This window comes from Ursus arctos, unplaced genomic scaffold (genome assembly GCF_023065955.2).
Source record: "Ursus arctos isolate Adak ecotype North America unplaced genomic scaffold, UrsArc2.0 scaffold_10, whole genome shotgun sequence".
NCBI classification, from domain to species: Eukaryota; Metazoa; Chordata; class Mammalia; order Carnivora; family Ursidae; genus Ursus; species Ursus arctos.
In genome coordinates this window covers 45,310,324-45,382,412 of record NW_026622764.1, presented here as the reverse complement: position 1 = coordinate 45,382,412, position 72,089 = coordinate 45,310,324, and the positions used below count along the sequence as shown (strand labels likewise).

The 72,089-nt window shown below is 35.3% G+C and overlaps 1 pseudogene; it reads right to left on the bottom strand.

The window, feature by feature from the left end:
• Nucleotides 1-34,926: 34,926 nt before the first annotated feature.
• On the bottom strand, nucleotides 34,927-36,744 carry LOC113251102 (elongation factor 1-alpha 1-like; annotated as a pseudogene).
• Nucleotides 36,745-72,089: the final 35,345 nt, after the last annotated feature.

Here is a 72,089-nt window from a genome sequence, read left to right as displayed (position 1 = left end):
CAGGGGGAGCAGTAAAGGGAGAGAGAGAAGGAGGCTCCCTGCTGAGCAGGGAGCCCAAAGCGGGGCTCTATCCCAGGGCCCTGAGATCATGACCTGAGCCAAAGGCAGACCCTTAACTGATTAAGCCATGCAGGCACCCCTAGTAGAATTGCTAGAGATTTTCATAGTAAATATATATATATATATATATATATATATATATATATATATATATATATCTCCTTTTCAAATTTCCAGTGACAAGATCACATCTGGAAAATTATCTTCAGTTCTGGAAACAAACTATTAAAAATAATATGAAAAATTGAAAAGCACTCAGAGAGAAGTAATCAGGATGTTAAAAGAATACAAAATTATCTTTTGTGACCAATGGCTGAAGAAAGAGGGTGGGGTGGATGAGGGAAGTCTAAACATTAAGCTGTTGTCAGTATGTGAAGGATTTAGACCATTGTTTCATGTTGCCCTATTGGATAAACCCAAGAACAAAAGAAGACAATATATGGAGTCCCATTTTAGTTATTGTATGTGAGGCATTTATGACATTCAGAACTGTCCAAAGATAGAATAAGTTGCCAGTCAACAAATAGGGTTGCTTGTTGAGTTTATTTAAGTGTGAAATGAAAAGATGTAATAAATTGAATTTAAGACCTTTTCTAAGCCTGAGAAACTATAATTCTATCATGGAGCCACATGAATTGGCATCATTTTAGGGTGTCTTTCTTTGATTCCTGAAGTCCTACACAAGTATATCTTATCATACAGTAGACACTTTGAGGGAAACAAGTGTGAGGGGTATGAAACAAAAGTTTCTAGTTTATTGTTTTATCTCATATACTATAGATATTCTGACAGAAATATCTGAAAGATCGCACTTCAATCATAAAGTTGAAATATGTATATTTTGCAAAAGTCAAAGCCAGAATTCCATAAACAATGAAGTTTTTAAGATTTTAGCGAATATAGCGCAAATATTTTCTCTTGTAAAATGAACTGAGTTCAGTATTAAATTCTTCCCGAAGTAATGTAATTTTTTTTATCTAGGCCATTTTTAAACGTGTTAAGGAAAACATTTGGATTTCTAAGGAATCGCCCTGCCCATATGTTTCCATCATGATATGCATTATGGTTCTCACAGAGTTTTTTTCCCATTAGTTTTGCTTATTATACTTACAGAAATATTTATCTTTGATGTCCAGGATATAGGATTGTTATTATCTACAGCTGCAGGCTCCTAGTGATTGACATTTTAAGACTATTATGTAACAGTAGTACATAAATATACTGAATTTTACTTCAAAATTAAAACTACATTAGCCTGGAAACAGAAACTTTACAAATACTTATTGTAAGATTTATAAAAACAAACAATAATGTTTTGCATCAGGCTCACACTGGCTTGTACCAGCTAGTGAGAGAGCTGATTTTGTACATTTTGTCTCAATAGCATGGTCAGTGACATTATATGGGTAGCTTGAAATGAGTCACTGTGGAAGTATTTACACCATGGAAATTGGCAAATGTCATAAATCAGGGCTTCCCCCCCCCTTAAATCCAGTTATTAAACATTTACTGGCATACTGCTAGTAAAACTTAATCATATGATGAGAGATTTTTCTATATTGAAATTTATGTCCCAAGCAATAATATTGCCATATTTTAATTATATGTCTACTTGTTATTAACAACATATCATCTCTTTGTAAACTGAGCTATAATGTGACTTATCTAAATGAATTAAGGATATATGTCTAGTCATTCTTTTCTTTATTTGCTACGATTATATTTACAATGCTTTAAATTATATACAATGCTATCAGAGAAAATAAGTTAAATAAAAGTGAGAGAATCTAAAAAAGGACAAAATGTAGGTAGAAATAATAAGACAAAGCCAGTTAGTTCTGGTTATACTCAGGAGGGATACTACATTTCCCAGTGGAAAGAATAGCTATGTGAAGAGGGATAAATTGCCACATATTTATTTGAAAAAAAATGACCATCTTCTTTATTTAAGAAATCTCACACCTCAGCTATATGGAGTAGAGAATCCCAGCTGTGTCCACCAAAGCAAGTCCAAAGTACCTATTCATGTCTTGAGAATTTATGGAATAAGCTAACAAGAAGTGCTTTGGTGTTTCTCTACCTAGAAGAAAAGTCTTCCTAAGAGAAAGAAGTAAGGTAAGAAAGCTAGCAGAATAACAAAAATAAACTCATCAAAAGGGAGTAATTTAAAATACAATATGCTTTATCTAGCACTCAGATTTGTTTCTGAGCCCAGTGTTGAATCTATCAGAAAGATCTGAGAAAGCAGTTGTTATTGGAATTCTGAAATGGTGTTGAGGAAAGAGTATAGCTTCAATAATCCTCAGTGGGCAAGATAAAAAAGAAAGGGTTCCCCTCTCCTCACCACAATAACCAAACAAACTGAAACCATGAGAATGCACCTGTATTAATCAGAGAGAGCATTCCGTGAACAGGTGACAAGTAAATGTACTTTCTTGGGAGCAAATTTAAATCTCTGTTAAATTCCAGTCTGCAGGATCTCACAGAAGGTTAGATCCCACAGCAGGTGAAGAGCAAGAAGCAATGGAATCAGGGTTACAGTGGCACGGTGACACAAATCCCCAGCTCAGTGAAAATCAGCCAAAAACTTTTGTTGGCATTTTTCACCAGGTATCCAATTTTATTGGTTAAAATCATAGCTATATAAGCAGGAAGTTTCATTTTTATTTGATTAAATCATTGAGTCAACTGGTCAACAAAATAAAAAACAAAAAGTGAAAAAGAAATCAGAAACAAAATATTGAATTTACTGCATTTTTTTCACCTTTAGTAAGTAGGATGTCATGGATGCCAATGAATTAGGCAAATCCTAACTGTTCCCTTTTCAATCAATCAGAGATAGGCAAGGTGACAGGATCATAAAGAATGACAGCCTCTGGGTGCCTGGGTGGCTCAGTCGGCTAAGTGTCTACCTTCAGCTAAGGTCAAGATCTCAGGGTGCTGGGATGGAGCCCCACGTTGGGCTCCCTGCTCAGTGGGGAGCACCTTCTCCCTCTCCTCCTTCTCCCTCTCCTCCTTCTCCCTCTCCTCCCCGCTTGTGCTCTTTCTCACTATCTCTGTCACTCTCTCCCAAATAAATAAATAAGATCTTAAAAAAAAAAAAAGAATGAGCCTCCATGCTCACAGTTGAAGTTCCAAAAAACCCAACAGCTGTTTTTCTGTGTGTGTGTGTGTGTGTGTGTGCGTGCGTGTATGTGTGTGTGTGTGTACGCGCTCATAGGAATACTGGTTTCATAATTCCTTTTGTGATCAATCCTCTATGTAGGAGTAATTATCACCAACCCTACTAACATTTTAAAAATACATATCACATATAAAAGATAAATGCACAAATGTATTAGATAAATACATAAAATAAAATTTAATATATTATTTTGCAGTAAGTTAATGGGAGATCATTATTTAATGCTACTATGGATAAGGAGAATTTTTCACCTTACTTTTTTTGGTAAACATTTTCTTTGGAAGGAAGAGTCAAGATGAAAAACTCATATTTCCATCTCTTGGGTTGTCTCTTGAGACAGAGGCAAAAGGAAGCAATAGAAACAGAACATTTATACTTTACAAAAGAAGAATTTAAAAGCCTTATTTCGTTATCTGGAAAATTGAAAAGACACCAGGGTGTAAGTGAAAACAAAGACTATAAAGAACAGTCATATGAAGGATTTCATGATATGTTATCTTTTGGCTCTTTTTCCTCTTATTTTTATGTGTTTGTATGTGAGTGGTTTTGTGTGTGTGCGCGTATGTGTGTGCGCGCGCGTGTGTGTGTGTGTGTGTGTGTTTTGTTTGCTTGCTTTTTCATCTTGGGGCACATCAGGTAGAATTAGATCTGTACTACATAGTGTGTACAAATACAAAGATACATATATAACATATTTTCTCCCTGCTTGTCACATCCTGAATAAGGTCTGTTCCTTGGAGACTAGACTCTACCTAGTTTCCGCAGCCTTGTGTCAAAAAGGATAATTCTTAGACATAATGCTGAATTTGAAATCTGTAACTTTGCTTTGTTCTCCTAGATGCTCAGGACCTGTGCAATATTTCCAAGGAGATCTATGGCTTAAAGCTTACTATTGTCTCATACTCATTAACTATTACATGTACGATTAAAATATACCTCAAATTTTATTCTTCTTTTGTCTTTTTTTTCAGGTGTAGGATACTCAATAATCTTCAATAAGAAGTGACCCAAATTTTCTTCATCCTCAAAATAAAAATAAGAAATAATATTTAAAAATACATTTACAGACTTTGAGATGTGATCGAGCATTCTATTTGTACTATTAACATGAGACTGTATTAAAATATTTCAGAAAAACGACTTTCACTCAATGCAGTTAAAGTTTTCTTAATTAAAACTTAATTTTTAAGGCAAGTTTAGGTTCACAGCAAACTTGAGGGGAAGGTGCAAAGCTAGCCCATGTACTCCCTGTCTCTACACGTGCACAGCCTCTCCGCTACCAACATCCGCCACCAGACCGGGCGCATCTGCTGCCGCTGATGAACCTGCACTGACGCACCATCGTCATCTGGAGTCCGTGGTTTAAATTATAGCTCACTTTTGGTGTTGCATTTTCTATGGGTTTTGGCAAATGTATAATGACACGTATCCATCATTATATTGTCATATGGAGTATTTCATCCTAAAAATCATCTGTGCTCCTCCTCCCCAACTCCTGGAGACCCTTATCTTCTCACTGTCTCCATAGTTTTTCCTTTTCCAGAATGTCATATAGTTGAAATCATACAGTATGTAACTGTTTTCAGATTGGCTTTTTTCACCTAGTAATATGCATTTAAGTTTCCTTCGTGTCTTGTCATGGCTTGCTAGCTCATTTACCTTTAGCACTGAGCAATACTCCGTTGTCTGGATGAACCACAATTTACTGGTCCATTCATCTACTGAAGTACATTTTGTTGCAATTATAATTAAAGCCGCTAAAATCATCCGAGTGCAAGCTTTTGTGTGGGTTACAGTTAAAACTGAAATATCAAATAATCAGCCAAGTAGCTTGGCTTTATTATAGCAAACAACCAATAGGAATAACTTAAAATGTCTATACATTTAAACTTCTGTAATTTTCCTTATTAGTGTCTGTTCAAAGAAAAAGATTGCCAAATAACCTCGATTATTTACTTACAGTGTGTGTATAAGCTCACTAGATTTAACAAATAGTTATAGGCTTTTATTTATCTATTTATTTATACTAATGAAGAGTGACTTGAACAGAAATGTTTTGCTAGATTCTCAATTTTTAAAAGATCATATGGATTCAAAATTAGCATCTTATTTTCAGCTTTCTCTGCCCATTGGTTGTTAGAATTCTAACAATTTAACAAAAAATAGTGAAACATGACGAATAGCCCATGACATTTGAATATTTGAACAACAGTGGCACTATTCCGGTTAGTAATTCATGATTCAGTAGAGTGGGTTGAAGGCCATGAGCACATGTATTTTTCCCTAGTATGACTATTTGCTTCTAAGATATGTTGAGTACAAATAAATGTTTTATTTTTCATCTTGTTTCCCCAGGAAGTCCATGTGAGAGTCGCTAACACATTTATTAGTATCTTTATTACTCCTGATTATAAAAGAATACATGTGCATTTGGAAAATTGACAAAATGTAAAAAAATTATGAAAGAAGTATTCTATCTATAAAAAAATCTAACAGTAAAACAGTATTATGCTTCATGGCTCCATTCCCTTGATTCTCATTTTCGACTTATTTCTATGTTCCTAACACTCTTGACTAAGGTGCAATTTGATCTGTGTAAAGTATGAGTCCCATATTTTTCTAGTTGAGTTTTTGGGTTAATTTCATTTTTAAATTTTCATTTTGACTAAATGCATTAAAATATTATCTTAAGGGAAAGCCACTACTATCTTAAACTGAACCAAAGGCACTTGTATGCTCATGAAGGTTGGAACACAGGGAAGATTCAGTTACAACTCAGACAACACCTTCTTTGGAAGGTGGTTATCTTTCAGTTTCTGTTGTTAGAAGGAGAAGATTCCAAAAGGTATACAAGGTCTTTTATAATCTAGTCCAACATTGCCATTTCCACATTCATGTTCCACAGTCTCCAATAAGTACTTTGCAATTCAGTCTTGCTCACTTCTAGAGAGAATTTTTTTCCCCAACATTATACCCTACACCATTATTTCCCACCTTTTTCTTATGTGAATTCAAGAGGGATGCTGTCTGATCCTGTCCATAGGTATGTTCCAATCTACAGAAGAATTCCCTGACAAAGAAAGAAGATGACCTGTCATAGAGGAGTCACATCATAAATATCTGTACAATGAATGAAAGTAGTATAATACTCTTAAAAGGGTTTCCTGATCTCCCTAAGTGAGACAGAATCCAAATATCTTTCCTTAATATTACTTGCTGCAAATCTCTGTTACAGAATTATTGTATTTTAGGGGCACCTAGGTGGCACAGTCTGTTAGGCATTGGATTCTTGGTTTCCACTCAGGTCATGATCTCGGGGTCATGAGATCGAGCCCCATGTTGGACCCCATGCTCAGCATGGAGTCTGCTTGAGATTCTCTCTCCCTCTCCCTCCGCCCCTCTCGCTAGTGCTCTCTCTCTCAAATAAATTAATTAATATATATTTTAAAGTTATTATACTTTATCATAATCACTGATGTTCCTTTTCTCTCTCAAATAATATTCTGAGTTCTTTGGGTCTGAGAGTTCGGTGGATGTCAAGGCCATGAGACAGTGAAGGAAGTAACAGCAGAAGCAGAGAAAACAAATCTCTTTAGTTCAGTTTAAAGCAGGCATGGCTTTCCCTTTAGAAAACACTTTAATGAATTTAGTCAGAATGAAAATAAAAAAGTAATATTAACCTAAACAATTCAACTGGAATAAGAGTGGGGCTCATACTGTATACATTAACCAGAGATAGTTAACTAATACAATTGGCATGATTTCATGAATAATTAGATACAGTGAAAAGAATCTAGGAGAATTCTATGGTTTTTGACCTTTAGTGCATATCAACGAGAGGGTAAATTTAGGAAGACAACCATATTTTTGGTGATAGAAATAATCAATTCAACTTGTAGCAATAATGGCTTTTCAATGCCTATTAGGTATTGGATATTTGAGCTCAAAATTCAGTAGAGAAACCTACATTGGAATTTAATATTCATCCAAAGTACAGTTGATAGCCGAGGCCATAAAATTAGAAAAGGTCACTCAGAGAACAGATAGTATCAGATGAACCCTGAAGATTTCACCATTTAAAGGAGAGAAAAGAGAAGACTCACAAAAGCAGGCTTTATTAGAGAAGGCATTAATACATAGGAGCTTTTTTTTTTTTTTAATTCTGAAACCAGGTACACATAGATGGGAATTGATCACATCTCTGTAAACTATTAGTCTTAACCAGCTGGAATTCCAATCCTGCTGTGTGGATAGGACAGGAAGGCAGGGTATCTGTGTGCAGTATTAATAACGACCAGAGTTTCTTCTTTTGTTTACCAGATATTCAGTTTGCTCTCATTTCCAAACGAGAATCCCTCTCACCTTTGTCCAAGAAAGACAATCCAAAAGTTCCAACTAACCATAGCATCAAGCTTAATGTTCAGTGTCTGTTAATATCCCTTGATCAGGGGTGATGAATGGAAATCTCTGGATAGTTCCCTGTGGTGGTCCTCTTGAGAATTAAAAACAAAAGGACTACTTATCCATCTCACATACTCAATTTGCACTGGATAAAGAGTTCGGGATAGTCACCACAAGCACTCACACACAGGAAGGAGAAGAACAGGAGACACACAATGGTAACAACAACTCCAGTATCCTTCTTGGCAGACATTGGTGAGGGCCTCCCACCCTGGGGAATCAGAGTGCTTTTTTGACTAGGGTCAGTTCTGCTCCCTTGAAGGGGTGGTCCTCAGGTCATTGTCCTAGGAAGGTTTTCCTTTCTTACTATGTTCCTTGACTATAAGGGAATTGAGTATTATGGACTGTATCCTCCTGGAGAACTGAACTGCTTTCTGTCTGTAAAAGATGGAAGACCTGACAATGGCTTGATTTCAAAAAAGTCACAATCTTTTAGTTTAGACTGGTGCTCCTTTTGGCAGAATGACTCCCTGAAACACTTGGCTTCTCATCTATTTGCTTCCAGTCGGCTTCATGTGCCAACAGCTACATTCTGTTCTTTTATGGATATACTTCTTTTTTTCTTTTTTAAAGATTGTATTTATTTATTTAACAGAGACAGAGACAGCCAGCGAGAGAGGGAACACGAGCAGGGGGAGTGGGAGAGGAAGAAGCAGGCTCATAGTAGAGGAGCCTGATGTGGGGCTCGATCCCAGAACGCCGGGATCACGCCCTGAGCTGAAGGCAGACGCTCAATGACTGCGCCACCCAGGCGCCCCTATGGATATACTTCTTAAATTTGTTCTATTTCCCTGCATTCTCTCCTTCACCATCCCCAAAGCTCTCACTTTCCTGCTCTCAAAATAATTACAGGTGCATCATACTGTTCAGCTTTCATGTTAAGCTTTTCTCTCTTTCTCCAGAGCCATTTTGTCCAAATGAAAAGATTTACAATGAATCACTCAAGGAGTTTGAATGATGAGTAAAAGGGCAAACATTGTTTTGGTTTCTGCCTCGAAGCAGAATTTTGTAAAATTTTCAATTTGATAGCTCACTGTTTGGCATGGAGATATAGTTGGATTTTTTTTAATTCCAAGTCTTTTCTACTTTTGTGCTTTTTAACTTGGAAATGTTTTGTTCTTCCTGAAATTTTCTCTTTCTTTTCAGATCTTGTAAAGTCCACCCAATGACACCTACTCACATTCTATTTCCCAGCCTTCTTCCCTATGTCAACATGATCTGCCTTCCAAGTTGTGACGGGGGACTTGTTAATAATTATTTCACCACTGCATAAACTAAATCACTTTCTTTCCATGTTTCCTTGTCACCCACAGCAGGGCTCCTAAGCCAATGACACATGTTATAGATTTCTGTGTTGATAATACTCCTTGTTTGTGTTGCAATTTCTGTATCAGGCACATCAGGGCTTGTGATGGCTTTTTTTAACAGAGACCTTCAGTATTTGAATAAAACACTGAAAATTTGAACAGATGACATTGCTCTATTAACTTCTTCTTTAAAGTTGCAAACTACAGTGTACAAATTCCATATTTAAAAATTTCCAAAATTTCATAAGCTTAAAACCACAGTGACTCAAATTAAGGGTATAAATCAAGTGGTTTCTTACTTTTTGCTCTAAACAAAATTAAAGGAAAAACAAATTAAGTGACCAGTGATAAATCATTAAAAATGATGTTTAACAACAAATCATTATATACTTTGTGAAATGAATTCCAAAATAGTTTCTAGAAGTGATACTTTGTAGGCCCAAACCTTCTTCTAGATTATACATGATTTCAGAGAGGAGAACAACTTCAATCCAGGTCCACACTACAACTGTGAATAGGTTTTTGGACATAGCTAGTGCTATTGCTTTGAGTTCCCTCTGAAAGCTACTTGCCTGTGCTCTGAGATAGTGCCAGTTTTGGATACCCTAAAACTTACAAATCAATAACTTTATTTTTTCTTGGAAGAGTATTCACAAATTTAACTTTTACAGAATCAAAATCTTGCTTTATCGAGAACCAGGAATCACTCTATGGCTGTCTTTTGTCTGTCATTTTACATTTTAAAATAGATTAATACCACTAAAATATTAAGGCTTTAAAAAATACTGTGGTTTGTAGATACACAGATGAAAATTTTTATACATATTTCCAGTTTTATTCCCATATCACTTGCATTGGTGCACTGAGCTCGCATAAAGATAAATGATACCCAAAGATTAATATCATCTCTACATGTGGCATTGTAAATCTAGCTAGCTCCTTGATGAACTAATCTCGTAGCAAAAGAAGATGCCTTGGTAAGGTCACCTGAAGTTAGTGTCATAAAATATTAGCTGATATTTTTATGTAACACATGCTAGGTAATTACAAATATTCAAATACCATTTATGAGGCATGTTTGCAAATCACTCAATGAAGACATCTTACCTTTTCATAGTCATTTAACTTTTCATTGCTGCTTATCATCAGTAATATTCTTTACACTCACAATAGTCTCATGAGATATAAAAACAATTAGTTATATTACTCAGCTGAGTGGTGACAAAGCTGGAGCTCAATGAAGATCATCTAAGGAGATGATCCAAGGCCACACAACTACTTGAAAGAAAATGTCATCCTCTTACCACTTTTTTCTTTATGATAGATAAAGTTTTTCTTTAAATATCTGACTACTCACAAGTTAAGATACAATTGTAAAAAATGAAACATATGTATGACATATATATGCATATATCATATAAAAGTCTTAATAATGTTTAAAATTACTCCCCCTTATCTTAAATTGGAATCTCCTTGAACTCAAAGATTTTCAAGGAGGCTCTTTCCACAATTAGAATAATTTAGAGTATTCTAAGATGTTGTTACATGGGTAATATAATCTTCCATAATATTAAAGGTTTTCAGTTTTATACCCTTCATGATAGTCCACAACAATCCTAACTTCCCACTATTTATGACCCTGTGTAGTTATGTATCCATTGCATAGGGATTACCTGTGTAACCAAAACTATATTGAAGAAAGGACAGAATGTGACTTCCAAGTCTAGGTCATAGAAAACATTGTAATATTGGCTTCACCCTTAGAGTATTTGCTCTGGGGGAAGCCAACTGCTGTGTAGTGAGGATGTTCAGGTTATCACTGTGGAGAAGGCTACAGCACAAGGAACTTGTTTCCTGTCTATAGCTGGAAGTGACACCTCCTTTTGAAAGACATTAAGTGACTTCTGCCCATTTTTTAATTAGATTATTTGTTTTGGGGTGTTGTTTCGTAAGTTCTTTGTATATTTTGGATACTAACCCTTTATTAGATATGTCACTTACAAATATTTTCTCACATTCCATAAGCTACCTTTTAGTTTTGTTGATGGACTTTTTTCCAAAAAAGACATTCAGATGGCCAACATCTGACATTTCAGACACATGAAAAGATGTTCAACATCACTGATCATAAAGGAAATGAATCAAAACTACAATGAGATATCACCTCACACCTGTCAAAATGTCCAAAATCAACAACACAGGTGAAACAACAGGTGTTGGTGTGGATGTGAAGAAAGGGAACTCTCTTGCACTGTTGGTGGTAATGCAAACTGGTGCAATCACTCTGGAAAATAGAATGGAGTTTCCTCAAAAAGTTAAAAATAGAACTGCCCTATGATCTAGCAATTGCACTGTTAGGTATTTACACCAAGAATACAAAACTACTAATTCAAAGGGATGCACCCTGATGTCTATAGCAGCATTATCTACAATAGCTAAACTATGGAAGTAGTCCAAGTGTCCATTGACAGATGAATGGATAAAGAAGAGAATACATTATACAGTATGTATAATGGAATATTACTCAGCCATCAAAAAGAATGAAATCTTGCCACTTGAGCTAGGGAGTATTATGCTAAGTGAAATGAGTCAGTCACAGAAAGACGAATGCTCTATGATTTCGCTCATATGTGGAATTTAAGAAACAAAACAAATGAGCAAAGGGAAAAAAAAGAGAAAGAGAGATAAACCAAGAAACATACTCTTAACTATAGAGAACAAACTAATGGTTACCAGAGTAGAGGTGGGTGGAGGGGATAAGTGGAATAAGTGATGGGGATTAAGGAGGGCACTTGTGATGAACACCATTTGTTGCATGGAAGTGTTGAATCACTATATTGTACACCTGAAACTAATATTACACTATATGTTAACTAACCAGAACTTAAATTTTAAAAAATAAGGAATTAAAAAGACATTAAGTGAATCATGTTAGAAGGGAATCCTCTTGCTCAAGCCATGCCTTCAGTTAACTTCAGTCCAAACCTACATCTTGCCTGCAGCCTTGTAAGAGACCCTGAGCCTGAATCACTTGGTTAAACTGCTCCTGAATTCCTGACCCACAGAAACTATGAGGTAAATAAATGGGGCTTTTTGTTTTTGTTTCTTTTGCTTTTTTAAGCTACTATACCTCTGGGGAATTAGTTATGGAGCAGTACATAACTACAGGTAATTCTAATATTCTTAAAAACACCGAAATTTCACTAGGTAGGTGCAACTCTAATTATAAGAAGGGTGCTATTTCAATGTAGACAGAAGCATCTGAGAAAAACTGGAGGTAACTAAGAAGGGAGATTACTGTGGGGGCTGGTCTTGAAGGACAAAAGCAGATGAAACATGGAGTAGGAAAGGGAAATGTCAAGCAAAACTAACAATATCTATAGCCATAGCAGTATGGAAATGTATGGTCCCTAGAGAAAACATGAAGTTCATTGCTGTTGGCAAAGCTTGTGTCACTGCTGTGGATGAAGTAGTTACTTCCTGTAGAAGTAAGCAGGAGCATAATGAAGGGCCTTCCTTGTGTAGAAGGTAAGCTGTAAGTTAGATTTTTAACCTGCAGGATCTGAGCAGTCATTGAAGTCTTTTCTATAGGAGAATGAGTAAATTTAAAAATTAAAACCAATTAAAAGATGACTGCAATAATTCCAGCATTAAGTGATAAAGGTGAATTTACACAAGTAACAGTGGTGTTGGACAGAAAGAGACTGATTGCAAGAATACTGAGAAAATACTTCTAATGGGACTTAGCAAAATTTTAATTTATGATTGAAGGAGAGCTGAGGCTGTATCAAATCTCTGCAATCACATAATTATAGTCTTTCAATGTCTTCCCATTGAATACATTATATAAAGGTGGCCCAAGACATTTTCACTTGGGCCTACCAGCTTTTATACTCCCATTTCTTGCTACTCACTGGGATTTTGCTTTGTGGCATACTGAAATCACCTTAACTGATGATTTACTCACTCTGTATACTCAGAAGACAGTATGTTTCTCAAAGGAATAAGACCCATATCATTTTCCTTAAAAAAAAAAAAATTCTAGAACTACATATGTAATTGGTAATCAAAATACTTGATTAACTGACTTGGATAAATTAAAACTCATTTTTATGCTTTGATTTTCCAAGTAGATAACTGAGATATTTATTATGATAGAGAATATAGGACAAGTAGATTTGAAGGTAGAAAATCATTTATTTTAAAGTATCTGTGAAATATCCAAGGTGAGTCAAGAGATGGTTAGCTTATTCTGAGTGATAAATTAAAAGGGACAAGGAAATCTTCCTGGGGAATATCTTAAAAAAGAATAAGAAGCCACTCGGAGGTAGGAAGGAAACCAAGAAGTTATGTCACAAGAGCAAAAGGTGAGGACAATCTCAAGAGGCAAGTAGTAACAGGGTAGGTATGACGAATATTTATCATGCAATTGCTATGTGCCAGACATTGTTATTAAATGACTTACAAGTATTATCTCATTTAAAGTTATGAAAATCTATGAGTTAGGCATTGCTATTTTTATCCTTATTTAACACATTAACAAAATGTGGTACAGAAAGAGAAGATAACATTGCAAGTAAACAGCAGAGCTTAGATTCAACCTATCATTGTATAATTTCAAGTTTAAACACTTAAATATTATATTGTAGAACATTCAAATTAAATAAGAATGCACCAGATACTTGCAATTAAGAGGTAACTGGTGACCTTACCACCAGTGATGTGTGCTTATCTACTGATGCACAGAAAAATCACCCTAACACTTTTTGGTTTAAACAATGAGTTTTTATTATCTTACACTTCCTGGAGGTCAGAAATCTGATTATGGCTTAGTTGGGTGCCTCTGGCTCAGGGTATGTTGTGAAGTTGTAGCCAAGCTGGTGGTCCAGGCTGAGTACTCCATTAGAGGATGAAGAAATCCCATCCCAACTCATTCAAGTGGGCCTCTGCACAGGGCTTTCTGGTGAAATGGAAACTGGCATCCTCCAGTGTGAATGATCCAAGACAGTGGGAATGAGGACCCAAGGACCAGGTGGGATCATTGGGGATCATCTTGGCAACTGCCAATCAAAATTAGCACCATGATTTCTCATAAAGAAAATAATATTTATCAAAAACAACTATATATATGTGGGGGGGCATGTGCATGCACACATGTCTGCATATTTTTCTGGGTGTGGCAAGGTAATGAGAGAGAGAAGGAGAGAGAAATAAGAAGAAACTGACAATGTACACACATAAATATATTCCCTAGCTGTCCTGTCCACAAGGAGGTCCTGGGAATAGCAATATACTAATATTCCATTGCTTGGATTATGGTTTCTGAACAATCTTCTTCACTAGAAAGAACTAGGACTTTCAGGTCCAAGTCAAGAAACATATAAGAAGGGTCTGAAAAACCTTATTGTGCTGCAAATTAAAAAAATATTCAATGAATGAAGATGTCAAAAACACAGCAACCAGCTTTTAAGAGGCTACCACTGATCAAATCTGAGATATTTAAAGATTAAGATAAATATTGATGACATATTATAAGCTAATTCATGAGTCTTTTTATATTAGTACCAGAGACTGGGTGACTTAAAGAACCTAAATTTATTTTCTCACAGTTCTGGAGGCTTAAGTCTGAGAGTAAGCTGTTGGCACAATTGATTCCTTCTGAGGGCCATGAGGGAAGGCTCTGTTTCAAACTTCCCTCTTTTATTTGTAGATGACCATCTTCTCCTTGTGTCTTCACATGTTCTTCCCTCTGCGGGACTTATATTGGATTAAGCCCAATAACAATGACTTTATTTTAACTTATCTACCTCTAAAAATCCTGTCTCCAAATACAGTCATATTCTGAGGTACTGGGGGTTAGGACTTCTGGAAGGCTACAATTCAGCCCATAACACTTAGTGATATGAAAAAAAAAGTAAATGAATCAGGTACAAATGAATTAATGTTATACGATATTAAGTTCAATTCAATAGAATGCCAACTGATAATACTTAGCAGTGGAGAAGGCTAGCATACACCTTGAAATTAAGTGATATAGTTGACATTTCCCAAATGGGCCTCTTGATAAAATACTCCTAGAAGGACAAAGCACCATTTCTACAGTATCTCTACCATCTTTGCATATCGTGAAGATGCTCATCGGAAAACAACAGAGCAACTCAAATTCAGATATAGTCAAAAAACCTTTGGTCTATATATTCTTAGAAAATGTCAAAGTTATGAAAGCAAGAAAAACTGAGAACTCTTCTTGGTTGAAGGAGACCAGAGAGATGTTTCAATTACATGCAACAAATGATCTTGGGTCAGATTCTAGGTCTATAATGGCCATTGTTAAGACAATCAGCAAAATTTGAGTATTAAATCGATGTTAATTTCTTGGTATTGATGGTTGTATTACAGTGATGTGGGAAGGTGTTCCCCTTAGAAAATATATCCTAAAGTGCTAGAGGTTGATGAGGCATTGTGACTAATGAATAATAGAAAAATATGGCAAAATTCTGAATATTGAGGATTCTGGATAATAGAAGATGGCAGATATGGGAGTTCCTTATACCGTAAATGTTTCTATAAAATTGATATTATTTTTTAAATCCCCTCAAATACACAACCAAATAAATAAAGAGCACCCAAATACTTTTTATAAAAATTCTTTCCAAACTTTGTAGAAGAGATCCACTCCCTATGCCTGATCTCAAGCTAAGCAGGTCCTCCTGCCCACCATGGATACACTTGACAATCCTTTTATATGTTGTGACCTGTTATATATTTGGATGCATATGTTAGAATATAGTATTGTTTTAAATGTTTTAATTGCTTTTTTCTAGAAATCACTTTTAGTATTCTATACTTTTAAAACTCGGTAATGATTTTAAGCCCTATTCATGCTGTTCACTGCTTTTAATTGTTACAGTGTATTCCTTTTTAAGAAACCACAGTGCTTTTCCCAGCCATTCATCTAGTGTTAGATGACTAAGTTGCCTCTAATTCCTCACTGGCATAGACAAACCTACAATGAGCCGCTTTGTGTAGATACAGTTAGTAATCTCTGTAAGAGTTTCTCTTGGACACAACTAGGTTTAGAATTGCTGAACTGTAAGATACGTGTATACTTTATTTCTCTAAATAGTACCAAATTTATTTCCAAAATGGCTATAACAAAGATCCCTCATTTGCCTTTAATACTGCAAACAGCTTCTTATTTGTCAACTTGGTCTGTAATGTACCACGTTACACTAAGTCATTTTGCTATATTCATATTGATTAACTTTTAACTTAAAAAATGAGTTTTGTTTAGGTAGCTTTTCTTTGTTCCAGAATTATAAAATATTGTTTTATATTTTCTGCATTGTAAATGATTACCATTCACATTAATTAACTCATCCAGATTACACTTTTGTATATAATGAAAGTCAGGGATTCAACTTTATTTTTCCCATATAATGAGCAATGTTTTTAATCAGAATCCTCTAAAAATTCAACATATCTTAGAGGAAAATATCATATGATTTATCAAGAGAAGCCAAAAAATGGGTATACGTTAGCAAGCACTAATAATTTAAAAACTAAGGAAAATAGAAATGGATAGAAACTAATTAAACATGATGAAATCTTAACCAAAACAAACAAACAAGAAAGACAACAGCTCTAGCAAAGTATTTAAAAAGTTACCATTCAATTCAGGGATAAGACTGTTGAAAGTAGACTACTCATACCTCAGATCTTGTAGACAATGGCCTAAGATACGAAAAACAGAAAAGTGTAAATATTGAATAAAAAATAATGTTTTTGCTCTGAGTTAGTATGGTTCCATACATAAAATATTCAATGACTCAATTAAAAATCGTTTGAAATGAATACAAAACATTTAGTAGATGACTGGATATAAAATAAATATGCAAAACCATCAGCTTTTGTGTGTATTAACAATTGCTACAAGTTTAAGGAGAACAATATCCTTGTCAAGACAGAGAGAGGGGAAAGTGGGAATAAATTAAAAATTAAAATAATGATACAGGACCTATAGGAAGAACACTACTCTTTTTTAAAGCACTAGTGTGATTTCATTTTTGTTTAAAATCACCTCGTTTTTTAAAACCTTTCAAGATTTTGATATTTCATATCCATTTTTTATTCTCAGCCAGTACCCTAACCTTCCATACCGCATTATCCTGTAGTTTGAATATAGCAGTCATATGGTAAACTTAAAAAAAATTGAATCAGTCCCTGTATCTTGGTTTTCTTTGACTATAAGTTTAGCCATTTGCCAATTTTCAGACAGAAGGATGTACTTTATTATTTTTTTTTATTTTTTAAGTTTTTATTTAAATTCTAGTTAGTTAACATCCAGTGTAGGATTAGTTTCAGGTGTACAGTATAGTGATTCATACAACGCCTGGTGCTCATGACGACAAACTCCCTCTTTAATCCCCATCACCTATTTAACAGAAGGGTCTACTTTAAATTGGTTGTAAAGTGTAAACATCGGCCCATTCTATGCCTTCTTTCCTCCTCTCCTATCGCATTTTACGACATCAGTTAACCCGTTCAGTTTGCTACCATAACACATGGGTTGAGTACTCACTTACTAATATTTTAGCATTCCTGTTGCTTGTCAGCACACTGGCCAAAAAATGCTGGAAGACATGTGGCAGTGTTTTTTATCCATCCATCGTCTTCTGCTTTTAAGGAAGTAGCACCTTTTACACTAGCACTCGTGAACAGCTTTTGCTTAATTTCTGTAACTTATTTCTGTTAATTGCCAAAAGAATTGTTGTCACTCAGGTTATTTGTCCAAATGTCATTGCATCTTGTTTACAATTTATACACATTGAGGAATTAATAAAAAAAAAATTGTGAGATATACACATCAACTCACAGCTATGGAGTTTGGAATGTATTTGAAAGATGTTCAGATTAATACCGTTTAATATCATGTTAGCAGCACATTTTAACTAGAACTTTGAAAAACAGTTTGTAAAGTGCTGACCTAGAAAGAAGCCCCTAAAAAATCGTTTACTATGGATTTCTAACAGAACTAAACACTCTTCTCTTCTGTACTTGCTATCAATTTCTGTCAGATCTAATTCAAAAATCTGTTCTTGATCCTTTACGACTCAAACGAGGCAGATAAGAAGTTCTGCCCTTTACTGAATTCTGCTTTTTACAAGTGCGTTTTAAAAACACACATACAGTAGTAGACATTTTTTAAGTGACAAAAGTCAACGAATAATTATTTCATTACTAATCAGAATCCAATTTTATGACTTTGCAGAAGCTTGCACAGTTATGACTTCCTATAATGGCTAATATGCAAGCATTCTGCTTTACCATAAAAAATTGCATAAACCTTCCTCATGTCCTAACTAATTAAATAATTCAAGTACTTTTAGCATAGCACCATGTGCATTACAAAGTGCTTTCAGCATACATCATTCCATGGAATCAATTGTAAATTGTCATTTTCTAAAAATGCCATAAATCTTCAGCATGATTCCAAATCATTTTGATCTAAGTGAAGACTGTACTCTTTTGAAAATAGATTGAATCCAGAAGACACTCTATACATATTACATATTTCCATATCTTAAAGAGATTATGTGAACAGCGGCAACCATAAATTCCATTAATTGGAGCTAAATCACTCATCCTGGATTATAGAAGACTGGTAACTCTACAATACTGTAACAAGTTAAAATAATCAAATTGTGTTGACAAAGTCAAGTGATTCCTTATTCTGCCCAGCACTAGCTACATAACTGGTAACGCTAAAGGCAAAATGAAAATTTGAAGCCCTTTCTTTAAAAATTATTGGGGCACTTGGGTGGCTCAGTCAGTTAAGTGACCGACTCTTGATTTTGGCTCAGGTCATGATCTCAGGGTCCTGAGATCAAGCCCCACCTTGGGCTCCAGCTCAGTGGGGAGTCTGCTTGAGATTCTCTTTCTCCCTCTGCCCCTCTCCATTGCACCCTCTTTTCCTCCCTCTCTCTCTCAAATAAATAAATAAATAAATCTTTAAAAATTATTAAGACTTTGAACTTTGTGGCAGCAAAACGTTAAATCACACGTGGAAGATTTTCTGACTGTGTTTCCCTGTGGGATGGCGCAGGTTACATGCCTATGAAACTGGCTCTGATTATAACAGAGTATGTGTAATAGATTAGTAGTCACAAAATTTTTGTGTGAAAATTGATATGTGCCAGACACAATGTTGAGTTTTCAAGTCCTGTATCACTTAATTCCCAGAAAACAAGAACTGGGGAGTTCTGTTGTCCCCTTCCTGGGACGAAGAAACTGAGGCTAGGATTTTGCAAATTCATCCCACATCTTTAAGAATATAAAATGTTTCTACTCTTCATTTTTCTCCAGTAATGGATTTATGTTTAATTAATGATTATACGTTATAAGGAGTGGGGGCATAAAAGGGTGTCACTGTAATAACAAAATTTGAAAGATCTACCGAGTTCAGCTGAGGAGGAAGATATCTCTAGTCAACCTCTCTACTCCCTGTCCCAGCTTGAGTTTGTAGCATTCCTACAAGCTTCTTTTCCATAATTTTGGATATTTGCATAGGTTGGAACACTTTTCTTTTGCTTTCAAACTTGTTGCAGTTTTTTTGATTAGCATACAGTTAGGGAGAAAATATGTAAATAATTTTAGCTCCCATTTTATCTATGATTGCAAAGCTTGGATGAGGATTTGTTTTTCACATCTTCCACATCTAATAAACTTGTTCTAGATTTTTGTACAAAATGAAAGTGCTGTGAGCCAGAAAAATGCTACCAGGTGGAGGAGACCTTGCCTTTTACCATTGTTTAAGGCTGTCACTCCAGCTAGGAGGGAGACGCCTCCTATGATGTTGTTGGACTTCAAAAACACAGTCAAGTCTTCTGTACATCCACAACCCATTTTTGTTTGTTTGTTTCAAGTTTTTATTTAAATTCTAGTTAGTTAACATATAGTGTAATATTGGTTTCAGGAGTAGAATTCATCACTTACATACCGTTGTCATCACAAGTGCCCTCACTAATCCCCATCACCCATCTAGCCCAATTCCCCCCCAGTGCCCCCCCAGCAACTCTCAGTTTGTTCTCAGTAGTTAAGAGTCTCTTATGCACAACCCAACCCTTTTTTTTTTTTTAAATAGGCTCCATGCCCAGCATGGAGCCCAGCCTGGGGCTGGAACTCACAACCCTGAGATCAAGACCTGAGCTGAGATCAAGAGTCGACCATTTCACCAGCTGAGCCATCCATGGGCATAACCCATTTTTGACCATTACATGCTGTAGAAAAATCATCTTTGTTCATGATATAATATGCTGGCAATTCCATGGTCAAGACCTTAAAATTAATTACAATTTTTCATTTTTAAAAATAATATTTTAATGGACATGTTTTTGCATATATATATACTTAATTTTCCTTGAAGATATTTCATTGGGGTGAGATCTCAAAGGAGTCATTACTGATTCTAAGGCTATGGACTTTACTAAAATCAACTTTAAATCATTTTTGTGATTATAATGAAAATTACCAGGTTATTTTAGACAATTAGAAACTACATAAAATATAAAGATAAAATCATCCCAAATGACAATAAAAAGAATTAGTTACTGTTAAAATTTTAGCATATGGATGCCCTCATTTCAGTCATCTTTCTTTCTCTCTCTCTCTCTGTAGGCATGCATGTGTGTAAGTGTATGTATTTGAAATAGCTATCATATTAACACTTTATATATATTGGTGTATTGCGCCTTTTTCATTTGACATTTTGGCATTAGCTTTTTATTGGGGCATTAAAATGTTTCAAATCATAATTTAAAATGTGTCTACACTAACTGAGTTATGTTGTATTTCCACAACCACTTGCCCTGGCATCCTCTCCTATATAAATTGCTTCAGGAACAACCATTGACTGGAGGGGTTTTACCACCAGTCAAGGGGAAGTTCCTCCCTCTCCACCTCTCCCTTTTCTCTTACCTTTGTTCTTTTTCAAATAGTAGCATGAGATTTGTTACCCTGACTTAAAATTATTTTCTACCCATTGGTGGTGGTGGTAGTTTTAAATAGGAATTACGACTTTTTTCTTTTAGTTTATCAAATGCAGTTTTCATATTTCTGTTGACCTTAAGATTTCTCTATCTTTGACCCCTTAGCATGGTGAATTATAGTGATGTAATTTTCTGAAATAAAATTAAATACTTGAAGTAAATTCTATGTGATTATGGTTTGTGTCTCCAGCTGGATTTGCTTAGAGGTTATTTAGAATATTTGTAAGATGAATGAGATTAGTCTGTTTTTCTTTTCCTTGTTTTTGCATATAGTAGCCTTACAAAATTTATTGGAAACTTTATAGGTTCTGTTTTCTCTGAATTAATTTACATAAAGTAAGAATTACCATATTTATGAAAATTTAACAGAGCCCTTATATAAAACTTTATGGAACCAGAATATTCTGATTTTTTTTATGTTACAGCTTTTTCATGTCTTTCATGAGTAATAATCTGTTTCTGATTTTATAGTATTTCTATTATAAATTTCTAAATTCATTTTTAATATAGAGTAATATATTTTATTATGATTTTAAAATTTGTTAGCGTAAATTTGCCCAAGTAATGTTTTACAGTTTTTAATATATTTTTCTTACTTTTCACGTTTGTGTACTTTTTCTGTTTTCCTTAACTAACTACAATTTTGATCATTTTTATATAAAGTGTAATAATATAAAATCATTACTCTGGGATATGTTCCAGTTATATTTTAATTATATAATTTATTATCTCTACATTTATCATTATAGTTCTTTCAGCTCCTGTTCTTAAACTGTCTTTGTTACTTTTACTTACCTTATATTTATGTGACAAATTTATTTACACTTTTGTTTCTATTTGAAAATTAAAATGCCATTTAAGTAAATATTTTCTAATGAATACAACGTAGGCCATAACTTACACATTTTGGAATGCAATGTTTGTAATTGGAATTTTTATTTCTTTGGCCAACTTTATTTTAAAATTAGGATTTTATTTTCTTTATCATTGTTAAAAAACATGGAAAAATACTGTACCATGTACAGACATCACTAATTTCATTTTTTTAGTTTATTTACTCTTCCTGCTTTTGTTAGTGAAGGTAATGCTAAGTACTGTAATAAATAAATGTCTAAATTTCATGGCATAACTCAAAATTTTTCCCTCCTTTACATAATAGTCCATTGTGGGTTTAATGGTTAATGGTTAGCTTTTCCCCACTTTGTGATCGAGGGATATGACCTATGGCTTCTTCCTTTCCTTTCCTTCCTTTTTTCTTTTAATGGTTAAGACCTCAGAATTATTCTCTTCTATCTTTTAGTTCTAATATGACGTTAATATGTTTCTTATATATTTTCCATTCTTGTGCCATTTTCTTTATTTTTAATTGCAATCTGTTATTTTCCTAAATTAGTGATCTTTTTTCTTCTTAAAGCATCTTTTTCTGAAATTGTACTGTAAAGAAATCCTACCACCAAAATCCTATAGCAAAATTATCTTTTTTTCTTTTTTCTTAATATGCAAGCATGGATCTCACTTAAGACTTACTAATTTATAGTCTCTACTAAGTTAAAGTTCCCAGAGCAAATATGATACACCTTCCTGTTTCAGAATCTTTGTTTAGAAGGATCCCAAGGCTCCATTCTACCTATCTTTCCAACCTTTACAGAAGAAAGTTACTATAGATCAGTTGAAGACTGCAGACTATTGAGCTACACGAATGCTTTGGTTTGGAGCTTACTGTCTGAAGCACAAAGTGCTAATGTTTCCTACATCCTCGTCTTACGGACTCTGAATTGTCCCTTTTTGCATGATCCCTTTGGTTTCTCCCTTTGAATTCTCATCACTATTTGGAATAGACTTCAGTTTCTCTCTTGGGTATACTTTCTCTTAGAATCTTCATTAGTGCTTCAAGAGAGTATTAAAGCTATCTGTGATTTTGGAGGGCCTCTCATTCCCTGACCAAGCAGTAACTGGAATGAGTTCCAGAGTAAAAAATTAATGGGTCATCTTACCTGGACAGGCCCCAGTACCACAGCTCGCATTTGGTCCATAACTGTTCTCAAAGTCAGGTTTATTTAAAGGGACTTAAAATTTATGCTAATATACAGTGTTTACCTAATCTTGTCATCTGTATTAGTGAAGGCATTCCAGAGTATCAAAACCAATAGGATATCTATCTATCTATCTATATATCTATCTATCTATTATCTATCTATCATCTATCTATCTTTATAGCATCCGGAGATTCATCCTAAGGAATTAGCTCATGTGATTGTGGAGGCTTGGCAAGTCCAAAATCAGATGGGGTCAGCTGGCAGGCTAGAAACTCAAGAAAGAGTAGCAGTTCAAGTCCAAAGGCAGTCTTCTGGAAGAATTCGTTCTTGTTCAGGAGAAGTCAATCTTTGTTTCACAAAGGTGTTCCACTGAGTATATAAATTTACCCTCATGATGGAGGGTAATCTCTTCACTTGAGCCACTGATTTAAATGTTAGTTTTATATAAAAAAACATGCAGAACAATGCTTAACCAAATATCTGGGCACCCAGGCCGAGCAAAGTTGACCCATAAAATTACCTATCCCATTATCTGCATGTAGGTCCCACAGACTCTGGGAGGCAAATATTTTGGGGCTCTTCTTCATGGCTATATTCATCACACACAAAGCACAAATCAGACAGTGCACAACAACGGTGCCTAAAGTGTTTGATTTCCTGCTGTACATTCATTTCTTTTTCCAAAAGTATGTCTTTCTTCGCTATCTGGGACCGTCTGTTCTTCTACATCTTTTGGTTATAGTCTTCCTCGGCCTTTTTCAAGGCTGACCTCACTTAACTTTGTTTACTTATTTTAGGCTACTTGTTTCCAAAATAGCATTAGTAAAATCCTCTTTGGTTCTCTCAGGCCACCTGAATGTGCCATAAAGCCACTTCTCAGCATTTAACATCAAGAACTAGTTGTACATTGAAACTGTCAGTTTAGTGGTCTACAAGGCTGAGCAATGGGAACCAGGGTCCTAGTTTAACAGGATACATTTATTGTGGCATCATTTCTTTTAGTAAAAGTGCAAATGTTATGAGATACACACACACACACACACACACACACACACACACACATATATATGTATTAAATAGAATTTTCTATTTAGTCCGGGCTCTTCTATTCTTTTTTTTTTTTTTTTTTTTTTAAGGCATTTCTCTTGAGGCAGACTCTGGTTTGTGCCATATCTTGCTGTAAACAGTGATGGTAATCTTAGGGAAAAACCCCATCACCTGAGGACTTGCTCTTCCTTGTGGTTGATACAGATTAAGGATATAAGCGGTTTTTATTCCTTGTTTAAAAAAAAATAACTGCTCTTATTTTTAGGCACTCGTTTCAGCACGGCACAATCCTACTTTGGTATCTTTTTTCTTATTCTTCTGAGATTTATGTCTATTTCTGATTCTGTTCCCCAAGCCCTCTGTGAGAATAAGAAGGCAATGAACTCATTTGATTTTTGTTTTAGCAATGCCTGTCTTTTCAGTCAGCAAATTGCTCTGGCCATCTGTAAGAAACTCCACTCTCTCTGTCACTGACCTTTTGTTCCTTCCATGCTTGAAAAATGTCTTATTATTTGTCTTAACGTCTTCTTCAATCTTCTCTTCATTTGCCACCTTTCCTTTTCTTATCATATTTTTCTTTTACACTTCGAGCTTCCAAATCATTTATGTATTCATAGATTTTGCATGAGCTTTTCTTTCCCTGATACTTCTTTTCAGATTTGGTGCTGGTAGTGCAAGAAATGCCCTCGTGTCTTTCTGCCCTGCTGCAGTGCATTTAAATGTAAAAAGCTTAATTAATTTTAGCTCTTCCTTATTTCTACTTAAACTTCCAAACTGAAGTAGTAAAAATAGTATTCACTTCATCAGTCATTAAATTTATACAAAATATCTACTGTGATTTAATACTTGTGACGTGTTATAATTAAATTCAACTTTAGAAAAAGTATGTATTTTTCTTGGTTCTTTATATCACGTGTTCACATTTTCCTTTCTTATTTATTTATTTATTTATTTATTTATTTATTTATTGCCTTCAGTTGTAGTCTTCAGAGGTGTATGCGGGACTTATGAATATCACAAAGTCCAATGGAGATGTTTTCACTGCAGCCCTATGGGGCAAAAGTCTTTATGTGGGACTCTACTCTCTTTAATTACATCTTTGTCAAAAATGATAAATGGCATAGTTTCTTAAAATATCTGAATATTTTTCCAAAGTTTCCCATTTATGTAAGGAATGTTTCTTCAATGAGAGTTTCTATAGCTGTCTATAACCAATCCATAACTACTAACTATCATGGCAGGACCATGCCTGGTCCCTTTGCACAGAGCATGAAAGCTGCTATGGTTGAGGCAAGCCTTCCTCAGGTTCTCTGCTGCCTCCATAGTCAGGTGGGAAAGCTTCAGCTACTCTGAGGTTTGTGGACTCAGAAATTTAGAATGTTTAAAAATGTTCATGTTATGATATTTTTAACAACTCAGAAACAAATGTGCAAACTATGAATGTAATGCCAAATAGGGATGTTCTGTAATGCAGTTTGAAAAACAAAACAAAACTTGATATTTACTGATTGCTTATCATGTGCCAGGCATTGGTATAAGAAATTTACACAGATTAATTTATATATTTAAAAAAAACTGTAAGAGAGGTATTATTATTATTGGCTTCATTTTATAGATGAGGAAACTCAGAAAAGGAGAGTTTAGGTAACTTGTCCAAGGTCACTTAGAGAATAAACGGCAGTGATGGCTTTGAACCCCGGCTCTCTTATTCTACAGTTCAAGCTCTCGACCATTCCACCTCACCTGTGTGTCAGTAACCACCTACCTGTCATCTGTCTATCACCCTCAGTTGTCTACCAATCAATTATCTCTCTTGAAATAAATAGAATACACACACATTATGTAACCTTAAAGACTGGGTTAATATAAAAACGCATGGTGATAATAAACAGTGTTGCAGAGAATAACTTGGCTACAGAGTTTTGCCAACATCTCATTTTAATACTTTTTAGGGATCACTCCAGGGATTAAAACAGGCAACATGAGTTGATCAGCGTCTAAATGGATTGAGTATTATACCAATACCCATTCTGAATTTTGTATCACACCACAAATGTCAAAACCCTCTTAGACACAAGATAACCACCTTACAATGATATTTTTGCTTTAAAACTTTGACATTTAAGAAAATTATAAAAGGAACAAAACTAATTTTTAACATTTATCCACATTTCTCTTTTTTTTTTTCATCTCTTCCTTAAATAGATCAGAATTTTCATTTGGTATCCTTTCCCTTAGACTGAGGACTATAGTGTCTCTTGTAGTGCAGGTTTCTGGCAATGAATTCTCTCTCTTGTTTATCTAAAATATTCATTTTCCTTTCTTTCTGATGTATACCTATACGTGCAGTATATAGATTTATGAGTGGATTTTTGTTTTTCATCATTTAAATGCTATTATTTGTCTGACTTTTATTGTTTTTGATAAAAAGTTGGCCTTAATTGATATTATTCTTCCTCTGTATATATTATGTCATTTTCCCTGGATATACTTAAGGTTTTCTCTTTATTTTTTATTTTCAGTCTTTTAACTATGATATTACTCAATATACTTGCTTCATATTTAATCTGCTTTAGTTTCATTGAGTTTTCTGGATCTATATAAGTGGCTGTTTCTCTCAAAACTTCTGGAAAAATTTTAAATCATTACCTCATCAAATATTTTTTCTGCCACATTATCTCTCTTTCATCTTTTGGTACTTTCCAAATACACATAAGTTAGACTCCTTGTCCTTGAGTTCCTATTCTTTTATTGTTATTATTATTTTTATTTTTATAAACTCTGTGCCCCAAGTGAGGCTTGAACTCATGGCCCCAACATCAAGAGCCACATGCTTTACCAACTGAGCCAGCCAGTTGCCCCTCTGTTCTCTTGATTTTAATTGTTTTCTCCCCATTCTTCAGACTGGATAATTTCTATGCCTTTCTCTTTAAGATCACTAAACCTTTTTTCTATCATCTTCAATCTGCTGTTATGCCCATGCAGTGAGTATATCATTTTAGATTGTATACTCTTAAGTTCTAAAATTTCTATTTTCTTCTTTTATTATTTTTATTCCTCACTTTTTTTTAGATTCCCTATATGTTAAAACATTAAGATCACATTTTCTTTTGAGTCATTAAATAAACTTATAATAGCTATTATCTGCTAATTCCAACACCTGGGCTATCTCAAGGCTTTTTTCTTATTGGTTTTTTTTCCCTTTGATTTTTGCTAACATGCTCCTGATATTTTTAATTTTTAATAATTTTATTGTATTTTGGTTTTTTTGCAAAGCCTTGATATTGATTTATTAAATAATGTATTATAATTCAATACTTTATTTCTAACCATGATACAAATCTACTCTGTATTACTTTCATATTTGAAACTGTATCATTTAACCATTTGCCATCACTTCTCTTTTTTTTTTTAAGATTTTATTTTATTTATTTGACAGAGAGAGCGAGAGAGCACAAGCAGGGGGAACAGCAGAGGGAGAGGGAGAAGCAGGCTCCCCGCTGAGCAGGGAGCCTGACACGGGGCTCCATCCCAGGACCCTGGGATCATGACCTGAGCCGAAGGCAGACGCCTAACCATCTGAGACATCCAGGCACCCCATGCCATCACTTCTTAAATAATAAATATTTGCTTTGGATTTTTTTAAACTACCAGGAAAATGCCTATATGAATACTTAAAATTGCTACAAAGTCACATTTTTATGAATTATTTTTGTTTTCACTACTAATGAATTTTATGAAAAATAATAGAAAGAGAAAAATTAAAAAGTTGATATCCTATAAATTGAGTAGTTATCTATTTATTTTGCCCAAAGCACTTATATCCATCTTTGACTTTAAGATATCTTCTTTTTTATTTTGGCAGAAATAGTCAAACACTTTTTGGTTGGCCCTATTTTCCAAGGGGGTAGTGATTTTCACAAACCTTTCTTTAAAAAAAATGGCTTCTTCTGTTTAAGCAAGGTGGGCTACAATGATGAAATGTATTATTTTGTAATGTTCTTTGAGAAAATAATGCAAAATAATGAGCAAAGTAGTAATGCAGTCTTAACATCAACCTTTTATACTCATTACTTTTAGATTTTTCGATATTGGCTCTCCAATGATACTGCTTATGAAGAATGTGGTGTGATTTGCTTTCTAGTTACACAGGAGTAAACTGCCAGACCTAACCTTTGTGCCGCTCGCGAGAGTGATCCGGCTTGCTCCTGTTCAGCATGAACAAGGCAGCCCCAGCTAATTGGGCAATTAAAATTAGGGAACATGCAGCACAAAGAGATTCTCCACATTCAGTTCAACTCAGCATAAAATATTGTTAATTCAACATTAAAATGAACTTCTATTTTAAATAAATACTAGGCTTTGTATTGCTCCTTGCTGGGTCTAAGGCTAATTTTTTTCATCTCGCTGAAAAAAAGTTTAGGTTAGATGGGACAACATTAAATATTAAGTTTCGGTTGCTTTTTCTACTACTAAAGTATCTACCTTTCTGGAACATCTTGACCAGCTTTTATGACAGGGATATAGAAACTGTCAAAATTCTAAACAGAGCATAGCATGTGGTGAAAATAAATCTGTTTTCAGGAGCATAGTATAAAGTCTGACTAATTCTCTCGTATTATAATACTGATGCTTCTATTATTTGAATTGAGCCTTTTTAGTGTTATTAAACTCTAAATTGTGTATATATGGTTTGCATCATTCCATATATTTAAAATAATATGCATATAAATATATAATTACACAATGGCTACATATTATTTGTGTGTATAAATTTCTGATGCTATCACTTTAAAAAACAAAACTTCCTTTTTTTTGCTAACCTTAGGAAACGTTGTTTGACCTGTTTTTTTTTTCATTTTTGATTTAATTCCTTGATTCATATTATACTATTTTCTGTTGTTGTACTATTTACCATAATCAATAACTTACCTCCATCATTTCTGCCTGATAAAACAGCATTTGCAAGTTTTTGTTACATATATTATATTCTTCCACAAACCTCCAATGTCTTTCTAGCTGGAACATTCACCATGAGTGCCTCAGGTCTGTTATCTGAGGTCAGAGATGTGTTCAGTCCTAGCCAGCCATTGGAGAGATCATCCTTTCCTAGGTAAATGAAGTCTTTATAAACAATTTCTTCGACCTTTCTAGACAGTGCCTTTGGTTTTCAGGGGCCATTTAATTTAAGGTGATCACAGGTGGCATTGTATCTTCCTGCATGTCCTTACAATTGTACTCTTCTAGTCCATGTTGAAAAAAAAAAAATCTTAGCACATCTAAGGATGTTGCTTTGCTTAAGGCTTCAAATGCAAAGTGAAAGACAAATAGAGGACAGGAGAGAAAGAGGACTTATTTGCATAGAAGTTTGCCTTTGCTATTTTTGTACTTTCCTAAATATGAAGATGATGGTTGAATTGTTGGAAGGGCTAGCAATTACAATCAGTATGTGAGTTCATATAATTTGCTTTCTGCCCTACTCCATAATCCATACTTTTCTGAATATATATATATATATATATACACACTTCCTGGCTTTCTTTAGTATCTGCAGCCATTTTAATGGTATTGCTGATCCTGTCAGTGGGGATAATACATTATATGATCCATTAGCAAATACCACCGCAGGGAAATATTATTGCAGGAAACATGAAGTCACCAATATTTTATATGTAATCATGGAAAGGATGTAAAATTTACTAAATTGATTACCAGAACAGTTTGTACATGTCATGAATTTTTTACAACTGTATAAATTAATGCAATGGAATATGACTTTTCAGAGTCCCAAGGTATTATACATGTAATGGGCCTGAGGGATACATGTGCCAACCCGAATCAAAAAATTAGTAAATTTAATTTTAAAAATGTTTTGTAAATATAAACCTGAAATTTGATGCTAAAATGCCCACGTTAGCATTATATTACGCAATGATAGCTGAAGTTTAGAACCAAATCTCGTTTGCCACAGATACTTTGAGAAGGCGATAGAGACTGACATCAAAAGACTGAGCTAATCGTCTGTAATGTGGAGGCTTCATGCTTAACTTCATTAACGTCACTTTCTGTTATGGGTTCATTCTTGTTAAGGTGTTCTCCAGCTTCAAGAAAGAATAGCAATAAAGTACCTAGAAGTAGAATTGCAGAAGAGCAAAGTTTTTTGGTCACTGCTCTCTTCTCTCTATGTACATATTAGCTCTGCTTCTGACATAGGTATCAGAGCATTGTCTTAAAGTGAGGCAATGTGCAATTTCATGTATTTAACGAAACATTTTTAATGATAAGGAAAGGTCAACAGCAACTAAGTTCCTCATTATGCAGAGCGGGCAATGGAGCAACGGCATCAACATCATGTACCTGGACACAGCTTAGTCATGCAGCGTCTCAGCTCTCCCGTTCGGCCTGGAGACCATCATTCACATTTTAACAAAGCTCCAGACCATTTGTATTCTTGGTCAAGTTTGAGAAGCATTTCCCCAAAATACCCTTAGTTTGCCACCAGTGAAATACTATTTATCTATGACCCAACAAGGCTTGTTTCTCTTTGTGCCAAGAAAATGGTAAGAGCCAAAGAACACAAATACTCTACAAGGTGCTAGAACACATCAACAGAGTATGGGTAGATGCGAAGACTTGAGTTATGTCCTCACGATTGCAAGTTATAAATCCTATGACATGATCTTGAATTTCCTAGGGAAGTATAGCCGCCGAAACAGTTCAACTACAGTAATTAGTTCATTATGGGAACCTAGTAATATCTGGCTTTTGCTCAAGTCATACGGCATTTTTTATTATTATCTTGTTCTGTAATATTTCTAATGATTAAAGCAAGTACAAAATCCTTTATGTAAAAGGTGAGTCTAAATCTGAAATAAATATGTTAAATGGAAATGAATCTGTCATCATTTTCTTTTATTTCTAAAGCACTTTTAAAAATTTTATATTACAATTTTTTATAACCGGAGTCATTATTCAATTGTGAATACATTTTTCCATGCTGAAGATAGCTGTTTGGTGTGGGCTCTCTTTTCTGCTATATTTATAAATACAGATTTATTTGAAATTTTTTTCAAGTATTGTTCAATTTCTAATTATTATTTGTTGTTTTGCTAACATGTTCTTACCGGCATAGATCCTTTAGAAATGCCCTGTGGGTATTCACACTGTTCATTTCTCTTTTTGAGAGTAAATGTGTATATATATATATATGTATGCTCTGCCAAGGTACTAAACTACAAAATCCTCACAAGTTAAATTCAGATTTTTCTAGGTCTCAGTGATACGTTAAGTACAGGACCAAAAAAAAAAGTTACCAATTCCCTCTGGAGGTTGAATAAGAACGTGAAATTCTCACTGGAAAAATGATTTATAGTTCTTAGAAACAAAATGTATTACAAATATGAAATATGAAATAATACAAAATGTATTACAAATATGAAATATCCTATTTTTGATATTTTTCTTGGGGAAAATTTCTGACATTTTCTTGGGGAAAAAGGGGAAGATGAAATGTCTGCTTCCATTTCCAAGTTGTTTTGAGTTGTACTGTTTCTTGTTCTAGCATTTCATAATGAAGCTGGATATTTTCTGGCAAAGACATCTGTAAGCTACTGCAAGATAATTCTGTAGGACATCAAAGAAATTAATGACAGAAAGAGTTAATTCTATTTCTAAAAGAAATAGCTGCTTTGTGGAACTAGAAAGTAGTTGAGGCTACTGGGATAATCTGAGTCAATTATATTGAATTCACATAGGGTGATTATGTAGTTCTCAGCCCCTCCCTCTACCAGCTGTTCTTAATCAGTCCTGATTCCTTAGTTCAACTAATGCCCCCTACAATGCTGATTCTGTCTTGCTCAAGCAAGACTCCTTTAATAATTGCTCACTCACTTGGATCAAACTCTCCCATCACTTATCTTTCTACTTTTTTGCTTCCTATCAGCTGTTTTTTACTTCTTTATATCAAATACTAATGATTTCTTGTTGTTTCCCTTTGCCATACAATGTGAAATTTACATAAAATGTGATATTCACAATGCCCACTGACTTTTTCCAAACAGTAGAATAGAGGTCCAGAAATGTTTAAGAGCTTCACTTTTTAAAATTTTTTTTAAAGATTTATTTATCTTAGAGAGCGAGAGAGAGAGTGCACATGCTCACACACGAGTGGGTGGAGGGGCAAAGGGCGAGAATTTTCAAGCACGCTCCCCACTGAGCATGGAGTCTCATGCGGGGCTTGATCCCACCATCCATGAGATCATGACCTAAGCTGAAACCAAGAGTCAGATGCCTAACTGACTGAGCCACCCATGCACCCCATAAGAGTTTCACTTTTATTGCTATGGTTAATTGCTGGAGCAAAGTAGAATATAAAAAAATAGACATCTACACACCCATTTAAACATTATTTCTTGAATGGTATCTGTCATCTGCAGTAGATTTTGTATATCTGTATTGTATACCATTTTAGACTAAGGGTGATGTGTTTACTAAATGGAAATGAAATTATTTGTATCCATCACACACTGACTTTTTCTGGAAACTATTTTCAGAGAGTCATAGAAAAATAAAACACCCTCCCTCTTCTGAGAACACATTTCTACATTTGTATAAGATATTAATTATTTTAAACCAATGTTTAGTGATTTTATGGAAGGAGAATTCCTTTACCAATCATGTAATACCAAATTGCCATATTGTGAAACATCCATTTTACTTTATGTTTAAAAATATGAACTGTATGTAATCTGGAATCTCCAATGGTGGTAATGAGCTGTATCAATATAAATCATTAATGAATAGCTGAATTCTCAAATACCCTAAAAGCTGATACTATTGAGTTACTCTTGGCCATATATGAAGATAGATATTTAAAAATATTATTTAATTCAGATTTTTAATACATTTTTGGTACAAAAACCTATGAGGTAAGTCTGATTACAGTTTACTGATATACAACTTAAACTTCATGAGTTGAATGCTTGTATTTAAATTGGGAGTTTTACCCTGAGAACTAAGCAAGTTCTTCTCCATCACTTCAGTCCCTGGCTGTCCTACTTTTCTGGCTCTTGTAGACTCACAGAGGTCAAATGGCTATACACAGCATGTCAACCAAACTCTTTCTTTATCCATTATTACTATATCCCTCCTTATTTCTGTAGCAGTCCAGTGTCTTTCACCCAGGTATTGCTACATTTTTCAGGTTTATCCTTGTCTTCTCCTCACCTGCAAAACTCCACTTTTTAGTGATTTTAAAAGAAAGTTAACATGGAAGCAAAATATGCAATTAATAATCTTATGCTAATGTATAAATAATTCATTTAATTTGATGTGTTTCTTTTCCCAAGAGGTCAGCATTTAGAGAGAGATGGAAAGTGTATGCTTATCCTAAGGCACTTCCAATAATGGAATTTCCAATGATGAGAAAGTGCCTTTGGGCAGGAGAAGTTTTTTTTTTTTTTTTTTTTTCCCTGTTCATATTACAGATATCCATGAGGAGGGGCATGTTGGATCTGGTTTGTACCAACTTGTGAGAACCAATTATTAATGGTAAGGACACTGTCCCTGTAGATCTTACACTCTAGTGCATGATAACAACACATTAACAACAGCCAAAAAGCCAAAATCAAAACCAAAAATAAACACAAAACTTGAAAGGCAAAACTAAGATATGCCTGGACAAAGTATTTTAGGTAAGATAGATAGTGAAATCTCACTGGGAATGTGACATTTGAGTTGCGGCTTGAAGGAAGCAAGAGAGGGAGTTTTGTGAATATCTGGGGCTGAAGATTCCTAGTAAAGAGAATAGCAAGTGCAAAGATCCTGTGGCATGAGTGTGCCTGCTGTGTCTGAGGCAGAGTGAGGGCCATATGACTAGAGGCAAGTGAGACAGAGGTGAGGAGTCAGTGATTAGAGTACAGAAATAACAAATGGCCACATCACAGGGGGCCATGTGGTTGCGGCACGAACTGTGGCTTTTACTTTAGGTGATAGGAGAAGCTTTTAAAGCAAAGGAATGATATGAAAACCCATTTTAAATGGGATCTATCTGGCTGCTATAATGAGAATAGACTGGAAAGGAGGAGAGTAGACACAGAAACCTACTGGGAAGCTATATAATATTCAGGAGTCTTGGACCATAATAGTTGCATCAAGTGATAATAAAAATCAAGTGAGATTCTTTGAGAAGATATAGTTAGAATACCTGGTGGAAGGAGAAAGGAAGGTAAGCTGATTCTAAGGTTTTTACCTCAGCAATTAGGTGGGGAATTTGTGGTAATTAAGGGTTTGGAAGGGAATCACAGATCTTATTTTTAGATAATTTGTATTAAAACTGCCTGTTAGACTTCTGAATGGAGATGTCAAGTAAGCAGTTGGACATACACAAGTCTGAAGTATATGCTAAAATATAGATTGGGGTGTGATCAGCAAGTAGGTGGCGTTTATTTATTTATTTATTCATTTATTTTATTATTTTTTTCTCAATAAACTTTTGTTTTAATGGGTCTCAAAATTCTGTGAGATTTTTGGTCAAGTTGTTTCCATTGAAAAGTACTGGTTTTTAAAAGCTAATAACTTAAAACTGCCAGAAACACACACACACACACACACACACACACACACACACACCAAATGGTCCACAAAACATTCTCTTTTCCTTCTGAAGGTTTTACGATGCATTGTTACCTTTAACCAGTCTTTTACTGTTAAACTTAAATGACCAACTGATACAAAGAGTTCTGAGACCGTTCTCCCACCACTGATTAACACTGGGGTGGCGGGTATTAGGAATATATTCCTTTAGCTTTCTGAGCTTTCTGATCAGACGTGGTGACCTTGCCAGCTCCAGCTGCCTTCTTGTCCACTGCTTTGATGACACCCACAGCAGCTGTCTGGCTCATATCACAAATGGCCCAGATGAGATAGTCAGAGAAGTTCTCAACACACCATATCAAGAGCAGTATCCCCAGATTTTAAGAACTTGGAGCCATCTTCCAGCTATTTTCCAGAATGATAATCAATCTCCTTCAGCTCAGCAAACTTGCAAGCAATGTGAGCTGTCTGACAATCCAGCACAGGTGCATTTCCAGCACTGATTTGGCCTGGATGGTTCAGGATAATCACCTGAGCCCTGAAGCCAGCTGCTTCCATTGGTGGGTCATTTTTCTGTCACCAGCCACATTGCCAGGGTGAACATTTTGGACAGATAGGTTCTTGACATTGAAGTCCATGTTGTCCCCAGCTAGAGCCTCACTCAAAGCTTCATGGTGCATTTCAACAGATTTTACTTCGGTTGTGGCATTGACTGAAGCACAGGAGAACACCACGCCAGGTTTAAGAACACCAATCTCCACCGGGCCATAGGGACAGCACCAATACCACCAATTTTGTAGACGTCCTGGGGAAGCTGACGCAAGGGCTTGTCAGTTGCACGAGTTGGTGGCAGAATGCAATCCAGAGTTTCAAGCATGTGATTCCACCAGATTTGCTATCTTTATGGGTGACTTCCCATCCCTTGAACCAAGACATGTTAGCACTTAGCTCTAGCATGTTGTCACCATTCCAACCAAAAACTGACACAAATGTTATTGTGTCAGGGCTGTAGCCAGTTATCTTAATGTAGGTGGTGACTTCCTTAATGATTTCCTTGTATCTTTTCTGGCTATAGGGTGACTCAGCGGAATCCATTTTGTTAACACCGACAATTATTTGTTTCACACCCAGTGTGTAAGTCAGAAGGGCATGCTCACAGGTCTGCCCATTCTTGGAGCTACCTGCTTCAAATTCACCAACACCAAGAGCAATAATCAGGACAGCACGGTCAGCCTGAGATGTGCCTGTAATCATGTTTTTGATAAAGTCTCTGTGTCCTGGGGCATCAGTGATGGTCACATGATACTCACTGGTCTCAAATTTCCACAGGGAGATATCAACAGTGATACCTTGTTCATGTTCAGCTTTCAGTTTATTCAAGACCCAGCCACACTTGAAGGAGCCCCTTCCCACCTCAGCAGCCTCGTTGTCAAATTTTTCCATAGTTCTTTTGTCGATCCCAGCACATTGGTAGATCAGAGGACCAGTAGGGATAGACCTGCCCAAATCTATGTGTCCAATGATGATAATGTTGATATGAGCCTTTTCCTTTTCCCTTTTGGTTTGGGTTTAGTGGTGATTTGCATGACACCTGTGTTGTAGCAGCAAACCCATTGTGAAAAAATAGTAGATGGTATTTAAAATCATGAGGTAGGATGGGATCACTTAGGGAGTAAGTATAGGTAGAAAAACAAGTCTATTTCATAAGATAGATTTTACCCAGAGTATTATAGCTAAACCATTACCTACATAACAGTCTCTCCTCTTCCCCCATCTCTGCTTATACACATGCTAATATAAACAAAACACTATTCCATTGTATATTCTTTATAAAAATCTAACTCATTAATGTTTTATAAAATTCAGCTTAATCATCACATTCTCCATATATCTAGAGAATGGCTGAGTTGTCATTTTAATGGAAAATTATACAATCACACATTTATCCCCCTTTATTTAACTTACATTCCTGCAGTGTTATTGTCTTCTGTATCATCTTTCTCACCCATCAGATCGTGAACTTCCTAGAGGCGAGGATCATGTATTTCCTGTGCCCAGGCCTCCACTTGAAAATCTGAAGACACTTAGGGTATTAATAAATAAAATAGAAAAAAATAGTAACAGAAAACAGTGGAAAGTACAGTGAAACAGTGGAAAGGCATGTGGGGGAGGGAGACAAATATATATTTTATCCAGTGTGTAAGGCTGGTTCTGAAAACCTGCTTGCAATTTTTACAAACACGGAATACATACTGTATAGCTTAGCAGAACATGATTCAATTTCCTCTTCTGTGAAATGAGAGTGTTGAACTAAGTCCCTTCCAGCTTTAAAATGCAAAGGCTTTATGACTCTCAGATTCCCAAGTGAAATACGATCTGTGATTCTTGTATGTTTTTTCTTCCCCGTGTTTGGTCGTGCCTGGTTATCTAAAGCCCTCGTGCCGGCCGAGGATGCCCTCACCACCCCTGTTTACTCTTACTTCCTCTCTGCCCTGACTTGCTAGACTTTAATACAATTGTTATTTTACACATTATATTGTTCTCAAAAAATGCATGTCTGCTGTATTTGCAATTTTTGTGTTTGCTCTGTGTCGCCTTGACTTCCTTTTTCACTTTGTAAAGCAAAAGAAAAGAAAACCAACCAAACAAAGGCCCTTTTTATTCTCTCTTTTAAACAAAAAAACAAAAAACAAAAACAGAAACAAAACTTCGACATTAGGCAGAAAGATGATCAGTAAACACTATCACTTAAAGACTGCTGAGAAAGACATTGGATAAAAAAATGTGACAGGGTTTTGCAGTCATTATAATTCACTCACTCATGGTGTTTCAGAGAAGCTTGCCATTGACTGCTACTGCTCTGTAGTTTGCCATATATCATCAAATATTAGTTAATAAAGACCTGCCTTTATCCTCTTGCCATCTTTTCTGCTTCCTTCAAAGGTCGCTGGAGAAGCATAAACCAGTGGAACATGTCCTTGATAGAGATTTCATTATAAACTGATTCCGCGTAATGCAGCCTGCACTGGTGACTTAGTTCTGAAATTAGGCACTTTCTATACCAATTCTAAAAGCTCAAAACCTTTATTTTTCTTCCTAGATTATAGAAAATCCCATGGAGAGAAGTATTAGATTTAGAATTCAGGTGTTTACGGTGAGGTGAAATAAAGCTCTAAAGTCTAAAACTCATTAAACTAAAACATATTAGGTCAACTTTTAAATTCGTTTCTTACTCAGTGCTTAAAAAAAAAATAACACAAGCCCATTAGTCTTCCTGTTCTTGTCAAATACACAACCTGGAGTTGATTTTTCATTAGAGAGGAGATTAAATTTAAAAACCAGAATAATGGGAAGTTTAAGTAATACCGAGTAAGTCATATTATATTTGTAAACTAAATCCTCCTTTGCAATTGTTAAGTGATTAAATAAATCATATTTTAGTATACGGCTTTAGCACCAATATGACTATTTTGTACAACACCAGACCTGTTCTCCTACCATTGATTGCATATATTAATTCAGAGTCATTTCAACCAATCAAATGGCAGGTGCTTACTGACTTTTTATAATGTGATCAATGCTGTGCTTGGTTCTACAGAACAGGAGCCTTCAAACTTTTTAAACTAAGATCCACAATTTAGAAATGCATTTGTATTGTGAACCAGCATTCATGCACACAATTCAACAAAAAGAAAAGTTTCATGAAAAAAACCTTAGGTATATTAGTGAAACATTCTGATGTTGTCTTTGCTTTCTTCTCTACTCCATTCAGTTATTTTATTTTACATCATTAACCAATGTTGATTGAGACCCAAGCTCAGCATATTGAAAAATACCTCTCTGGAGTACATGCGGATTCTGTCTTTAGGAAGGTTGCAGTTAGGTCAGGAGAAAAGAATAACATGAAATAAAACATAGTTTAATACCAGAATCAGACAAATTGTCTTCAAAAACACGAAATCTGAGCCAGACTTTGAAGAACAAAAAGAATGTGGCAAAGTGAAAGTGCAAAGGGGAAAGGCCAGATCAAAGGAAAAGGCCTGTGTGTGTGTGTGTGTGTGTGTGTGTGTGTGTGTGTTCCCAGACTAGGGAGCAGACAATCCTGGTTGAAATGCAAGATATGCTTTGGGCACTGGAGAACTATAAAGACAAAGAAATTGTAATTAAATGCATAGGAAGTCCGAAAATAAGAGAGAGAAGTTTACACCTAATATAGGAGAAACGGGAGAGCAATTTAAGGATTTTGATCATTATAAATATGTTGATAAAATAATTTTTTAAAAGGTTGTAATATGCAAAAAACTATACAGACTGTGTTCTAAAGGAGTGACTCCAAGGAGGAAGACTCACTGTGGTAGTAATTCTGATGTCATGTGAACAGAATCTCAACTAGATGGTAGCATCAAGAACGCATATTAAATAAAGCCATTGCTATGGTATAGGAATTCTCTGCTTACAGAGATAACATACATATATTAGTATTTATTATCAGATTGTTTCCTTTAAATTTTTACATCTTAAAAATGTTATAGAGTAAAATATAATGAATATTATTCACTCGTTAAGCAAATATTAAGTATCTACTATTAAGCATTACAATAAATACTGGAAAAAAGTTGTGAACTGGGCTCTCTGAATCCACTGGATTATACTATTGAATAGATTTTTATTTTTGGCTTAAACAACGTAAGTTTGGGGCGCCTGGGTGGCTCAGTCAGTTAAGCATCTGCCTTCAGCTCAGGTTATGATCCCAGAGTCCTTGGGATGGAGTCCGGCATTGGCCTCCCTGCTCAGCGGGGAGTCTGCTTCTACCTCTGCCCCTCACCCCTTCTCATGCTCTCTCACACTCCCTCTCTCTCTCTCAAATAAATAAATAAATAAATAAATAAAATCTTAAAAAAAAAATAGAAATTCTTTTTCTCACACTTCTGGAGACTGGAAATCTGAGATCAGGTGCCAACATGGTCGGTTACTGGTGAGAGCTCTCTTCCTGGTTTGTAGATGGTTACCTTCTTACTGTGCCCTTACATGGTAGAGAGGCAAAGTAAGATCTCTGGTGTCTCTCTTTTTAAATTTTTTTTTTTTTTGAGTGTAGTTGGCACACTAAATCAATTCTTTTTTTAGAGAGAGAGAGTGCAGGGGGTTGGGGGGGGAGGGCGCGGTAGGTAGAGGGGCAGAGGGAAAAGAGTGAGTCCCAAGCTGGGCATGGAGCCCAACAGGGGGCTCAATCTCAGGACTCGAGATCATGACCTAAGCCAAAATTAAGAGTCAGATGCTTAACTGACTGAGCCATCCAGGCACCGCTAAATAAATTATTCTCAAATGTTTTAAGTTTCCAGGTGGTCCAGGTGCTATCTGGAGAGAAAGATGGAGAGGACTGTTGAGTTTCAGTTAAAGTCGTAACAGAGCTCTCAAGGTGAGGTCAGCTACTTCTGTGGAGGTATAGTCTGCACTCACTGGAATCAGATTGTTCAAATGCAGATGATTTGACCCCCCCCCCCCACATTTACTTGATCAAGCTATTTAGGATTGAATAGGAAATCTGCATTTATAACAAATACCCCAAGGATATTCTGAGACTACTCAAGTTTGAGAATCACTTTTATTTTACAGTTGAATGAACTGAAGCTGGGGAGATTAAGTGATGTTCACGGTCATGCTGTCAGTGATAAAACTAAAACTAGGATCTGAGTTTTCTTGATGTTAAAAGGGAATAGTTTTTGTATCCAGACGTATCTGACTATGGAGTTTGACTCTGTTTTCTACTAGTTATATGACCTGTGTCAAAAGGATTAAGCTTCCTGAGCCATCAATTCATTTTCTGAAAATGGGAATAAAAATGCCTACCTTAGACGTGTTGCTTAGATTGTTTGCGGGATTCAAGTTAATTTTTTTTTAAAGATTTTATTTATTTATTTGACAGAGATAGACAGCCAGCGAGAGAGGGAACACAAGCAGGGGGAGTGGGAGAGGAAGAAGGAGGCTCCCAGCGGAGGAGCCTGATGCGGGACTCGATCCCAGAACGCTGAGATCACGCCCTGAGCTGAAGGCAGACACTTAACGACTGTGCCACCCAGGCGCCCAACAAGTTAAATTTTTTAAACCTCCAGTGCCTGGCAGAAGGAACGCTCCATGGATTGTAGCTATTGCTACTGTATCTGCTATATTAGGGTTAATAGAGCAAACGATCAAGGGCTTAGGCTGAAGCTAAACCATGTATGCTCAGATCCCATCTCTGCCATTTACCAACTCAGTGACCTTGGGGGAAGAGTGTGACCTTGTCATGTCACAATCCCTTTATCAGTAAAGTGGTGGCAATGGAACCACCTCAAGGATTTGTTGTGAAGATTAAATGAGTTAACTCAATTAAAGCACATGAAACAAAGTTTGCCATGTTCTCATATGTAAGAACATATGTAAGTTCTCAATATGCTAATTTTATTATGTCCTGACACAGAAAGAGAAAGAGAAAAGAGGGGGTCACTGCTGTATAGTCAGACAATTTCAGTTACAGAAGCCTAAGTGTAAACTGTGGAGCATTTAAAAGAGCTCGATGCAACCTTAAGAATGCTTGGATACCTGTTTCTCCTGTATACAGAGTTGTCTCCTTGGATATTTCAAATTTAGGTAAGACCGAAAATTGGGTAGACTGTATGTTCCCTCTGGGTGTCCTTGTTCTGTTGTTTATTTTTCTCAACTGTCTTTCTCCTTCTTATAGCTTTCCTTGTTCCTTTACTCTGGACAATTTTATTTTTCCTTGAATTTCCAGAAGGCCGGTAAGACAGAATGCCATTGGTACATTTAAAGATATTTTATAGTTTCTTGGCTATCAAATACTGTATTTATCAAAGTCAGAAAATAAATTATTATTCCCAAAGAGGAAAAATTATTTTGAAAGCTTTAGTTAACTTCACGTCCATTAAAAAATTCAGGTCATAGCAACTAATTAGGCTCCTAATGCAATATAAGTAACATATCAGTTACTTCTGTTTAAAAACATATCTTCATGATGATTAACATTAGATTAAAGGAGTGAGTCATATTTATATGTGCACATAAAAACAGACAATCATTAAGACCTATTGATTCTACTTTCAGAAATGGTCTTGGGCCAGTTATTCATGCGTCTCAGATAATGACTAACGACTGCCACCTCCATATTATAAGCAGTTCTCTAGAAAAGACTGTTGTGATAACCTTCTAGAAAGTATCCTAAAGCATTCCCCATACACATAGTGATCTTTTAAAACCACAAATCTCCCTACGTCACTCCTTTGCTTCAAGCAATTCAATGGCTTTCCATTGTTCTTAGGATAAAATCACACCCCCCCCCTTTTATTAGCGATGAAGAAAGAATGTGGTTTTTAAAGCTCTGGTATATGAGTGGAAGGATTTTTTATCAAAATCTTGACATCTCTACGTGGTCCAATCAGCCACTTCCCCCAGAAATCCAAGGGACACACACACACACAGGTGTGTGCACATGCTTATGCAAACACACACAGGCCCACGATGCCCAGGATCCCATGTTCAGTGGGTTGCCAAGAAGCCAGGTCCCCGGGGCCTATCACAATCTTGAAGGGACACCCAGTCCCCCAGATACAGTCACCGCAGCTCATGGCCAGTGGTCTGGTAGCTGAGGAGGCATCTGCTGCAGTCACAGGTGGTGGGCTGCTTCCCAGATGATCTGCATGGCTCCGGAGGCGCAGGGGAGCTGGGCCACGGTATAGGCCAGAGAGTGGGTGAGCACCCGCAGCTTCCCCAGGTAGGCCGTGATGTGCACCATGCCGTCCAGGAAGAAGACAAGGAAGTGCCCACGGGAAGGTCAAGTCCCATAAATTAGAGACTGAGCCAGTGACTGATGGCATGCTCAAAGAATAAACAAGATCCCAGCACCGGGGCTGTGGCCTCCCCCAAGGCCAGGCCACATGTGTAGAGGCATGAGGACACTGCTGGAACCAAAGCCCCTTCTCCAGGCCCTTCCAGCTGGAAGGCCTTACACCAATTCAAAAATCCTTTAAAAGACCTATATCGTCCTGCCTCTATTTTTCCCTTTTGCTTCCTATCAAATTCCTCTCTGGTCTTACTATGGTGTCATGCATTCTCACCCTCTCCTTACTGGCTTTAACACTGGAAAACTCCTTCTTGCTCTTCATCTACCACCAACACACACACACACACACACACACACACACAGACTTTTTTACCTAGCTACTCATATACCTCAACCAAATCTTAGGTTTAAATTTCATTCCTCCAAAAAGTGTCTGATTCCATAGAATATTTTAGTCTTCACTCTTTTATACCAGCCTAGCATTCCATTGTATGTACCTTATAGTCCTTCCTTATCACTGCTGAGGCCAAATAATAAATTATTTAAGATTTGCGGTCCACATTAAGCTTCATCATCTTGGGGACCATGCAGGGATTGTTCAATATTACATTGCAAGTCCCTTGGAAAAGTGCCAAGCACAGAGTAGGAACTCAACAAACATTTATTAAGTGAACAAATTCATGAATAAATAACATATAAGATTGAAATTTAAAAATTGGGAACATATTACTGTTAATGATAGGCATTACTTGCATCTACAGCCAAAGCACCCTGAATGCGCCCGATCTCATCTGATAGGCACTACTTACATTGACTAAATAGACTTTAATGCTAACAAATTAACAATTTTGTTAGATTTGGTAACACAAATGTGCATATAACAGTAATGAAATGTGTCTCTATTTGTTTCTTCTTATCTTCCAACCATGGTTTTTTGTTTGTTTGTTTGTTTTGCCTTAGTGTGATTATACCAATTGATATTAATTTGAGCTAATGAAAGCTTAAGGAATAATTTGAAAGTATTGTCCATTAGTAACAAATGAAGTAAAGTGAATGCAATGGTCCTCTATTAGGTTTTAGTCTGTAAAGCATCTTTCCCTTTTGAGAGCAAGCCTCCTCCATCTACTGGATTATCAATGAAATGTCCCCAGTGTCTCCAAACCAGGTGGGATGTGGATGTGAGACCAACGTTGATAGATTAAGACATGGTATAGGCACCTGATCAAAGCAGAGCCAAAATCAAAATATAATTGGAGTTATTTCTACGAACATTTAAAGTTAGAGTCTTCCTGTTTCTGAGACTGGGACTACTCAATTTTGAGCTTTGGCTGGTCATTTTCTTGGGATATAGAGATAGTCTGCTTAAAAATAAAGCAAGAGTAAAGAACACCAGAGGTAAGAGAGAAACAAAATCGCTCAGATTTAGCTGTCCTTTGAAATTAAAATTTACTTAATCAAGTAAATATTTTTTTAATCAATCTAAGTTTGCATTCTAGACAGAGTTTATAGAGCTAAAGTTTCTTTGACTTACTCCTTTAATGGGATGTGAGTATACACATGTGATACAGTATTGTCAAAAAATAGATTTGTGGATATACCTCTCTTGAGCCCAAAGATTAAAGTTGAAACAAATATAGAATATTGTAAAAATTTTACTGTAGATTTTTACAGCTCTGAGTATGTGGAGAGCATTATGTACAGTAATGTACCCATATTAAGAAACAATTTACAAAATGTGTACAAAGGAGAACAGAGTGAAGGAGGGATTTAGAAACCATGCTGTATCAAGTAGAACATGCAGAGTGGTGTCATAGCTTATTCTAAAACAAAGCTTATAACAGAGGGCAGCAAAGCTTTCCTATAAAGTATTAGAGAGTAAACATTTTAAGCCCTTCAGACCATATGGTCTTTGTGACAAATAGTTAACTTGGCCATGACAGCATGAAACAGTCATAGACAATACATAAATGCATGACTGTGTTGCAATTAAACTTTACTTATAAAAACAACTGTTGGGCTGGGTTTGTTGTAAGGTCCATAGTTGCTAATCCTCGCTTTGTATCGTACTCTCTGATACTAATCCAAAATAGTCACACAGTCAAGAATTTTTTTCTAAAAGTCCTTGGGATGGAGATAATTCATTCTGGAGTTTTGGACTCATATTGATGTTATGAAAATCTGTAGTAGAACCAATTGTCCCAAAATCCATGGTGCTCAATTGCAGGAGGCAGGAGTGTATTAGAGAGAACATTTTACAATTCTAACTTGGCTTTAAATATCAAGGCCCAAAGATTAAAAAGACTGAAAGTAGAGAGATAACTCAAGTATATGGAAAACACTAAAGATTCCATCAAAACCCATTATAACTAATAAAAAAATTCAGTAAAGTTGGAGGATACAAAATCAATATATAAAACTCAGTTCTATTTCTATGTACCAGCAATGAACTATCAGAAAGAGAAATTAAGAAAACAATCTTATGCAGGAAAGTTTTGCCAGGGTCTGGGGGGTGGGGGAAATAAGAAGGAGATGTTGGTAAAAGGGGATGAACTCCCAGTTATAAGATAAGTAAAACCTGAGGATCTAATATATAACATGGTGACTCTGGTTGATAACACTGTATTATAAAATTGAAATTCACTAAGAGAGGAGAGCTTAAATGTTCTCATAAAAAAAAGGTAAATATGTGAGTTGATGGATTTGTTAATTAACTTGATGGGGGAATCCATTCATAATGCATACGTATATCAAAGCATTACGTTGCACACTTTAAATATTCTGCAATTTTTCATTGATTATACACCAACAAAGCTGAAAAAAAGTTTCATAAGAAGAGCGAATGTATGGGCACAGTTCTTCATACAGTCTCACGATCTAAGGCCATAGAAATGAACTATTCTGTGTGAACTTATATTCCAGTGGAAAACAAAAGAACCTTTTACATTTAAATAAAGAGGAAAATATATGATAGAAATAAGTGCTATGCAAATAATTAAAATGGGTAATTACATAGTGTGTATGTGGATGACTACTTGAGATTGGTGGTCAGAAATGGACTCTTAGAGGGTGACATTTATTTTTATTTTTATTTCTTTTTAAGATTTTACTTTTAAGTAATCTCTACACCCGACATGGGGCTCCGACTTACAACCCTGAGATCAAGAGTAGCATGCTCTACTAACAGAGCCAGTCAGGAGCCCCTCAGGGAGTGACATTTAAATGAAGCACCAGCAATATAAAATCAGGAAGAAAACCATTCCAGGCATAGACAACAAAGATTATAAGGTCAAAAAACAAGTTGCAGTGTTGAATAAATAGAAAGTCAGTGTACATAAACAAAATGGCTGAAAAGGAGCGTACTATTGGATAAAGTTTGAATAAAGGCAAAGCCTAGGTCTAAAGGACTTTGTGTACAGGATAAGGAGTCAGAATTTATTTCAAGTTCAGAGTGAAGTCAATGACTTTAGGTAGGGAGTGATTATATCTGATATATGTTTTTAGATGACTGTGGCTATTATGACTTTTATGGGGATATATCAAGCATTAAAGCAGGAAACCAACTGGAATGCCAGGCAACACATGATGGAGGAAAATGGATGGGTTCACACTGTGTTATTGGAGTTGAAAACATTTACTGATAAGGTGGATGTGATGGGGAAAAGAAAGAATAATCAAAAATATAACCTAGGTTTTTTTACTTGAGCAAGTGGGAAAGTGGGGTGGATGTTGTTATGGCTTGAGGAGATGAGGAAAACAGTAGCAGGATTACATTATGAGGAAGAAATCGAGTGTTCTGGCTTACATTTGTTAAGTGTGGATGACACATAATATATACTTAATACTCATTTATTACATGAATGAGTTAATGATCTTTTGTGCAACAGTTTTGGCTTCTAATAACATCTAGTTTAATTTTGTTGTTTTTGCTTGGGAAAAAGGGAAGGGATTTTAAGAGTTCATCTAATCAAATCTTTATTCATTTTCCAGATGATGAAATAAGAGTCAATGGGGATAAGTGATTTCTCAGACTAAGTACAATTGGTGACTACAAGAGCCAGAGTACATTTCTCCCAGGTCTTTCCCCTACTGTATTGGAAGACAAAAACCACTGAAAATAGAGTGGGCAAATAAATCTTCACTACATGCTCATTATTCATATAATGGAAACTTTGTGTGACAAAAACTGACAACAGGAAAGTTTCAACTAAGCATTGAGGTTCCAACAATCCTTGTAATGAATACTGGCATTTGTATGCTTTCAAGAATAACTATGAAAATCCTTATTTTGTCATTGCCCATATAACTAAAGCATTGATACACTGTGAAAACAAACAAAATATAAACCCCCATGTCTGTGTCCTAAGGCACACACACCATACACTATTTTCAAATCACCCTTGTTTCTTTTTTTACCCTCTCAGTTACTATTAAATCTATACTACATTAGAAATTCCACAATTCTATTTTCTACCTCTATGTTGCCTAATTTTTGACTAGTATTGGAAACCTTATCTTCAAAGTTATATTGAATATGAGGTCCTTTTAATACTCTCTCTATATATTTTACACTAAAAACTCCTCATACACTCCAATCAAAACAGGGCTTAAAATTATAATTGATTGCTTGGCAAACCTCTAGTACCAGCCTCTTTCTCTCCCTCTCTCTCTCAGTATCTCTCTGTCTCACTCAGTCTTGCTTTCTTCTTTCTTTCTTTTGTAATACTTGGCCCCCATTTTATTTTGCTTTTATACAATATAATAAACAATTTTCTTTTCTATGGTAATATTCTCAGGATATTGAACAGTATGAAAATCATTAATTATGGTTTTTCTGATTTCTTGTGTGGCTGCAAATAATAATACTGAATAATATTGAACTTATATGAAATTACTGTCAAAGCACCAGGACTGAATTTTTGTATTTGGTAATTCCATGCTTGTTGATAAGCTGGGCCTATTACCCCCAGGTAACTTGCACTCTTACCTGCATAAATTCCAGCTGCCTCCCAGTTGCCTCCATGACACCACATTTGGTAATAACAATATACATATACACACCATTAAAAACAAAACGTGGATTTAGGTCCAGTATGTGTCTGTCTTAGTAAGTTGCATTTTTATAAACAATTTTTTAATTTTTTCTAAACTAACTGTTTTATTGGCATACCGCTCTCCCTTTAAAAATTTGTAGGATTTGTCATGATATCTTTTATTTTTATGTGCAAATAGTTCACATCAGCAGAATATATGTCTATATAAATTCAGAGACTTTTTACCCCAGTTTTAAACCACAGTGTTGTGATCATCCTGCAGAGCTAAGATAGACCCCACCCAAATTTGGTTCGATTGCCAAGAATGATGGTGCCACACATGCACCAAGAGGATATAAAAGAACTTATTTCTCACATAATTTTGTGGAGAGCAGAGCAGGTTTCCAAGCCGGTCTGAAAATGGCTTGAGAGAGCAAGGAGAGAAAATATACCACTTTTGCAGAATTCTTACAGTTGGATGGTGGGCAAGGGTGAGGGTTCTCATACAAAGACCGGGGCTTGCTTGGGTTGAATTTCCTACAGGAATCCCAGAGGGAGAATCTGGGCTTTCTTATTTCACATGGATGTGGGGCAGAAGGGGAAATGGAGTTATGGGCATTAAAGTTGTCAATAGTCACGTTCAAAATGGAGTCAGACCATTATGCACAGTAACGATATTGTTCCTTTAGATTAAAAAGGGTAAAGAAGAATAGGTGCAATCACAATTTTGCCTCTTGTAACTTTTAGTTTTCAAAGAAAATCTTACAAAAATCTTACAAGAAATGAATAATGTAAATAGATTTTTAAAAATTTTCATTTTGTAAGAGCGTTCTTTGAAACTCTTGTATTTCTGTTTATCTTCATGATGAGTATTCTGATTGTGAGATTATTTTTGAGAGTGCTAGAAAATAATCGAACTCAGGGGTGGGTGGGTTGGGGGGGTTTCCAACTAATATAAAAAATTAGGCCATATTACTCCCTTTCATCATCAAGAGTTTAGCTTGTTCCGGTCTATATTTGTGGCCAGACTAATGTTGATTCATTTTCCTCCTTCAATTATCTTTGGATGTTCATGCTAATCTAATGTGTTTTTAAATGTTCATGTTAATCTAATATATTGATATGTTGAGAATTAATTAGTACTGGTTGAAGTCACTATGTTCTCTTTTGTTCTTAAAAATATATATTTCTGAAAATAACTGTTAGACTCTTGGCAAGCCATAAAATAATTGAGTGTAGAATAATTGTAGAATATAATTAAGCTCATCCACAACCCAACATAACCAACATATAATAATAATAATAAATTAATAATTCGATCAACAAATATTTAATAAATACCCACTAACTGATTAACTATATGCCAGAAACTATGAAGAATACAAAAAGTATCAGATTAGGTTGCTTCCATAAAAATGCATATTCTAAAGAGAAAAAAATTTGGAATACAATCTATTAATAGAGATAATTTACACTAAATATAATAGTTTAATATGACAAGTGATATCCAAAGACAATGGATAGCTACCAATGTGGATTTCATGTTGGTTGTACTTGCATGGAAAGGTAAATGCTGGCTGGCTAAAGGTGAAAACTATGGTGTGCCTGGGGGATGAGAGTTGAACAGAAATTTGAAAGATTTATTTATCATGGAGGAACCAGAGAGGGATTCCAGCAAAGGTCAAAAGTAACAAATGTAACAAAGTAAAAGAAAAACACAGGGTATACTTTGAATTGGTTAATCATACCTCCTACTTTACCTGAGGCAGTCCTGGTTTACCCATATTGTTTTAACAAAATAGTTAATAGCACCTTCTTTTGATTAAAAATGCATCTATATTTGTACAATTAATTATATGGTCATCCTATCTATGGGAATATCAAGGAGACAGATCACATTCAGTTAAAAAGTCAAAGAGATAGTATGGATTGGCAAATAATTTGTGGAGAAGTTGAACTATGTGATATATATATTCATCCCCACTTTATTTATGAAGAATTTGAGGCCAAGAGAGGTTAGGTGACTTTTCAGAAATTTGTCAGCAAGGAAGGGGCAAAGCTGACATGCAAACCATGATCAACCTGACCCCCAAGTCTACGATCTCCTAAGGAAATCCATCCATCCATCCATCCATACCTGGAAGCTAAGGTAGTGACATTTGCAATGTGAAACATTGTTGAGACTGAATAGGATGAGGTCTTTAAATAAGGTTGTATTCACTGACTACTTTTAAGGAAGAAAGACTCAATAATATAACAGTGGGATGAAGTAGATAACCCTGAGTTGATGAGTTGGTGAGCAATAAAATGAAGACTTAGGGCAGCAACTGTAAAATTCCCTTGAAAACAAATATATCTGTGAAAGCTAGAAGATTTGTTTAGAAATAGCAGAGTTGGGAAATGGGGGTCTTGCTCATTAGTGAAGGGAATGCTTGAGTAAATTGAAAACGGAGAAATCAGGAAATTGAGAGTGAGAAAATGAAAAAAAAAAAAAAACAAAAACAGGGGAGGAAATAAGCTTCAGGACAAAGCCCCAGATGGCCTAAGGGGTTGGGGTAGAAAATGCTGGGTAAGTAAATATAAGCATGATAGCTATAGGAAGTCAGTGTCCCTAGTGAATTTGTTAAAACATGACTAACAATTAATGACAAAGTAGCTCTGTATGGGTTTACTATGATTTGTCCCATTCTTAAATAAATGGAAAAGATAGTTTTTCTTTAAATTGGGAAAGCTGATGTCTAAGTCTGAACAGGGTCAAAGTCATTAATATAGTTGGAGCATTAGGTGAAAGAATCAAGAGAACTCAGCCCAGTGCTGGTATCCAGGAAGCCTGGGCACCTGGAAAAGAATTAATTGGTGACCCAGCGCTAATTGGAGAACAGCACAGCCAAGATCATTAAATAGCTGATTTTCTAGAATTTGTCTATTCCTTCCAATTAACATTACGAAATCTTTAGTTGTAAGATTGGTTTCCTGTTGTTTAGAAATGAATGGAATAAAATCTTTGATACAATTTTGGAGTAAGACAGATTAGTTAACTCATTTAGCCAGTTATTTTAGTTTAATGTAGATATGACTTAAATGCATACACTGAAAACAATTAGTTCAATCGGCTAAGTCCCTAGGCTATTAATTTGTTATAGGACAAATATTTGCACCTTGCAAACTTTATACTATAACATCATTTGATTGGTTGAAATTTTTCATATTAATAATAATTGATTCAGTTGTTTTAATCAAAGATATAGTCAGCATACCATTCTGTGCATCAAGTTATGAACCATGAGTGAGTGAAATTTTATTTGAAATTGCTATTTTTTACATTGCACTAATTCTATAAATTATATATGTGTGTGGGTATGTTCAATGCATGTATGTTTACTGTTTGTGTGACTATTCACACGTCTGCTCAAAATAGATCTGACAGGTTGATAATGTCTCAGCTTTTATTAATTTAAAAGAATTCCTTTTTACCTCGATTTTATGACCTTAAACTTAGCACAGACTACTATAAGAAACTGCAAGTTATCATCAAACAAGAAAATAAAAACTGAGACTTTATCCAGTAATATAATCATTTAACATTAGTTTTTGTTTCAATAAGACAAAAGAGCTTAGAGGAAATTCTAGGAAGTGAAGCTCTTGGTTTAATTTAAGTGAAGTTTGTAGAATACTGACTACATGCCAGGCTCTGACTTAAACAAACAAAAAGGTTTCTGCCATCACAGAACTCCCAGTCTAGGACGGGAGACAGAGATGCAAACTACTGCACTATAATAAAATGTGACAAATATCCTATATTATCCTAATCACACCAATTAAATGCTATAGAATTAAAAAGGATGGATGGAGAGATTCAGTCTGTGGACCAGAGCCAATGAGTTTTGGCAAAGCCTTCTAAGAAGAGTTGACATTTAAACTGGCCCTTGAAAAATCATTAGATCTCTGTCAGGCTATGGGTGGAAAAATGTGGAAAAGAAAGGCAATGCTTTTGCAAAGCATGAAATATGGCCATTCTAGGGATCAGCAAAGTAGTTCAGATTCTTCCTGTAGTCCTGTTTCTGACTGTGTGCCGTTGAGCATGTTGCCAACCCTAGATGCACTCCCAGACTTCAGACCTGGTGTGGGAGCAAGGAAGAGAATTTAAGTTCATTGGATGAAAGAACGTGCATCTCATCTGTGGTTCTTCCATAACTTTATACATTTTCCTGTGGGGAAGTATGATCCTTCACAGATGGAAGGAGTGAAGAAAAGTTAAGTGACTTTTCTAATAGATACAAGAAAACTGATAGCCACACATGGGCGATGGCTTCTCACTCCCAATTCAGCACTCCACCCATCAGACCACACACGTCTCACAGTTGGAGTTTGTTCTTTGCTAGAGAATAAATAAGAGGATGAGATAATTTATTAAACACATATTGATGTATGCATAGTCAGTTCTTCCCATGGAAATTTAGGGACTATGCGTTATCTTAAAAATACGGAACACATATAATTAGATATTCATTGAATGTGTATTTCTTAATTCCTCAAAACTCAAAACTCATTAAGTAGTTGTAGTCTAAAAGACCAGGATGGAGAAATAATATTTATTAAGGATTATTATGTGATAGAGTTTGTGTTAGATCCTTTATATACTTTCCTTGTGTAATGATGAATTACTCTATGACATGAGGACAATTGTATTCTTCTTCTTTTATAAATGAGAAATCTGAGGATCAAAGAGGCAAAGTAATTTGTACAAAGTTACACAAGCAATGTTACATTTATCTGACCTAAGTCCATGTCCTTTTCACTAAACCACACCACCGCCCCCTTAGTAGTTTGAGGTAAATAATATATTTCAAGTACTTCTACATGCTCCGAATCAACAATACATCATGTTCATTGCTCAGCATTTTAACACTGTGAGGCTAAGGGTTAAGAAGTGATAGAAACAGTTGGATGATGATGATGATGATGATAACTAATAATTAGTGAGTGCTTATATTGTACTAGATGGACTTCGAAACAGTTTATATGTGTTAACTGATTTGATCCTTACAACAACCCAGTGGAGGAGGGACCTTTATTGTCCTTGTTTTCAATGTGGACATAATACAAAGCAAATTGAAGTAATTTGCCCAGGTTCGCTCGGCTAGTAAGTGGCTTGAAATGCAGGCAGTCTGGCCTCCTGTCAGTACACATAACTATGTGCTGGTGGCATATCCAGAGGGAATAGAAATAAATAATATTGGTTTGGTGCCTAATATATGTCTGATACTGATATACTCGGCTAGGTATGTTTCCTGTGTATCTCATTTAATGGCGAGAAAAGCATAGTACTTAAAATAGCGCAGTGATCAGGTGGACAGAATCTGAAGTTAACAGGAAACAGGATGTACGTATGCTATTATAAGTATCCTATTTTGTGCATTAAAGACAACATCCTGAAATTCAGGGAAGTAGCTTGCACAAAGTCACATAGTTAATATATGACGTGGTCATGATTTGGAAAAAGACTCCATGCCATTTACCCATAAATTTTAAAGCTGTGGTTATAGAGCCAAAAATAAAGTAAAAATTTGGCACACTTTCTTCTTATTGAATGTAGACAGAGCATTGAAAGTTAATATTAATATAGGAAAAAAGAGACACCTGAAGAAAAGAATGTATTTAGCTTTTAGAGATAGAAGAATAATGTTCTTCCGATTAGGAAAAAAGTTCTTCAGTTCGTATGCTAACTGTGATATATGGAATCATCTTTGTATCTCCATCTTCTAGCACAGTGCCTGCATTTGTAGGAGTTCAAAATGCATATCAAATGGATAAACGATCAGCCAGGGAATGGATGGAGAGCAGCATCTCTTACAAGTTTAAGTGGAATGTGACTCAAGCAGTTACATAACCCAATCTTGTTATCATAAAGATAAGAAAATAAGCAGGGATGTTCTTTCCTTTTATGCTAATATACTTTTATTAAAGTTCTTTTCCTATTCTCAGACCCCATGATTCCATTTTCCAGGAAATAGAGGAATCCATTAATTAATTTCTTGGAAAAGTATTTGGGCTTGGTTCAAAAATCATAGACCGTTGCTATCCGTACAGTAACCACTAGCCACTATTAAATAGCCACAGTGGCTATTTAAATTAAGATTTTTTTTTTAGGGGCACCTGGGTGGCTCAGTCAGTTAAGTGTCTCTCTTTGGCTCAGGACATGATCCCAGGGTCCTGGAATTGAGTCCTGCTTCTCTCACTGCCTGCTACCCCCTCTGCTTTTGTGCGCTCTCTCTCTCTGACAAATAAATAAAGTCTTAAAAAAGATAAATAAAAATAAAATTATTTTTTAAAATAAAACCCAGTTCCTTGATCACATTTCCAGGGCTCAATAGTCACATGTAGCTATGGCTGCCATACTGGACGTGGCAGACACAGAACATTTTCATTACCGAAGAAAGTTCTATTGACAGCACTGTGGTGCAGCAGGGCAGTGCGAATTCTTGCATAACAAGCAGGGGACCTAGGACTTGGGTCTGGGAAACTGTTCCCTGGTGTGAGGTTGGGATTGGGCCAAGTGGATACCTTGATAGTCAGTCTGAAAGGCTGACACAATGCAATAAAACTAGGTTAGAATTTAAGGACAAAGCATAGAACCTAGAAAGACTTAATTTTAATTAATTAGTTACAGAGCTATGTTATATTGTGTTCATAGGTTAGATAACTATTCTGTTTGTGGAGTATTAATGATTATCGTGCTATGGAGTCACAGAGGCACTACAGCTACCTCCACTTTGGAAGCTACTTGGTGAAGCTGACTGGACTTTATTATGAAGGATGAGCAAGGAGATATTCAAATCAAGAACATGAGAAAAAAGCAGGAAAAGAAAATGGCAATCTAAAGAGAGAGGGTAAATGTACAAAATCTTGGATATTTCTTAGAAAAACTTCTCATATTAATAATGGCTGGATATGGGGTATTTGTGAAGTTTCATTAAGAAGTTGGTGTAGAGAGAGAAGAAATGTTCAGATAATGAAGGACTTGAAAGAGAAATCAAGGAGGCAATGCAATGTCAATACTCTTTATAATCAAATTTATATATTAAACTCAGTGATTGATTACTCAACATACACTGGTTGAGGTATAAGAATTTGAGGAGGATCCTGAATGAGACCTTTGACTTCCAGTAATGGAAAATAAATATAAGCTACCTGAATATAAAGCTTATATATAATATAATTATAATTATATATTTATATATTATATAAAAAATAATTGAGCTCGTATGATAAAATCTACTCTTGAAACAAATTGAGGAAAACAAAGATTAAAGAGAGTTGACAGAAAATGTCTTCTATTCCATATATCATTCCCACTGAAATAAAATTTTATTGAAATCATACAATCATAGATTTTGTAGTTACTTGAAAGTAGTTTTGTCACACCATTATGTATCATTGCATAATTATACCAATTGTTTAAACAATTCAGAGAAATTATATATATATATTCATATATATGAGGCAAAAATTGATGCCATTGAATGTTTTAAAAAATGAATTCAATCTTCAATTTTCTTTTCCTATGGTTGATTTACCTACTTCATCTTAGCTCTTGCTCTTTTCTTCCTCTTTCTGTCCTCCTATCGTTTTCTTCTGTGTCCTCCTCTCCATCAGAGCTTTCCTCTGTGCCCTTGGTATCATACAAAACCACCATTTTGGCACTCATCAAATGTCCGGATGATGTACAAGAATTATTTAAAAGAATTTAAATTATATTTGAGATTCTGGCTCTTTTTGCATTGTGTCATGTTGGTAATTTATGACTGGAGAAATAATGACAATATGCTCCTGATTCTTTTTAAAAATAACTTTTCATTTTCCTCTTCATTTTTTGAGGCTTAAACTAAAGTTTTAAGGAGATGAAAAATTAAAAATAATTTTATTAACCTAAATTAATAAAGCACTTCCCTTATAATGAGCACTACAATTTCTAATCTACCCTGTTAATATATGTTATATCACGTATAATATAATAACTACGTCTCTCTCCTTTAGGTAATACAAGAATATTATGTTCTGAATATGTACCATATTCTCATCTCTATTATATCTAAATAAGTATGTTTTCTAAGCACTGTACTTTATATCAGTGGATAGGTTTAGTACTAGATGCTTGGAAAAAGTCCAGAAGTTTTCTTTATAATAGAATAAGATGATGCATATTGTGTTTTATTTTGGCAGGTGTATAAATTAGCATATTGAGGAATATTCACATATTTTTAGCAATTGAAAAGTACAATTTATGGCATTCATTTCAGGATGAAATATAATCAAAATGTGTCATTGAGGTAATTTTCCCTCAAAGATCTCTTACTAAGTATCCTAAAGGAAAGAAAAAAGGCCACGAAATATTAAAACTGCAATCCAAATTATTGTGTCCAATCTCAGCAGATCTCACAGAGGATGCTTAACGATGTTTACATTGCTGTGTTAGATATCACAAACAATTTTCTCTTCCAAGGAATGAGTCATTTTTCCATAATTTTTCGGGGATGAATCATCTTTCAGTTTCTACATATTTGTTCATCAGGAAATATCTTTAATGGGCATATGGGTGCAGTCAATTGCTCTGTAACACTAAAAATTTAACAACCCAAACAAATCATTTTCATATGTTGCAGGTGCTGTCTATTAGAAGGAAACATGTACTTTGATGTTCTTTTAATTAAAGTTTCAATTAAATTAGTTAGCATTCTGCAAAGAAATAATTCAGTTTCCTCTGGTTATCAACCTGTCAATTTCAGAAAGTACCAGTAGCCAGTTTGTTTTGTGCTTCCAGTATTTTTACTTAGCCAAGCACAAAAGGAACTAAGGTGTGATGGTTTATCTTTTAATTCAAACTTGCCTGCAACACTAAATTACATTTTATATGGCAGAGTGTAGAGAACTTATAAACATTGTAGGTCTCACCATTGGTAGTTTCAGAATCCAGCTAAAGTAAGTTTCTATTCGGTATCCACTTACATTTTATAAGCAGTAAATAATCTCTTTATATAAAAATCAAATATGGTTATTTTACTACATTATGATTTACCTGAATCTGTTAACTTACAGTAGAAAATCATAATGAATTATAGTCCAAAATCCAGGAGCTGCTTCTGGCTTTTCTCTTCACTGGTTACAAGGTCTTGGGATAAGCAGCTTCTTTCTTTGGGTCTCAATCTCCTCATTCACAAATTCAATAAAACTGCAATTTTTAGAACATCTGAGAGCCAAGCACTTAGCAGGCATCGATCTTAATATAATGATGAATAAGATACAGCCTGTGTCCTGCAGTGGTTTAGATTGGTGAAATGGTGCCCATTGTCTCACTGAACTCTGAAATTTTGTGGGTTTATAGAAGCATTGTTCTTAATGAAAGCACACACACACACACACACACACACACACACACACACACACACACTCATGCAAGAAGCAGAAGAAAATCCTTGTTATCTTTACTTGAACAAAGTGAGAATTTCCCTTGGTAAAACGGAATTATGTCCATTGATATAAATTCCGTTGGATCTGTAATCAAAAGAGAATGAAGAAAAGTCTGAAATAAGTTAATTTCCTGTCTTTTTCCCTTAGGAGTATTGAAGTAATTTTCTATATATGAAGTATTTTTGAACATAAATGGTTACTTACATTTGGAGAAAATAATCATCTGAGGCACTGAATCTGTTTTTATCTCCCTCGTCTTGTTTCTAACATGGTACATTCTGGAATACTGTCCATCTTTAAAATTGTAATTATTGCTTTTGATAAAATTACTCTGAAGTCTGATAACCAAAAGGCCTAACTGAAATGATTATTTTCCCATGAAGGAATTAAAAAAAATTCTTTTAAAAAAATGCATTCCCTGGCATTATTTTAAAAATACGGAAGAAATTCTAAGACATTTTGGGCTGCATCTGCCCATTATGCCAAACACTTTACAGAGAGTCTATTAGAATGATCATTTAACACCTGTATCACTGCCTCCTCATAGTGTAACCTGTAATCAAAGTGTGAAGCAATCACCATAGCAGTTATAATTTAGATTATAGCTTAATAGCACTGGTTGTGAAGGACTAGATTTGAGTATTTGGAATTTCCCTAACCATTGATTGCAATAAGTGGGCACGATTGAGCCAAAAGCTCTCCCTTCTCTTCTGAGACGGAAGTGATGGCTGAGCTTGACTGAGCTGGATCTTATGTGCGAGCTATTTTGCACGTGGGTAGTGTCTGTTGTATAAAAAAATACCCCCACAGAGCTTTTGTTCTCGGGAAATTTTGACAAGTTTTCTTTTATTAGCTCTTTTTGTCAAAGGTCAGTTATACATTTTCAATCTCATTTACATTTTTTATAATAGTTTTAACATAATGACTAGTATTTTTCAGCCTCTACTAAGTAAGTCCCAGATGAATTTAGTATAGCTATTATGATTACATTTAGTTAGGACAGTTACTGAGGATTTCAAATATATTACTCCACTTTAAAAAAAAAAGTTTTTAATTGTGTACAGTTGACACACAATGTTACATCAGTTTCAGGTGTGTATGACGTAGTGATTCAACTTCTCTATGTGTTATCTGTGCTCACCACAGGTGTAGCTCCCATCTGTCATCATACAGCGCTATTACAATGTCATTGACTATACACCCTACACTTTACCTTCTGTTCTGTGACTTACTCATTCCAGAACTGGAAGCCTGTATTTCCCACTCCCCTTCACCCATTTTGGCCATCTTCCTATACCACTCCCCTCTGGCAACCATTAGTTTGTTATCTGTATTCTGCTTTTTGTTTATTTATTCCTTTGTTTTGTTTTTAAGATCCCACATCTGAGTGAAATCATATGGTACCTTTCTTTCTCCCCCTGACTTATTTCTCTTAGCATGATACCCTCTAGGTCCATCCATGTTGTAAATGGCATGATCTCATCCATTTTTATGGCTGTGGATTTTATGAATGGATCAAGATATGATCAAGATATGATCCATTCATACTTTGGCTATTGTAAATAAAGCTGCAATAAATAAAGAAGTGCATATATCTTTTCAAATTAGTGCTTTTTGGGGTTTTTTTGGGGGGGGAGGATATATACCCAGTAGTGAAATATTTGTTCATATGGTATTTCTATTTTTCATGTTTTGAGGAAACTCCATACTGTTTTTGACAGTGGTGGCACCAATTTACATTCCGACCAACAGTGCACAAGGGTACCTTTTCATCCATATCCTCGTAAACACTTGTTATGTCTTGTTTTCTTGATTTTAGCCATTCTGACAGGTGTATGGTGATATCTCTTTATGGTTTTGATTTGCATTTCCCTGATGATTAGTGATATTGAGCATCTCGTCAGGTGTCTGTTGGCAATCTGTATGTTTTATTTGGAAAATGTCTATTCAGGTCCTCTGCCCATTTTCTAATCAGATGGTTTTTTTTTTTTAAATTTTTTTGATGTTGGGTTGTGAAAGTTCTTTATATCTTTTGGATATTAACCCCTTATTAGATATATCATTTGCAAATATCTTCTCCCATTCTGTAGGTTGACTTTTTGTTTTGTTGACAGTCTCAATACTCTTCTTGACTTCATAGAAGTTTTTTTTTATAATTTGAAAAATGGAGATTACTAAAACACTAAGACCCTAAAATTTATCACCCTTTTTACTAATCTTGAACTATGTGAGAGTCTAGGGAAAAGGAAATGAGGAATAAAAATTCATTAAGAAAATAAAATATATATGAACACTCATATATTAATTCTTAATGTTTTGGGATATGTAAAAGTATACTCAATAACATGTATTTAGGTAACTGAAGCAAGAAAACTATTCCATTAACTAATATTTTGGGGGGAAATGCATATTTTCTCTTTATCTGAAAAATTACCTTTCTGAATTTGTTTCATTTACAGATCACGCTTGTTGTACTCGACTGTGTGTCATTTCAAAATGAAGTTTGGTGGAGTAATCAAATGGTTATCACTACCAAATAGATACTGGAATCAGATAAACCTTAGTTAGAAGGTGTTCTTGTTAGAATTCTTACATTGTCACTTATATGGTCTACTTATAGGCTACTAGTCTTTCTGATATACTCAAACTCTTGCTGCTGCTCTACTGAAATTTTACTTAGGAACAAGCATTCTGAACTGAAATACTACTGAGAAGACATCAGAATTCATGCCTTTTGGCTCCTCTGTTGTAGAAAATGGAAACTACTAGAATGTGCTGATATATATATATATAGATAGATAGATATAGATATATCTGACATAACTGATATATAAATATATATCTGACATAACTGATATAAATAAATATATATAATATATATGGCAATATTTTGTTTAATTGTATTTGATTCTCCTTTCTATACTTCTAAAGGTAGGAAGAGTTTCTAAAAAAGTTCAGTGTTCTTACTTTGACTTCAAACACTTAGAGAAACAAGGCTCAGTGTCTTTTCATATTCACCATAAAATACCCACTCTAGTAAGTAAGCCTGTAGAGCTTATTGAAAATATCTTAGGGAGACAGATCATTGCCCATAACAAAAAGAACTATTTAATTAATCCCCAAAGATCTTTCTACTCTGCCTAGAGTCTCTATTGCCACCATCTGTGGATCTTGCTCTAAGTCTGACCAGTCTTCTTTAGTATGCAAAATCACTTCCTATGAAATATAACAGAGGCCCAGCCTCAGGCCAACTTCTATCCCCAGAGGCCTTTTCAAAGCTTTTTCGCAAAAAGTTGGTCTCCCATTTCAAGAAAATTCAAGTACGAACTGCTAAGAAGATAAACTTTTCTCCACATCTTAAACACTCCCTAAGTTCTAGTAGTTGTAATCGGTGATCCACATACAAACAGGGGACAGGATCTATTTTTGAGGGTTTTTCAGTTTTGTAAGAATGATAGACTCGTGGAGAGAGAACTATAATGTAACTTAACTCTCTAAAACATGAATGCACAATTTACTGCACTACCACAGCATAAGAAGGGACCACTAACTTTAAATGATGATGCAGAGAAATGCATTAGACTAGCTGCTTCATGGAGAGTGAGTAGGATATATTTGAGTTAAACATGGGAATAGTCCAATCAGAATCAAATAAACATGGCTAGAATCTAGAATGCTATTGAGTACCATGGCGTAAAATTAAATCAGGATAAGAGGTTTGTGAAACAAAGTGATGCCATGAAGCAAAGGGTCAAATTAGAGAGATATTAGAGGAAGGAGTGGTAGTTAAAAAGGTCCTAAAATCAATACAAATGATAATATAAGGAAATGAACACATAGTTATGTCTCAGGTCCCACAACATGGGATATTATGATATTTAACTCTCCTGTAGTAAATTCCCATTTTTTCCCCTGAAATAGATTAATAGAAATACAAATTCCCCAAATTAATATGAGCAACTTTAAGCAAATAACAGTTTTAACAGCATTTCTGCTGCTCTGTAGTTATCCATCCTTTCAAAGTAAAAATACAATAAAATGACCTAGACCTAAAAAAAAAGAAAAATCTCAAAATCATCTGGGAAATACATTGTAGTTATTTTGCCTGAGAATTTGACAAAAGGCATTAAAAAAGAGAGAAATTTGATTATAAATGTAAAATTGAAGGAATTTTTTGATAAGAAAGCAGCAGAAAAACAACAACAACAACAACAACAAGTGTTGGGAAGGATTCCAGGGGTCCTGAGGGCAGGTGTGATAGTTAATTTTATGTGTCAACTTGACTTAGCTAAGGGATATCGAGATAGTAATTATATCTAGGTGTATCTGTGAGGGTGTTTCTGGAAGAGTTTAGATGCAGGTGGCATCATCCAATCTGTGGACATCTTCTCAGGAAAACAAAAATGCGGAGGAAAGGCAAATTTGCTCTTCCGACTGAGCTGAGACATCCATCTTCTATTTTTGGACATCGACACTCCTGGGTCTTGGGTCTTTGGACTCTGACTGGGATTTACACCATCAGCTTTCCTGGTTCCCTAGTTTATAGAGAGAAGATTATAGGACATCTCAGTCTCCATTATCATGTAAGGTAATTTCAATAATAAATCTTTAATATGTATTTACACCTATATATGCATCCTATTAGTTCTGTTTCTCTGGACAACCTTGAATAATACAAAAAGTAACTTGGGAGTGATCCTACTGACCAGGGGAAACAGATGGACACTATATGGAAAATGCAGGGTTCAGTTCTGGGCATTTGGATGTGAATGTGTCTATTCAAGTACAATTGTCATGTAAACAGCCACATATGATGCTAGATATATTGATTTATTTATAATATACAATGACAGTTGAAACTTGAAAAGTAAATTTATACAATTTGTAAGAATAAGATTTACTCAAGCAGTGATTATCAACTGAGGAGCAGTGCTTCTCCAGGGTGGCATAGCTAAAATAACTAAAAGATTATTTTTAATATACATTTCCAAGAGTTTGGATACTTCTCCATATCTATCTCACAACCCATCTAAGAACTTGATGTGTAACTCTGATGATTATACCTATTGGCCCCTTTAAGTACTGGGTCAGGAAAAGTTGGGAAAATTTTAGTGGGATTTAACAGAAATGGAATCCTGGGGCAAATTTTAATTACAAATGGAGTGTGTAATGGACATTTCCTAATACTCGGCTTGCTTCATTTTTTACATGAGAGTAAAATTATTACTCCTTCAAAGAGTTACCGTATGGATGAAATAAGATAAGTTGTGTAAAAAACTTGGAACAATGCCTGTAAGTATTTAAAAACATTAAATATTTTCATTACCTGGAGAAAGTTTCAAATACTGGTATAAACATGGGTCAAACAAATTTACACTGAAAGAGTAGGAAGATCTATGAATGTATAAAGAGAGAAGTTGCATGTAGGCAGCAGCGAGGAGGAATTTCTTAGTCTAAAAGAGAAGCCAAGAAGGGAAAATAGAGAGCAGATTTATATAAAAGATAAGAACTGAAAATCCAGCATTGGATGGCCCAAACTAATTTCTTTGAATAATTTGTTTGAACATAGGGCAATTTTCATTACCTAACTCCTGGAGCTATTATTTACTTTTCCTTCAAGGATGTCCTAAAGGCAACAGAGGTGACTAATTAACCTGGAAGAATAAGTAATTGGTGGGTGAATCCTATATGAATCCATAAACATAGTGGATCTTAAATATTTAACTTAAAACAAAGAACTCTATTGGAAACATCTTCCTAGAAATACTCCTTACCCAATGGGTTAACTATGCTCAAAGAGGGTTTGTAGGTGAATAGAATTTCCATAGACGCTTCAGATTTCTTTTTGTCCAAGAGCACAAACAAGAAAAATTATTTCATTTATTCAGAACATTTCAGTTCTGTTCTTCCTACTGTGATTACAATGAACTGGCACCATAGCTCAGCTGGGTGGGATATGTCTAAGCAAGGAAAATAGGACTTAGGCACAGATTTAAATCTACAACAGAGCTGCCACTAGGATTCAAAATAAGTATGGACATCTAAATCTTGAAAGCTCAAAAAAATAAAAATTCTAGAATCAAAAAGGAATCTGAGAATTACTGTCAACTCCAACTAAAAGTGAAATTAAAATTGTCTGATGATTTCAGCTTTCAAATGCTGATGAGCAAATGTGATTTTCTCCTGGATAAATGTCATTTTTGCCCTTATAAAAGTTATATATCCCTGGCAGAAAAGTTTTTATGAGTTTTCTCTTAGTCAAGGGGGAGTTTAAAGCTGGTTTTTTTTCTGAATAGGAAAAATTATATAAATTCCTCTAACTATTTTATCAGTTCTCTAGCCCTCCTGAAATAATTAGGCCCTAAATTACAGTTTTCCAAAGTTAAACACTTTATTTTATTGAGTATAAATAAAAACACATTTCACTAAGCTTACATCCCAAGGTCATCGAGTTAATAGTGATTTTTAAAATTCCTAGCTTTATAGAGTTGGGAAGATTGAGATAGGTCTGTGTTGTTCTGATGACCAGGTCATCCTTCAAGGAAACTGTTACCTGCAGCTCCACATTGAGAGCTCTGGACTGAACTGGATTTGATTCCGTGTCTCTGTCACTGGGATTTGATTCCATGTCTCTGTCACGGGAGCACCACACTTGATAGTCTTGAGCACCATTTCCTTCACCTTTAAAAGAATTACAGTTGCTTTAAAACTTAAATGGTAATATTTTTTTTCTTCTTAGGCTGTTGTGAATTCTATAGGTCCATAGTCAATGTTTCCCTCTATCATCCTTTTCTCTTCTCATCCCTGTTACACACACACACACACACACAAACACGCACACACACACAGGCTCAATCGATCAGTTCTCATTGAGGGGGTTCCTACATTCAAAGTATCTAGCTTCAGAGAAAGGAGCTTTCAATCAATCTATTTTATCTTACAGGTACCTTTATTAAGTATTGCAAGTATGAGGAAGTCTGTGGAAAAACTTTTGCTGTTTTGAGGAGAACTAAGAAAAACATAGTCACTTCTTACACACAAAAGATGAGTGGTGAATAAAAGACATAAAATTTAATGCATTTGAAAGATTCAGTATTTTCTTTTCTATGTAAAAAATTTCACACCTGTTTCTAAATACTGGACAATCTTCCAGCTGTCCTTGGATTTCAGCTAACTGTCTACTGTGGGAACTGAATGTAAGACTTCTTCAAGCAGTTCGAACAGCTGATAACGCCATTGAGGAACCGGGTCTTAATGTTTAATAAATTGCATTCTTCAGTATACATTTCTCCTTCTTTTCCTCCTGGCTCTTTCCTAATAAGATACAAAGTATGAGAGTATATGAAGTAGGAAAATAAATCGTGAAATATTCCTATAGATTACCTCTCAACATGGTTTTTGGTATTGACAGACCCCAAACAAACCTTCAAGAGTTATAATTATTTAAGAATAAAGATCAGATTAGTCTTAAGGATAACATGAAAAATATTGATTTTGTATTGAATGAAAGAATTCTAGACTGAACATTAGAAATATTTGACCATTTATTAATAAGAGCAAGTAGTAAACTGTATTTTTAAGAGTACCGGGTTCAATGAATCAATAATATTGAGTGCTGATCCAGTAATTTGAGTCTATATCTGAAAATAAAAGTGAAAAAAGACTAAGTACCTGAAATAATTGGGAAATTAACACGCTCAAAATCTCATGTCAGACTTGCCTATCATTACAGAGTCTCATGTGATACCCCATGATTATTCAGAAAATAAAGCAACTGGAGTGGATTTGTTTCAAAGCTAATTTGTTATAGGTCTCTTCAGTTGTAATGGTAAGAGACATTAGAGTCTTACAGAATTAAAATAAAGCTGCCCTTTGTTAAACACTGAAAAATCATTAAGTTGGGTTTAAGAAGTGAAAGAAAGCTGGTGTACTGGTTTAGTTCTAAATATTGAGAAGACAAATGAAGGAGAGTTTATCTTAAATTTGGAACTATCAAATACACTACTTTGAATTGAAGTAATATAAATACAACCTTCAACACGTGGTCATAATGGATCACACTCATGCTGGTTATTCCCAAGCTAGGACTTTAGTTACATTATTTGCATTTAGCCTTCTAACAACTCTGCTTATATTCTTGTCAGAGTTATTACACTGCAAAGAAAGGCGATATCTGTATTCCCAACCTTCTAGAGCATAATAAAGAGGCAAACATTTCTGCACAAAGCTTCTTTGAGCTACTTAATTTACTTTTTGACGAAAGGAGAATGACACTGAGAACTCCACAAAGAACAAAAGCGATTTTTCATACCATGAAATGCAAATGATAATTTAATCATTACTAGAAATACCACTTCTATATATTCAGGAAAATCTTATCCTATCTTTTTCTTATAGACCTAGTGTAGCTTAACCACAGGATATCCTAAAAAGATAACTTTCCATTTCTTAAAAAAGCATTTTAAAGTTTTTATTTTAGGTGGAAATTGGTCAAAGAAAAACCAATTAAAATTAAACCAGGAATAAAGGTTAATCCTCTATTTCCCTGATGAATTTCTTCATCATTAGATATTACCATTCATTCACCTAATTTTAGAAAGACATGAACAACTTTATTAAAGGAGATTTTTTAATAATACTGCATATATATATATATATATATATATATAGGCAGTTCATAAAATCACTGGATAGTTGGGTGGATAGGAATAATCACAGAAATAGTGCATGTACTTGTATTAATTGTTAAATTAATTGTTAAATGACCATTGTCACTGGTGACAATAATATATTTGAAATAAATAGTAGTGGGTAGAAAACTTGTATATTAGAAAGACAAAATTAGGACATTATATTTATGATGGTTGGTATTGCACTTTCTCAGAGCAATACTTCAACCGGAAACTCATAAAATACTATGTGCTGCCCTAGATCCCAGAAGAACCAGTATTCCCTATGTAAGAAAAGGCAACAGAGAAGAAACCCTCCGACATTGACATCAGCTCCACATTTCAGGCCAGACTATCTTGTGCAACCCTACAGTAAAGAGGCCATGGGCTGTCAGGTTGATTCATGGAACAATGCATCCTCTCTTCCTTCATAAACACACACACTCGCACAGGCAATAGCCTTGACGTTTGCCACAATAAACACTTGGGATCGCCCATTCATACTGCCCTGTGTCTCTTTTAATTTACTTCTGTGACCAATGAAACAATCCGGTTCTCAACTTGCAACATATCAGTGATGGATGGTTCACCTAAAGCCATCTTCTCCCTTTAGTGTTAGCCATTCCACTCGCCTGTCGTGCTTATTCCTCATATTTAAAACACAGCTTATTGTCTTTCCCATTCAAGTTATTCCTTTTGACTTCTCTATTTCTATGAAAGGCATTCACCAGGGTTGAAAATCAGAAATTTGCTTTCCTAGGATCTCAGAATAAGAGTCACCAAGTCCTGCCTGTCCTTCCTGTACTGCATTTTAATTTTTATTATTTATTGGTCTCCATGGCAGCAATTATTTTCAAGGCCTTGTAACTTTAGTGTTATTTGTGCTATTTTCCTTTTTTCTTGATTCGATCTTCTAGAAAAATGTGTATTTTACCAGTATTTTCAAAAATGTCTATTTTATTAACATTTTGCTAGTATTTTATAGTTTTACATATTTGACTTTCAGCAAGTTCTGTATTTTATGATACTTATCATTGTATTTTTCTCGTGTTTATCAATACATACTTGTAAATATCATTTAATTTTTTTTAAATTTGAGTATAGTTGACCCACAATGTTACATTAGTTTCAGGTGTCTAACAGTGATGCAACAAGTTTATACATTATGCTAAATTCACCACAAGTTCGATATGCGCTGTTTATAAAATTTTCTTAAAATTTACCTTTAAAAGTGTTTAAAGTAATACAACCCTCAGAGATTCTCAAATGACTACTGAATAAAATCTAAACACCCTAGGCCACACTTAGGAATTTTCAGTCTCACCTTAAACTATTTTCTAGCTTTAGTACCAAAGGGATTTCTTTTAAAACTTGGCTCATTCTTCATTCCATGATTTCTTCTCTGGTTGAAACCATCTTATTTGGGGTGCCTGGGCGGCTCAGTCGGTTAAGTGTCTACTTTCAAGTCAGATCATAATCCCAGGGCTCTGGGATCAAGACACACTTCGGGCTTCTTGCTCAACAGAGAGCCTGCTTCTCTCTCTGCTGCCGATTCCCCTGCTTGTGCACCCCCCCGACAAATAAATATATAAAATTTTTTAAAAATCTTATTTTTCTCCTATATTAGTGTACCAGCCTCCTAACTAGCTTTCCTGCTTAAACTCTTGTCTCTCCCTTTATTCCCAATACAGCCACATCGATCCTGCTAAAACAAATCAGATTATTTCATTCTTCCGCTCAAAACGCTCCCAAGGCTGTCATTGTCACTCAGAATAAAATCCAAGTCTTTGTAAGAGCCCACAAAGCTAGATTTCTGCCCCTGTCTGCCATCTCTTTGGCTTCTTCTTCTACTGGTCTCCCCAGCTCGCTCAACCCTCCAACACTCTGTGGTCCCTGGCAGAACATCTCCTTTCCCCTTTGTGCCCCCGTAGTGCCCACCTTGCATTTCTCCGATGAGTGTTCATCCTTTTATATACCATATTGTACTTACCTGTGTCTCTCTTGCCTCTCTCCTGATAGTTTATAAGCTTTTAAAAGGTGGAGGCAACTCATTTTCCACCCTGTATCTGGAAAACTGCGCCACCAAGACCTAAAAGTTTAGACAAATATGTCTCAGATGTGGCAATAAAATGCATGTTGACTCATAATAAATGAAGTTTGGGTGTTTGGTTTAGTGTGGGCAAAACATGATGTTATATTAGAATTCAATTTAAATTGGTATTTTAAAAATTTAATTACACATAATTGTTTTTCTTGTAAGATTTATATGAAATAAGTCCTTTAAAAATACACAGTCTACTACAAATGAAGGAGCGTAGACCCTAGACAAGCAAAATTCCACATATGTCTTCAGTCTTTAATAATTTCCTGAGTCTGTTGATTTGAGGATGTATTTATACACTATATGCAGCAAGCCAGAAACTACCAAGAATAACAGCCTTTTCTCAGATCATTCTGCTCAGATCTCAGAGTCTGGAACTGTAATGAGCAGATACTTAGATCAGTCCTGCTTACACATTGTGTATAAGCCCGACATTGATCAGAGTGGCTAAAAAATAAATTTGGGCTTTTTTTTATTACTGAACAGCAAAGCTCAAGAGTGTGAATCTCTGCAAGTCATTAGTTTCCTACAGAATGTACCAGGCGATGCCTGCAAAGGAATATGCTTCCAGCTGAAAGGCGGATCCGGCTTTATCACATTGGGTGAGAGCTCCACTACTTAACTCTGTGCTATTTTTACATCTGTAGAAAATTAAATAAATTTTTTTCCCCTGAAGTGTGGGAACATTTGGGAAAATTGATACTTCTGAAAGAAACACACTGCAAAAACTGTTTTGTGTAGTTTTCTTTGATTGGTCTTAACTATGTTATCATTTCGCTATTGGGCTCCAAAAGAATAGACAGGAAGAAACGAATTTCTAGCTTTTGTTTGAGTTTTCAGAGCCTTATCGTTTAATAACGATAAGCACTTTTGAAAAACTGAGAAGGTATTTTCTTTGACATGTTTCTTGAAAAAAAGAAACAAACTTTTCTCTTAATGTGCTTCTCTCAAGGGAGAGAAAGATTCCTCCCTTACACTGTGTGCTTTCAGCTCTTCCGCAGATGCTAGTGATCAGGTGGGGACCAGATAGCCTTGGTGTCCCAATTCTGCTGCCAGCAGTCAGTGAACTCTGTTAAAAGAATTATCTGTCCTCATGCTTTCGTGCCAAGGTCCACAATATCAGTGTGGCAAGGTTGAGAAACTCCACCTTAATCTATATCCTTCTCCCGATCTACCTACTTACCTCATTCTTACTCCTCTACTGACACGTTTTTTTCCTTTTATTCATTATTATACTTTTGTCTCTATTCCTTCACAGAAATATTTAAGTAAACATCCAAACTTGAATTTTATTTTGCTTTTATGTCTTTAGAATATTTCTATGAGAAAGGACCCACATTATTCTCATATTGGTTTTGAGAGAGGCAGTTGCTATGGGCCCTGAACATCAATGAATTTCCAAGGTGAGAGTTGGGGTATCAAGGTTTCTCCTCCCCAGACACTGAGCAGTTTAATCAAAGTGACCAGAACCTGTTTACGACGCAATTGCTTGTTCCCTCAGGGAGGGGACTTAACTTGTTTGCTGCCTACGACAGAAAATGGTGGACCCTTGGCCTTGTGGAATTGGGTGCAAAGCCTCCACCTGAGCCCATTGTGTCACCCTGTGGACTTGAGGGCCCAAGGACAACAGCATTATCATGGTAATACTCATACCGTTGGCTTAACTGTGAGTAATCAGTTGTCCTGATGGACAATCTTAGTGTCTACTTTTGGCACTAGGGAGTAATGGCATGTTTATGTCTCCTCATTCTCTGTGAGGTTGAGATTTTCCTCTAACTGCACAACTGGAAAATCCTGGCCATTCTGAGTGCCCTGTAGCACTCAATTTGTAACATCCTTTTTTTTTTCTTAGTTTTTGTTTCTATTGCAATGCTACAGTAATTGATTTTAATAGGTTTATTTCATCATCATGTCAATCATTCATCATTATCACTGGAAGGGCCAAGATTTGAACACAGATCTCTGTGGCTGCAAAATTCCATGGGCTTTCCACCGCACTAGGTATGGTTACTTTGCTTTTATTCTAATCTTTTTAACGCCTCTACAGTAAACCTTTTCAAATTTTAGATTTGTTAATATCTCTGCCTTAACTTGTAATGTTTCTTTAAATATGTAGTTGTATTTTTACTCTGCTAGACTGTGAATTCCTTAAAATCTGAGTCTTACTAATCTTTGGATTGTGTACTATAAACTTAGAAAATACCACAAGCATAGTAGGCTCTCCATATTTAGTAAAACTGAAACAGCGTTATCTATTTTATTCTTTGACATGATTTTGTTAGTTCTAAATATAGTTTTGATATTGTGGGAGATTTCTGTAAAAATTATTGTATGAATGCTATTTTGAATATATCTCAGTATTATATGCTTCCATGAGGGCTCATCAGTATGCAGCCTAAAAATCCCAGGCTGAGCTCCTGTGTCAACAGGGCTATTAAAGAGTGTATCTGTTGACACATCATAGAAGAAGGGATATGGTCCTTTAAAGATTGGTCCTGACATTGAAATCATGGGAAGAAAGTCACACTCAAGTGTTTCAAACATTTTGGGGGGACTATTTCTCCAGCTTTACCAGGATTTAGTTCGTTGATTTCCTTTTTCTATTTTGCTATTCTTATATCTCCCTCACTTTGATTTTAGTATATAGTTAGGGAAAAGTTTTTGTCTGTCTATCTATCTATCATCTATCTATCTATCTATCATCTACTATCTATCTATCTATCTATCTATCTATCTATCTATCTATCTATCATCTATCACCTATCTATCTAAAATCAGGGTTTTACAGCTCACTTGAACATTCAACTGCTTCATTAGGAACAGTGATGTTGTGCCATAAGCTGAAAGAAAAAAAAGTTTCCACACAGACTGATAACAGATTTATTAACTTCTTGCTTGATATTGAAATTCTTCATATTCTGATGCTCAATCTTACAAGGAAAAATGAAATATGACTCTAGACCTTGTTTTGGCATTGATGCCTTTCTCTGGGGTTGTTCATACATAAATTCTCTTCAAGAATATATGTTTTACATTGTCCAGAGAAGAACTTTTTTTTCAAAGTCAGTGTGAGTTTTTCAGCTTCATAAGGAAGACTCTGGGCAGTCCCACAAATGACACTCTTCTATCACAACTGTCCACTCAGCACAGCTCCTCTGCTGTAACAGTTTACACAGTTGAAATACATGTCATTTTTTTAAGTTTTATGGCTAATTCTGAATCGGTGAGCATAAAATAAATGATTTAAATAATGTTCCTATTGAAAATCAATATTTTCCAGTTTTTATGAGCACTGCATGTAACATAATAAATGGAAAATAAAATTTGCCTGTACATTCTTCAAGGACTCTTTAAGAAGCCACACGTAGCCAGAACTGGTTGTCTCATATCTTGCATCCTTATGACAGGTCAAAGAAAGAGAGTTTTCAAAACCATATTCTGCAAATAATGTGTTTTCCATTAATCATAAATACAGAGAATAGCATAATATTAAATTTAAGCAAGAAAACAAGCAAATAGAACAGGGAAGTAAATTTGTAAATGCTGTTTCTTAGTTTAGTCTTCAACGGGATTATTTCTGAGTTGTGAAAGCTCTATTGAGCTCTTATAATCACCAAGAGCAAGGAGGACTAACACTATAAAGCTGGTTCTCTTTTGTGTTTTGAGTTCTGGCCTTAGTTAAACTTCTAGTTAAACTTCTCAACCATTGGGTCATGTTAGCTATATGTCCCCTTTAAAGGCAACCTAATACCTAACACACTGGACTTCCCACACACATTTTTAAACCAGACTTTTCTTATTCTCACTGGTATCTGGGCTCCAAATTCTATGGTTTGTCTGATTTGGTTTCCAGGCCATTCAATTGTCTCTGCCATGTCTCGTACCTTATGGGATAAATGGGCTCTAATCGACTTGAGTCTTCCAGTGTGCAAATGACTTCCTGGAAATACGTTAGCACACAGGGAACTGGCCTCCCTCTTTCTGGTCGCTAGAGTACCATTTAACAAATTGCCATTGCAATGGGCTCAATGATACTCCAGTGCTCTGAATAAGTTAACTGCAGATTCTAAGGTACCTAACTTACTCCCTTCACTTAACTGAAAACAGGAATATGTGCAATTCAGTTTGCCTCTGAGCATTGACTCAATGATGTATTAAGTGCTCTGAACTTCTTAGAACTTCTATGTAAATGAGCAGGGATTCTCAGTTTCACTTGCCCTTTTATTCTTTGGAATATCCCTCCCCTCTGGGG